The following is a 51,396-nucleotide window of genomic DNA, read 5'->3' as shown; positions in this document are numbered from 1 at the left end:
TTGGTTGAGTTTAACAAAGACTTTACGGGTCAAGACACTGAGTTTACTGAATTGGGCCATGGTTTTTGTATACATTTCATCCGAGCCGACGACGTTTTTCTAGCTGGACGCGGACTCGCCTGATGCCGTAGACTAAGCAGTCGTCTGGAGGAGAGGGAGACGGTGCCGTGCGATGCGTCGTGGCAGTACCACCCTGCTCAGCCCCTCCAGTGCCGCATTTTTATTTTGGCAGCTATCAGCATACCGCTCTGGGACACTTGCTACTCCCGAACTTGTCACCCCTCGACCTCGATTCTGAATTGCTGTTTCGGGGGGGGAAAACTATTCGCAGTGAGAGTGGCGCCTGAATCTGTCCCGGCGTGTAGCTGCCCGTCGGGGCAGCGGGGCCCTTGCCGGCCTGGCAGAGGGGCAGCTGCAAGGCGTCGGGCCAGGAGGGAGCAGCTGCAGCCGGGCACAGAGCTCCCGGCGCTGCCGCACCGCCCTCCAGCAAAACCCCCTTCCCACCTCCGGAGAAAGGCGGTTTTGTCTGCGGGCGTGGGGAGCCTTTGGGACGTGCCACAGCCGAGCGGGATCAACTAACGCTGCAAAAAATAAAATAAAAAAAAAAAAATCCCCCCACGCGTCTTTGCGGTGACATCACCCAAACAGCAATATCTCCGTCCTGCGCGGCAGCGGGCCGCGCTGTCTGCCCTCCTCCAGTGCTTCCTGCGACGCCTCGTTCGCTCCCAGCCCGGCGCGGCCTCGCTCCTCTCGGGGAAGCACCGCTCCTTAAAACACAGCGTTCCCTCCGGCCAAGCGCCGCCGCCCGCGGAGCAACCCCGGGGCAGACGCCGGCGGACCCGTCCCGCGCCCCTGCTTGCCGCCTTGCCAGCGGTCGCACCGGGGGCACCGCGGCCACCGCCAGCTGAAGAGCGAAGCGGTGCCGAGCCCACCTCCCGCCTACCGGCGGGGACTCCTCCTCCCACCTAGCCCGTGCAGCCGGAAAGCAGGATTTTTCCATTAAAAAAAAAAAAAAACACCCACTAATAAGGCCCTGATAAACAACCGCTTTTGGACCCTCGTTCCAGTGGGCAGCGCCCGAACCAGTTGACCCCGGCTGCGGGCCTGCCCAGCGGGCCGTGCCACGGCGATGAGTCGAGACGGGCCGAGATGAAAACCACACGCAAGCGCCAGCTGGAAGGGGGCTGCTCCACAACCCGGGGGTAAAGGAGGGCGCCGGAGGACAGGCGGGCGCCGGCGGGAGACGCGTTGGAGGGCACGGCGCCCTCGACCGCTGCCCCTCGGCGGGTCCGGGCTGGGTGGGTGCGGGGGGGGGGGGGGTTGTGGCATGACGTGAGTTTTCCCCTGGTGGGAAAGACCAGGAGGAGCCCAAGCCACCAGCACGAGACCTTCCGCGGGGCTCCTGGGGGCAGCCGCTTCGCCGGGGGACGTTTCTAGCCCGGCTTCCTCGCCCCGTCCTTGCACCTGCGGGCTGCCAGCCCCGCCGCTCCGCCGCCGCCCCCGCTCCCGCCGGCCCCTCGCGCCGCCCGTTAATTTTAGCCTGGAGCGGGGCCACGGGCGGGGGCGCAGCTATGCGCGGCAGCTGCAGCGGGCCGGAGGGGGGCCCAGGCGTCCGGGGGCGGGCGCCCGAGCGGCCGCGCCGCAGCCATGGCCGAGGAAGGGCGCGAGCTGGAGGAGCGGATCCTCGCCAAGGACCAGCACACCAAGGAGATCGACCTGGTGAACCGCGACCCCAAGCGCATCAACGAGGACGTGGTGAAGGTAGGCGGGCGGCCTGGCACCCCTTCCGCCTGCGCGGTGGTTTGCCTGTGCCCAAAGGCCGCCGGCGAACGCGGGGGGGGGTCCCCACCGCAGCAGGGGGTCCCCGTGGTGGCAGGGGGTCCCCATGGTGGTAGAGGGTTGCCACAGTGGCAATGGGTCCCCATGGCGGCAGGAGGTCCCCACAGCAGCAGGGGGTCCCCATGGTGGTAGAGGGTTGCCACAGTGGCAAGGGGTCCCCATGGCGGCAGGAGGTCCCCATGGCAGCAGGAGGTCCCCACAGCAGCAGGGGGTCCCCATGGTGGCAGGGGCCCCAGTGGTGGCAGGGGCCCCAGTGGTGGCAGGGGGTCCCCACCTCAGTAGGCGGGCCCCAGGGTGGCAGGGAGTCCCCGTGGTAGCAGGGGGTTCCCATGGTGGCAGGGGGTCCCCGTGGTGGCAGGGGGTCCCCACCTCAGCAGGGGGTCCCCATGGTGGTAGAGGGTTGCCACAGTGGCAAGGGGTCCCCATGGTGGCAGGAGGTCCCCACCTCAGCAGGGGGTCCCCGTGGCGGCAGGGGGTCCCCATGGAGGTAGAGGGTTGCCACAGTGGCAAGGGGTCTCCACCGCAGCAGGGGGTCCCCACAGCAGCAGGGGGTCCGCACGGTGGCAGGGGGTCCCCACCTCAGCAGGGGGTCCCTGTGGTGGCAGGGGGTCCCCATGGTGGCAGGGGGTCCCCATGGTGGTAGAGGGTTGCCACAGTGGCAAGGGGTCCCCACGGTGGCAGGGGGTCCCCACCACAGCAGGGGGTCCCCACAGCAGCAGGGGGTCCCCACGGCGGCACGGGGTCCCCACGGCAGCGCTGGCGGGTCCCCGGGGCTGGAGCATCGGCTCAGTCGGCCCCTAGTTCCCAAGGGCCGTCAGGGTCCCCCCGGCCGGCACCTCCCTCCCGCTCCGGGAGATTAGAGGCAATACGGCGCGACTTTATAGCTTCCAAGAGCAAAAGGGATGTTTTGGGCGGTTTGCCGTGAACGCACGTTTGCCTTCCCACCCCCCCCCCCCCCAAAACGGCACGCTTTCTCTCGAGACAACTCGTTTGGCTCGGGCGTCCCCTACAACGAGCTACACCACCCCGAGCTTCCCGCGCTACCGTTCAGCGGCTTGGAAGAGCGTTTGCAGCTCGGAGCCGGTGAAGGCCGGCGTCTGCCTGCAGCAGTAACGCCCCTGCAAGGACACGGCCGAGCCGAGCTGCCTCCCGCGCCGGGCCGCGTGCGCGCAGGCAGCGTGGACTTCCTTGCCTCCGCATATATAAATAATATATAAATCAGGAGGACTGCTGGATTTTCACCAGCGCAAATTACCTACTTGCAGAGCAGGCGGCCCAGGCCCTTGACTGCTAAAAGGGGTGGTAGGAACGGGCTCCGGCTTCCTCAAGGGTAAACGCTGGCAGAGCACGCTCCCGCTCGGTGCACATGTGGCTGCCCAGCACCTGCAGGCCACCGCGCAGCCCAGAGGTTGGGCGCGCTCCAAAACGTCCTGCCGCGGCAAAGCCCGGCTGCGGTGGGGTTCGTGGTGTTTGTGGCCGAGCTGTGAGTCGCTGCGCCCCGGGGCAGGCCAGGCGACCGGCCGGGACCGCGCAGGGACGCAGGCCGCTCCGGCTGCTCGGGGCTGTGCTGCCTGGAGCTTTGCAGGCCTCAGGCAGCCCGTGGCGGCTGCGGCTGCTCTTGCACGCGGCAGCGTGGCCCTACCCTCGCCGGGGCCTCCCCCACTGACCTCCATCTGCTCTTCCCTCCAGGTGGACTTTGAGGACGTCATAGCTGAGCCGGTGGGAACGTACAGCTTCGACAGCGTCTGGAAAACCAGCTACACCACCTTCACCGTCAGCAAGTACTGGTGCTACCGGCTGCTCTCGGCCATCCTGGGCATCCCCCTGGCCGTGCTCTGGGGCTTCCTCTTCGCCCTCATCTCCTTCTGCCACATCTGGGCCGTGGTGCCCTGCATCAAGAGCTACCTGATCGAGATCCAGTGCGTGGGCAGGATTTACTCCCTCTGCATCCACACCTTCTGCGACCCTCTCTTCGAGGCGCTCGCCAGGATCTGCAGCAACATAAAGGTTTCTCTCCGTAAGGAAACCTAGGTCCCCGGGCGGAGAAGGGCCACCCAAAGCAGCCCGTACACACCCGCCTGCCCTCCCAAGTTTTCCTCTCCAGCTGCTCCGTACCCAGGTCACCGCCGCCCCCTCGCTCGTGGGCTGCTCCTGCGCGGAGGTGGACATCTACAGCAGCATCGCCGGCCTGGACCACGCTCGGGAGAAGAGGTCCCTCAGGGCGCCACCTGCTCCATCGCAACGCCAGCACCTAAAAAAGGCCTGAGACACCCGGCTAGGCTGGGCCGATGGGCTCGGGAAGCGCCCCCGCCGCACAGGCGCCCGTGCCCGCCCCGGGGGAAGCCCGGCGGCAGGGAGCAGCGTCCGCTGGCGCTGCCGTCGGCCTTCGGCCTCGCGAGGGGTCCCCTGCGCCCTGCTCCCCCCCTCGCACCCAGCCCGACGCCAGGAAACGCGGCTGCCTGCGAAACACCGCTCGCTGCAAGTAATCGCTGCGGTGGGAGCGTCGGCGTCCGGCCGCCCCCGCGCAGCGAGCGCGCGGATCGCGGCGCAAAGGAGCAGATTTCGTTTCCGAGTGTGTTTGCGGTTCAGTAAAGCTTTCAAACCCCGATGGCATCAGTGCGGGAGCGTTGCGTTCGGCACCTCGGCGAGCGCTCGGGGCCGGGGCTCCTCGGCAGCGGGGGGCCCCCGCCGTCTCGCCCCGCCGGGCGCTGGGGCTCGCTCGCTCCACCCGGGCCCCCAGGGGCAAGGAGGAAGGTCAGACCCGGAGCTCCTTCCTCCCCGTCAGTTCGCTTGGCCCAGCCTCAGTTAAGCCTTATTTTAATTCTGAGGCGCTTTCTGGGCTCCAGCCCGGGCCCAGCCGGGCGCCTCGCTCAGACGCTGCTGCTCCCCGCCGCCTGCGCGGGCTTTTCACCCGGCTTCCAGCAACCCCGAGCCAAAGTCGGTCGCGGGGCCGGCCGCGGGCGAGCGGGAGCCAGGCGGCCCCGGCCCAGGAAAAGCTGGGAACAGCCGCGAAACGCTTCTTAAGCTTTTTGGGGGAAGGAACAAAAGCAATTAAAACCAATAGCGGGATTATATTCTCTTTTAATTTCTGTCGTTCGAGCACGTCACAGCCCGAACCAAACAAACCCCGAAAAGGCGGCTCCGGGGGCGCCCGCCCGTGGCGCGAACGCGGCTCGGCCGGCAGCACCCCAGCTCCCTTTTGCCCCTTTTCGGGGAGACGCGGCAGCGTGTCGGATGCCGTCCGGCGGGCCGCGCGTCCCCCGGGCGCTGCTCGGCCTCGCGGGAAACCCGGCGGAAATCAGCGCAGCTCGCTGAGCCGGAGGGGAGGGGAGGCAGGGCGAGCGGGCGGGCGGGCGGGCGCCCCAGGCCATCTGCGCCCTGGAATCGGCGCCCGCAGCGCCCTGCCTCCTCGTCGCAGCCGGGGGGGGGAAAAAGCCGAACGCGGGAGGACGACAAAAAAAAAAATCGGCGGCGCGCCAAGGCGGCGCTGAGCGGTTGCGCAGGGATTTCGACCAGCCGGGTAAAAGGCGCCGAGGTCGAGGGCGCTGAGCCGGGAGCTCGCTCCAGGCGGCCGGACGTAACAGGCGGCGAGGAAGGAACGCCGTAACCGAAAAAGGCGAAAACATACCTGTTGGTGACGGCCAAGGAAGAGAACTGCTCCGCGCTTAACGGCAGGACGCGTCTTCCTTCCCGCGGGGCGAGGCACCTGGCGGCCGCGCGCCTTCCCCAGCCGCTCCCCCCCCAGCGCCCTTCAAGCCGGAGGCAGGAAACTTTATTAGGGGCACGCGGAAAGGGCTGAGAAAGCGTGCCACAAGCGGGAGGTGGGGGCGACAGAGCGAGGAGATGGCAGCGGGGTAAAAGGGCCAAGTGCTACCTGCAGTCAACCCCAAAGCAAAAGCCTGGCCGCAGGGCGGGGGGCGCTCGGCCTTTTCCCACGCCAAGCTTTCGGGGGGGGGGGGCTCGGCGGCTCTGCTACTGCCCGGCGAGCCGGGCCCTGGGGCCGCGGAGGTCCTGCCCCGGCGCTCAGGGGGCGGCGGGCTGGGCGAAGCAGCGCTGGCTGGCGCTCTTGCCGGCCAGGGCGAAGGAGGAGGAGTTGCTGCGGCGGCTGCCGGCCAGGTCGCAGGCGGGCCGGGCCTTCAGGTAGCGGGCCGAGCAGCAGAGGCAGCGGCGCGCCAGGTCGTGGAAGAGGTGGCCCGTGTAGAGCATGTAGATCCAGGGGTTGCAGCAGCTGTTGAGGCTGGCCAGCAGCATGGCGATGATGAAGGGCGACGCTGCAAGGCAGAAGGCACCGCGGCGTTAGCCCCACGCTCGGCCCCCGCCGCCCGGGGAGCGCCCGCAGCGGCCAAAGCCACCCCGCTCGCCCGGCGCCGCCGGGGAGCAAGCCGGGGACGGCGCTTGCTTTCGGTCCGTCTCCTCGTGTTCTCCTGGAAAGCGGTAGCAATAAGGATGCGTGTTTGGGTTTCGCTCCTCTTCCCCCCTCTCTCTCTCTCTCTCATTGTTTTCTCTTTTATTTAAAAAAGAGAAAAGTTTGCTTTCCCACTGGAAAACTCTCTGCAAAAAATCCACTCGAAGTGTTCAGACTAGAGAAGACGCACGTATCACAGATACTCGTTTCCAAACTCGCCCCTTACCAGCTCGTGCATAATCCCTGCTCGGGTGACGTCTACTCCAACCGCTCCTAATTTCAAGCAGGCGTTACAAGCAAGCCGGGGCGATTTGCTCACGAACCGGCGGCACGAGGCCTGAAACGCCCCACAGCATGTCGACCCACTTAAAAAGGAAAAAAAGAAATGCAAGCGCTGCTGATTCAGCTCTTCGCTCTCCGAGGCGGTTAACACGGGTCCGCGGCCGCCCCGGCGGCTCGGCGCGGGCTGCGCCAGGGGCGTCGGGGGCAGGAGGACGGGACGCGGCACGGCCCCGGCGCTGGGAGCTGCGAGACCCGCTTCCTGCCGGCGCGTAAGGCAGGGCGCGAAGCGGCGGGGCGCCTCGGCAGGATCGATTAGGTCTCCGTGACGTCTAAGCAGACCTCCCCGGGCCGGGGAGGCTCTTAGGACATCCTGCGTAGCTCCCTCACGCAGCCCGAAGGCGGGAGGCCGGGGCTCCCCGCAAAGCCCTGCAAGCTGAAACGCGCTTAAATGGGCTTTCCGCGGTGGCGGCACCAGTCCTTCCCTGCAAAGGAAAGGAAACCCACGAGCTGGACCCGGAAAAGCCAGGGAGGGAGAGAGGCGCCGGCGGAGAGGCCGCGCCAGGCGCCGGATCTGCTTTCCGTTATCGGAGGGCAGACGCGCGCTGGAAAGCATCACGCTTCCCGCGGAGCGATTTATAACCGAAATCAGGTCGGCTAAAGACGAGACAGGAATATCTGGCGCAAGCGAGCGGTGCCGGCGACGGAGCCGCCGCCGGGGCAGAGGGTCCCGGCCAGGCGCCGCTGTCCTGCCGCCAGCTTTCTTTCACAGCCCCAAAGGCGCCGTTTCTGTCGAGCTTGGGCCAGGCCCCTCAAGGAGCCGCTGTCCCCCCCCCCATGCTCTATTTGTCCCTTTCGTCCTACCTCCCGAAGGTGCGCCGCTTTCCTTTCCACCCTCCCCAGTCGGTTCCCGCAGGTGCAGGGACCCCGCGGGCGCCTCCGCCCCGGCGACAGCGCAGCCGCGGCCGGCTGCGCGCACGCCAAACCCGGCAGGGTAATATATTTCACTCGGTTTGCAACCTTAACGACGGGAGCAGCCAGGGCCGAGCATAAAAAACGGCACACCAGGGACCCCCCGCCCTTCAGGAAAAGCCGTTCCCCGCCAATCGGTAGGTTTCCCAAGGAGCAGCGCTACAGGCAGCGCCAAAGCAGCAGCAGCGGGGCAGCGGGGCAGAAAACAGGAACAGCAGGAGACCACCGAAGCGAGGGGAAGGCAGGCAAAGGAGGAGAAAGCAAAGAGGGCAAAACGCAAAAGCAGAGAGGTCAGGCAGCACAGAGGGATTTGCGGGTCGCTCCCGCGGCTCCCCCAGCTCCGAGAGCGCCGCGCCGCCAGGGCGCCGAGCGGGAGGAGAGGTGAACGCCTTCAACGCCGGACACCCCGGGCCGTCCTGGGAAGGGCCGCGCTCCCGCACCCGCGCCGAGGTGGGGAGGCAAAAACCCCTCCAGCCTTTCCTGCTAAGAAAGCCCGGCTGCCGAAGCTGCAGGTGGCCCTGAACTCGCACCTGAAGAAGGTGCTGGAGAGCGAGGTCTCTGCCCGCGTTTCCCGGGGCCCCGCAGCCCTGCAGGACCAGCGCGGGCAGCGATGGCCGCGGCGTGCTGGGGAACCGGCGGCGAAGCTCTGCGCGCGCAGGCAGAGCTCCGCCGCAAGGAGCAGCCAAGCAGCAATCCCGAGCCCGCCGCCTTCGGGTCGGCGCTCCGGGGGCTGAGCCAGCCCTCGCGCAGCACCGGCGAAGCTCCCGTGAAGCTGCTACTGCTGCATTTCAGACTTCTTTTTCCAGGTTGAAGACTTTTTTCATTTCTCCCTCCCAGCCCCCGACGAGACCTGATTCAAAGTGGAGTTTCTAGCTGCCACGCGCAGCCTCCAAGTCTGCTGTTTGGCAGCTGAGTCGACTATAGGTGTCACTTTGACCGTTCAGACTAAGCAATCCATGCAGACCTACAGGCACGAACGAAGAGAGGACATACCTTCCTGTGGAGCATTCGTGTCCCACACGGACCACATCTGCACAAAGAAAAAGGGAGTCCAGCACACTATGAAAGCTAACACTATGATGAAGGTCATTTTGACTGTCCGGATCTTGGCTTTAGAGATGAGCCTGGTGCTGCTGACCCTGGCAAACGCTGTCCCACCGTGGGAAGTGGAGCTCAGGCTCACGTTCGGCCCGTGAGCTGTCTTGAGCTTCACGTTCTGCCAGATTTTGAAACTGATCAATCCATAGCAGATGCTCAGCATCAGCACGGGGATGATGTAGACCATGAGGGTTATCCAGGTGACATAAGCTTTGGGTCCCCAGGGCTGGATAAAATCTGCCCAGCAGTCATAGACCCCATTTCCCACATCTCTCAGGGAAAATATGTGGATCTGAGGGATGCTGACCAGCAGGCACAGCAGCCAGGTGAGGAGGACAGAGACCCGATCAGCTCTCCTGTGCAGAGACCTCAGCGGCTGACAGATGGCCAAACACCGGTCCAGTGACATCAGCAAGAGCATGTAGGTGGAAGCAAACATCCCCACTACCTGCAAGTACTTGATCAACCGGCAGAGGAAATCTGGCCCATAAAACCTGAAGGTGATGTCCCAGATAAGCTGGGGCAGCACCTGGAAGATGGCCACCACCAGGTCAGCGATGCTTAAGTGCTTCATGAAGAAGTACATGCGGGAGTGTTTCTGCCGGGTGGTGTGGATGGCCAGCAGCACGCACAGATTGCCGGTCAGGGCCAGGAACAGGATGAGGCAGAGGACAGTCACCTCCACTTTGGCCATGTCCTCATTCCTCTTCAAGGGGTCAGTGGTGCTGTTCCTCCCAGACGTCTGGTTCTCCAGGCTGAGGCTGCTGTTCCCCAGCGAGCTGTTGATTGTCCATAAGCTGTTCCCTGCAAGGTACAGCTTATCCATGGCCAGCTCCTTCCCATACAGAGCTTTGTAGCAGAGAGGGGTCGGGTGAAAGGTCCTCTAGGAACGTGTCCCCACGTGAAGCAGCTTCAGCCCCTTTACAGCTTCCCTCTCCTGGCTGTCATCTCTTCCACGGCGTGCCGTTGCCCGGCGGGGAGCTCGTCCTTTCCTCCCTCTGGATGAGCCCGAGACCTCCTGGGCAGAAATGCTCTCGGCCAGCAACTCCACCCTGTCCCCTCCCAGGGCACTTGACGTCTCCTCGCGTTCCTGCCCCCAAACAAAAACAAAACACGGAAGGAGCACTAGGGAAAAAGGAGCACTAGGGAAAAGCAGCACGGCTGCCCCGTCTCGGTGGCAGCCCTCCCCAGCTCAGCGCGGGGCCTTCCCAGAGCAGGGCTTTATTTCCCACCAAAATCCCCACTTCAGCAGCTTCTCCCTCGTTCCCTTAATTTCTTTGCAGCCCAGCTAGCTCTGAAGAGGGGACACGGCTCGCCCGCGCGCCGGTGAGCCTTTCCTCTCCCCGCGCTCCCGCTGGCGACGGGGCGTTAAGCATCCAGTGAAACGGCAACGCGCCGGGTCCTGGACACGTCCCAAACGGTGCACAGCAAACCGCAAAGGTCCCTCTCTTACCTGCGCGGATCCCGGCTCGCCTCGTCCGGAGGTGAGAGCCGCCAGCCGCCCGGCTGCCGCACAACTCGGCTCTGACTCGCATCCAGGAGGGAAGGGAGCCGGAGCGCGGGAGGAGGGAAGGCGGCCGCGGCCAGCCCCGGGGAGCGCCGCGCGGCTGCGCTCGGAGCCGCCGCCACGAGAGGGTGCGAAAGGCCGCGCTTCCCCGGCTCCTCCGCAGCCTTCTGCTGAACCGTGAAAACCTTCCTACGGGAGCGGGGAGAGCGAAATCACAACTGCACTCAGCGCTTGCTTCTAATGCAAAGCCCTCTGGCTGTTTAGTTCCCCCGAAGCCCGGTACTCTAAGTGCATCACACTATCTTCGTTTTACAGACAGACGCGTAAGCGCGCGAAGTGACAAACGATGTTAGTGCTGAAACGCAATGCTGCCTCCGCTACACTGTATACGCTGGTACGACTTAAGAAGGTTCATTTCCTCCCCCCAAAAAAGCCCTGACTATTTTAATGACTTTAGTCACCCAGCCTCCAGGTAGCTGGGAAAGCAAAAAACATATGGGGAAATAGGAAGTGAATAGATGAGATGTTATTTTCTTAACACAACAGTCCCGTCTGGCCGCGAGAAGCTGGGAGAAGAGCCCCATCTGTTCGGGCTGTCTGGAGCTGCAGATTAATTACTCTCTCTGTCTGACAATCAGGCAATGTAAAAGACTGTCAAACATTAATGAGCAACGCCTTTCTGAACGAGCGGATTTACTCACTGAGCGGTAAGTGGATGCTCCAGCCCTGGGGGTTTCCGAGTGGTTTAGAGGAGGCTCCATTTCAGCTGCCAGAGCTGCTGCTCATGGGCCACTTTCAAATCCCTCCTTGTGTCTGCCAGCTCACCAGGCTTCAACCAGGAGGCTCGCGCTCGGGTTATCTGGCAATTAAAACAACAACAAAACTTACACATTTCAGGAAGGTTTTTTGGGTTTTTTGAGTATTATTAAGCCTTTTCTACAAAAGAATAAAAATGTGGTTGTTTACGCTGTTTGCCATTAGCGCTGCTAACTCAGCATGCACGTTTCAGAGAGAAAAGGACTCCTTTCCCCGAGACTCAAGGCCAGGACAAGGGGTTTAGGCACCTAAGACTGCAGATGCGGGTTTGCAGAGGAGCTTCTAGACACCTTGACAACTGAACCGAACTCCACAGCAGCCACCCAGAGTCATCCCAGCCTTTAACCCAAAAGCTGGCTTCAACACAAACCAGCTCAGTCTAACTTCTGCAGTCTCTTAACTAAGCAAAATTCAGCACTCTGGTACTCATTCCACTGTGCTGCTTTTCCCTGATAACCACATCTCAGACTCTACTTAGCCTCACATTAGGCCTTGAATAAACATTTCTGCAGTTATTTTTAAAAATAAAGATTTTTGGGAACCTTTAGCTTTATGCAAGATGTAGAAATGTTAAATACTTTGGCAAGTTCTTCCCTCCAGGGTTCATGTTCTTCTTCCTTCAGGCAATAAAACGGCTGTGGGAATCGCTGGGGATAACAGCTCACCACGTGCAATGCTTTTTTTTCATTGTTCTGCCTTTTTCGGGAGAGTTCTGTAGGAGGAAATGACCTTGGGTGAAATCTTGGTTCCAGTGAAGTCAAAGAGAGATTTGCCATGGAGTTCACTGAGCGACAGCTCCATCGTTTCGGTGGTGCCGCTTTGGCATATTGCGGGGTGTGGAGAGATGGCAAATCCACACCTGCAACAGCACCAGGGTCAGGGCAGGAGCTGGCTGGGCTCGTGCTGCCCTGTCACGCCGCGGCTAAGGTGAGTACCCCGAAACAGAGCAACCGCTGTCCCTCCGTGCTGCGAGATATGGGATCGTTCATACCAGAATTACCCAGACACTGACTTCTTCATAGGCTGTAACTGAACAACTTTTAAAGCAGGAAAGAGTCTTATGCTACCTGAATTTCTTAAAAGCGCTTGCAACTATATGCCTCAAACAGCGAAATGTAATTGCAGAACACATTTTATTTCAGCAGTGAATCATAAATGTTAAACTGTGAAAGAGATCTCCAAGGACTCATTCTGTTTGTCCCCTTGCCAATGGCAAACTGTTCCCAGCGCTGCATTTTTCTAATGCTCTGTCTGGTCTAATTTAGAAGCGCATGAGTAGTTTATTGAATTGCTTGCTGTTTAGGTGAAGGATCATACTCCGTGAGGATCAAAATGAGGGTTTAAAACACTAAGTCATGGAAGGTTTTCATTAGCTTTAAGCTCTTTGCATACAGTTGAGGCTCTTGACTTACGTCCCACTTAGTGAAACAAGGTCCTGTCCTGCCTTGCTGCAGTGGTAGCGGCTCTGGACAGGAGACCTGCAGACAGCCATCACGAGCCAGAGGTGACACAAGGAGAACACAGCAAAGCCGCAGCTCCCATCACGAGCAGAGTTAAGGAGCATCTCTGCTTTCTCATGAACGGATGCAGCAATTGTACCCCACCCCTTGGCAAAGCTGGTAAAATAATCCAAACTGGAAAGAGACGAAAAGGAATTTGGATGGTGACAAGATTTGAGCAATATGATCAAGTGAAATTCACACAAGGTAGCACGAAATAAAGTGAAGACAAGTCAATTTGTCCATTATTGTAAGAGATGTCTTCCTCTGGTGCAGTGGAGCAAGACATAATCCTGGACACTACACCAGATTGGCCTGAGCTGGCCATTCCTGCGCTCTTCGCACCCTGATGCTGTACAAACTCACAGCAAGTGCCCGAAGGGCTAACCACCCAAACGCTTACGGACAGGCAAAGGGAGGGAAGAGGCAAAGGAAAGACAGAGGGGAAAGTGACCTGCTTAGGGGCATTTGGGAAAAGAGCAGGCAGAAGCAGGTCTGGAGATCCCCCCACACCCATCCACACTGGGGTGACAATCGCCTCCGCAGCTTTGGAGGACACACCTGGGAACTTTACATAAACACTCTCCTTGGTGGAAGAAGTAAGTTGAGCGTTCTTGAACATTCACCTCTATGCTACAATACAGCAAAGCTTAAGGATGACAGCGAGTATTTCTACTTTCAAAAGACTTACCAAGGTCTGCCCAAAAAGCTAGCCAGCACCAGGGGTTTCCCTTAAACATGCTGCCTTTGCTTCATGCTCATGGCTGATGCTTCTGGCAGTGCCTCTGCTTGGCCATGACGCCAACGCAGATCTACCATGCTGCATGGACCACCTGGTCTGGTGGGCACATGATGGGGACACTTTGCTTGCGTGCAAGAGGTCTGACATCCCCATTCAGTCGTTTTCCTAGCGTTTATGGGTGGACACATTTTCCTAGGGTTTGTGGATGGACTAACTTCAGTTAGAGCATTGTCTAGTGCTTCAAGCAGTTTGGCAGCTATGAAGAAAGCCAAACTGCTCCAGTTCTCCTTGGGCATGAGGACATATGCAATGAAATCAAGACCCACAGCATCTCCATCCACACAAGAAGTTTCTCTCCTTCCTGAGCCACTTGGAGACAGAAATGGTTCGCTGGGTTTCGGCATCTGCCTCGCCAGTTACGCAGCGTGCAACTCTTCCACGTATTTTCTCATCTATAACCCCGGTTTTTGGCTGTCACGCTTTGGCAGTTAACACGTTTGTTTTAGTAAACAGAAAAGATTCAGATACGTCTACCGAAGAGGAAATACAAGAAGAAATCTCTGTAGTTGAAAGCAAATTCAGGAACCACAGAGGAGGTTCCTGCCAACGCCGGGGGCTGCCAGGTCGGGGCGGCTCCCGTCCCGCGTGCCGGCAGCCAGACTGCTCGCAGACCGCCGGCGCTGCGGGTGAAGCCTCCTAACGCGGTCTGCAGGACAAGACGCACCTTCCAACCGCCTTCTGGGCTCCGGCACACCGGCGCGCTGCAGGCCGTCGGCGCACCGACGACGCTCGAGGGCTGCGGTTACCCTGCTCTCGCCTCCCAGCCCCAGGCGGCCGCCGCACAGCCTTTGCGGCGGCTGCTCCTTCGCTAGGCTGGCAAAGGCGGCAAACGCGAGTGTTCTTCTGAGCCTTCCCCTACCTGTGTCCCCGGAGGCGGTTTCTGCTCCGGCCGCGTCCCGCGCCTGGAAGGAGCCCACCGCGCTCGGCTGCCGGGGCCCTTGGAGCGCGCAGCCTCCCGACCCTGGCAGGCGATAGCGCTGCTGTTGTGCGAAACTGAAACGCTTCACTGCTAATTGCGCCTGTCTGTTGCCCGCTGCGTGCCTGCACCTTGCAGGAACAGTTTTGATTTTGCCGCTTGGATTATATTAAAAAAAAAAAAAAAAGAAAGAAAGAGAAAAAAAAAGACAGCAGTTCTCAATTTTTTTCTGCTAATTTTGCGCAGTCGTGGATGCATGAGAGTCATTTCACCCAACTGTCGGCTTTTGCACACAGACTACCGGGTATGAAACCCCACAAGGGGTTGCGCTTGATGCGCTCGACTTAGCTCCTCGAGCAAACGCCGAGCCAGGCGCGACGGGGCCAGGGAGACGGCGCAGCTGCCCCCGCAGGACGCGGTCACGGCCGGGGTCCCGCCGTGGCCAGACACCCGCGGCCGTAATCGCCGCTCCCTTTGCCGGGAGCGGGAGGGAAGTAGAGGAAACCGCAGCAGCAAAACACTCGTCCTGCCCCAGCCGGGGCGCTCGCGGCCCCGGACAGGGTTTACCTCCTCCGTGCGGCTACCGAAGCCGTTCCCGCCAGCCGCTTTCCATCCGGAGCCAGCAGCCTGCCGGCGGTGGGAGACGCTCGCCGGCCGCCCCGGCTCCGCGGTCCACGCTCATGGAAAACCACCTACCGACTACGGCTGCCCCACAACTGGAGCACACGCACAGGCGATTTTAAAGACAAGAATCTTGCAAGAATCAAAGGATTTTCTGAGTCACCCTCAGCTCCTTCCAGCTTTAAAACCTCTGTGATGCCATAGAGCTGGAAATATTTTTGCTTGAAAAATACACGCTCTGGAATAATCAAAAGCACAAAAGCTACATAAAGCTAAATTTAATTTCATTTCAGTTTACTGCTGCCTCTGAAATAGCTTTTTTCCAATTGCTATCTTGAATCTCAATTTTACAGCCCCCATGATACAAGAAGTCTGGCAAAACTTCAAGTCTAGGCCACTAGTTTGCAGAAGAAATCGCTGCTGCTTATGAACTCTCGCATACGAACGTGGCCCGAAGCAGGCATTGTAAGCAAGAAAGTCAGAATATTTTGTCTGGCTGCTTTTGCCTGGGAAATTCTCTTTATCCTGGAATTTCTTCTTCGTCCTCACCCCTTGCGTTGAGTTCCAAGAGACCCAACTTTGGTAAACTCACCAAAAATACAGAAAGACGTACAATTGCAGCGTGCACACCTCCCTTGAGAAGGCATACTACTGCTTCAGTAAAGACTTGCTGAATGCCATGGGCTCAGATAAGGCTTTGGGAATACACCAAGGACAAAGAAATCAATATATGGAGCTCCTTGTTTCTTAAATATATACATGAGCAAACTCCTAAGTATTATTGAGAAGTCCTATGCAGCTATCCATTTGGTATACTGATTTTTACAGAACTACACACTGAGATAAATACTGCAAAATATACCATACTCAGGTCAACAAGCGTTTGGAGATGAAACATGGAGATATAAGTGATGCACAAAATTGTTCGGTCCAGAACATTTATTCAAAATTCATTGCGTTAATGAGTTCACTGTTCACTATTAACATAGTGCTAGGTTTTTTTTTTTTTTTTGAAGACGTATGTAAAAATACTGTTAAGCTACTAGGTAATCCCATACCGCCAGTTACACCTTTTGACTGCTTTAAACATTCTCTTGCATATAGTATTTCTTTTCATTAGTTTAAAAAAAAAGCAATCCTCTTGTTGATCATGGTAAATAAATTCACACAAAAACACAGTTGAAAACCATTGCCATTTCTAATGTTCCTGCTCTGCTGGCACACAAAGTGGCTTGTTAAGAAATGTTCTGATAGCTGCTACTTTGTTTGGAAACTATATCATCAAAGCACTGCTTTGGGGAAAAGAAAAGAAAAAAAGTCAAAAAACTGGCCTGCACACAGACAAATGAAGAAGGGAAGAACAAGTTAGACATAGCAGTCTCAGTAGAAAAATAGAGTTTGCATGAGTTTCATTCCATGTGTCAAGACCATTTCTCCTCTTCCTTCCCTTTTATTTATTCAGGAACACTGAGTTTGAACGACTTACCCAAAGAATTCAGTGTTCAGATCGCTTTGCATCATGTGACTATAAGTTTTATGGGATTCAAACCATCTCCTTCAAAGAAATCCTCTACTTTTTGAAAATTGTCAGTCTTAGGTCACGTGGCCTCCAACCTATGCCAATGCAAAAGTCCAAATATTGCTCATTCAGCTTTTGTAGATAAAGTCTTGAAGAAAGATGCATTCCCTGTTTTCCACTTGATGCCAAGAAACGCAGAACTACGGAACCTCCTCCTCCAGGGTGAGTTTCTCCACAGCATCCATTTGAATCAAGGAGCTTAAAGCTATTCATGTGAGAGGAGGTTAATAGAGAACAAACAACAGGTCCACAAGCATGACGGTGGAAATATATATGCACATTTTTTAACAGACAAACAGATTTCAGCTTCAAGCTTTTAGGAGCTATATCTACGTATATTTTTTTAACTGCGCTGCTGTATAATTTCATGCTATTTATTTCAGTTGCTCTGAATGCTGATTCATCAACAAGAAATAAAAAGCAGAAAAAACACAGGGAGACCATGTACCCTGCCTCCGTTCTTGCCCAAGGTGGCTCTAACACAGGAATGTCCCCCACAGGCGGTCACGGGGAAGCTTTCCGTGGCCGGCGGCTCACGGCAGGGTGGGGGCTGCAGGCTGTGACCCACCGTGGCGACAGCACGGCACCGGGCGCAGCCCTGTGGCCTTGGCCACGGGCTGGTTCGGGGCCCCTTTTTGGTGAAAAGTCACAATCGCCGAAGCTAGAGCAATGATTTTTTTTGCAACTTCAGCTGTCCTTCTTGCCCTCTGTCTCCGGAAATGGAAGGAGGGGGAAAGCAGCAAAGGCTGTAGGTACAGGAGGTGACCCAAGCCCAAGTCCCACCACTGCCCAGGGCAGGTCCTGCTCCTCCCTCCTGTAGGCAGAGCGCCTCCCCCGTAATGGCACTGTTGGAGCTCGCCTTGCCTAAGCTGAGCCTGTTCAACCAAGCAAAGAAAATGCTCCCTGAGCATCCTCAGATGCATCACGCTTTTTGTCGCCGAACAGTAACGCAGAGGAGACGAAAGGCCCCACGACAGCGTGCAAGCAGCGGGGAGCAGCTGGATCCCCGGCCCGCGCACCTCTAACGAGCCCAGGCATCTGCTCCTCCAGGAGACGCAGACCAGGTCTTCGGCTGCTAGAGCAAATGTTCGCTGCTACCGTAACCAGCTAACGCGCCGGCGGCGCTCACCCGCGCAGAGGGAAACGCGCTGTGCTGCATCTGAAGGGAGACCCCGGCCGAGAAACGCAGGGTGCCAAGGCAGACGGGGGCACGGCGGCGGCGTGGCTTACGCGGCGTGGCTGCGCAAATCAAGAACAACCCTTCCTGTACTAATGGTTTATACCTTTTTTTTTTTTTTCCTGGCAATTTGTTATTTGTTACCCGAACTATTTGTTAGCTGTACAAAATAAACAGTTTTAACAATAATTCCCGTACCAAATCACATCCCCTATTACTCAAAGCTACTGAATAGACAATGAAATCTGGAAAACATGGTCCGAATGAATAAATAATGAAATCTGAAAAACGTAGTCCAAAATACAGAAACAATCGAGAACAGAGGAAAAGGACAAAAGATGTTAAGAGCTGACGAATAGCAATGAGAAAAAGGCATTTGCAGTAATAAGTTTTATGAGGACTGCAAACTCAAGGTACAAAGTGTTATATCCTTCAGCATCATCTACTGGCACTTCAGTTATTAACGAAATGTTTCCATATACATAGGTGTGAATCATTCTTGTAACACCAAGTCCCTGATGCGCAAGCACTGGCCCCTTACTGCAGGCTTAAACCTGTGCATACAAATAACTACAGAAGCATGCTTTTACCTGTAAAAATGAGCTACGCTTACGTTTGAGCATAGCGTCCTACCTTGTTTCGGGAAAGACTGAAGCAGCAGCACAAAAATGAAATATATAAGTACACATATTTATTTTATTAATAGACATATGTACAGGTATGATATACATATATACGTAAATAGAACTAAATCAATTATATTGCCACATAATTTCTTCAATAAAATCTAAGCTGACTGATACGAGAGGCACTGCGGTCCTCAGGGTAGTTAAGTATATAAGCATGTAATTATAGATGTGTGTGTATATAAGTATGCATACGCCTAGATATGTCTACAGCGGTGTGTTTGTGTGTGTGTGTGTTTATATGTGGGGCCAAACAAACAGAAAAGCAAGCTTCTCCTCAGTAAATGAAGCCCAGTTACATTGGTATAAGCTTTTCTGCCTCACTAACTATTCCCCGTTTGCAGTAACGTGTTTACTTTCTCCTCCCTCAAGTTAGTAGTCTGTACTTGTCCTTACTGAATTTCAGCTGGGTGATTCTCAGCCGATTCACCAACCTGTTAGAACCATTCTGGATTCTGGTCCTGGAGCGCTTGCAACGACTCCTCCGCTCTGCCAGGTAACGAAAGAAGGAACATAATGCTGTGAAGAAAACGTGATTATTTAAAGCCAGTCATTCTCTGTTCAAAAGGAAGTAAACTTGTCCAACATGCAATAGCGATGATTTAGTTTAAATTCCTGCACAAGGGTGAGAGATTAAAAATCCAAAATACCTGTTCTTCTCTCAAAAAGGACCCCGTTGGGCAATTCAGTTTTATTAATAAAGTTTCTATTGTACGAAAGATGAAAATGCTTGTCAGGACAGAAGTTGAACATCTGTCTTTCCTCTGCTTCCCAGCTGCAGTGAACTCTGCAGGCCTCACCCTGCCGCTCCCCCTTCGCGGGCTGGCAGCAGCGCCAGGAGCTGCTCAGGGGGACCCTCGTGTCACCCGCTCCGGGCGGCCCCAAGACGCCAGCATCTGCGTGTGGCTGGGTGGCCCCAGTGCCCAGCAGACCACCGCGTGCCCCCCTGAAGGCACCTGCCGACCGCAGCCAACATCCCTGCCCTGCCCAGGGGGAGCTGCTTCGACTTTCGAGCATCCTTCCCACTCAGATCCCAGGTCTAAGGCCCAAACTGCCTTTTCTGATGGATTCTGGCTGGTTCCAGCTATTAGTTTTTCCTGTGCCTGCTGGATTAAGGGCCTCTTCAGACCTGTGCCTTGTCTCGCGGAGGCAGCGCTTCGGCACCGCAGCCTGCTTCCCACGCAGCTCTTTTCCCGATGAGATGAGTCGGGCGAGCTCTGCCAGACTTGCTGCCAGCTTCCCTTGCCAGCTCTGGAAACACTCTTACGGGTCCTCCCTCGCCAACACCTTTCAACAACTCTCTTTCAAAACTTTTCATAAAACGCAAGCACCTGAGCTGTAAGCAGACCTGAGCATTGCTTCTTCCGGTCTCCTATAAAACCGCTCTCCTTAGACCAAAGGATGGTTTAGTAATTGCTTCTGCCAAGAAACATGCAACGCTCAGGGAAATGGATTCAAAATATCAGCGACCCTACTGACTGCCTGGCCTGCCTCCAGGCACCGCGTGCCCGGCACCCTTGGCAGCTGCTGTCCCCAGCCCTTGATCCTGGTGACGCAGCCCTGCCCTGGGCCCACGCACTTGGCGTAGGATCACCACCGGTAGTTAACACGCAGGCCTGCTGCCCGAAGGAACAACTAGTCAGATACAAGCTTGGTTCAGCTTGGTTTTATGGAGAATAGGTGTGATCAGCATGCAAGTACCTGAAACATCTCTTCACATTTGCCACGTTGGTTCAAGTTGCATGTGAAATATTAAGTCAATGTTTGCACTTGTTTCTTGGCCTTCTTAACTTCCCCCCACCTTACCTTTTATTTTAATCTAGCTAGACGTCTAACAAGCTATGACATTCAGGCCATGCTGCTGATGCAATTGCCTTTTCCACTAGACAGAGAGCCAATGTCCCCCAGAGCTCCACATCCATCACAGCCAACTCTGCCCTCTTGCTCGTGGGACATCATAGTATGCCCCCTTCAATATCTAATCTTTTCCACCACAGGTGCTTCGAGAGGACTTGCTGAGTATGAGACAGCAATTCAGCACTTGCAGCCAATTTGAATGCCTCCTTTTTTCCTTCTTGAGTCACAGATCACCAGTCTGGTTCTTCAGCTTCAATTCTAATTCCTTTCATGCAAATCCTTGTGGCAATCATTTCCCATCTGCTTGTCCAAGGAATCTCTGCTTTCCCAAGTGTTACGTAACTGCACAACAGACGTATCCAGCTCATGTGCTTTCTCCTCAGCCAGTCCACTAGCGGTGCTCCAGGCACAGGAAAGCTGCTCTGGCCTTGGCAGCGAGGGAGATGTGGCAGATTCAAAGCAGAATTTGGCCAGAACCGTAGCGAACATCTGGTCCCAGACTGCTCTACCTGTCAACGCAAACCACGACGTTCCATAAATCTCAGGTACACTGAATTTCTTGTATACAGCTTTGAGGGAATAAAATAACATCTGTTTTATATATGTAGAAGAGCTTGCTGACTGCTTATCCTTGGCTGCACATTTTATGGCAGTGTATTATGAAACTACTCTCAAGGAAAACATGCACCTATTCTCTACAGCTCAGGCCGAGATAGGAAACCTGTCCCATATGCGCCAGCACAAGGCACACACACATCCCCATTCAGTGCAAGCTCTCCAGGTGTAACCGGATACATCTGCCAGAAGTGCGATGCAGTGCAAGTCGCTCTGCACCTGCCGCACACATCCATAGTTAGTGGCTCCACTGTAGTAAAAGACTTGGCAGCTCCAGAGAAAGCAAGCAAGACTGGAGGGTGAAAGTAAGACTTGGACACAGCCCAGAACTCCTAGAAATCATCACAGAATTAGGGGATATCTCTACTTAGTCTTTGCTCCACCCATGTACTAGTCAACCTGTTTGCCATGGATAAGCCAGCCAGCAGAGAACCATTTATTATAAAACTTTTTCTCACCCGAAACCTTGCATTAAGAAAGATGAAATTCACAGAGAGAGACACAGAATTCTCTTTGTCTTTCTCTCTAACACAGCATGTACTAAATAGACAGGTTTAAAGACATTTTTCAGTATCATTGCCTCAAACTTTCAAAAAGATATGGATTTTTCCACCCAACCATTCCATGCGTCACGCTCTGTACATTCATGCAACTTTACACTCCGGTTTCTCATCTTACACACTGGTTACATCAATAGTCCTCAATCTCTTCCCTCCATCATCACCTCACTACTGATTTGCCAGTAAGCACGGAACAGCATGGGTCCTTTTGGAGAATGGGCTATGCACTACAGACTACAGACAACAGAGCATGTCACACCGAGCTCTGACGTGACCCATAGCTGCCCTGTTGACTGCTCTTGCAGGTTAAAGGAAATGTCGCATGAAGACGTGCAAAGAAGAACAGAGAAAAGCAGAAATGCTTTGTTTAGCATTCCCAGTATACAACATTGTGACTTCCTCATGAAAAAAAATCTTCTGTTTTGACATTCTCTTTACTTAAAATATTAAAAATGCTTGGAACAAAAATGAAATACAATATTTAGATTTGAATAAAGTATATTCATTCAACCCAAAGCCAAAGAAAAGGAAATTAATTTTGCCATTTGTCAAAAATGTATATTAAAAAACTGGCTTTCATTCAACCTAAAATGAAAATGTTTTCATTTATCAGCATTGTTATAAACAGCAAAAAACCCCAACTGTCTACCAGCTCCACTGGGTACTGGAAAAGGTCATTAGCATTAACATGGCACGCTGGCACATTTTCTATCCTCTATTAGAGTTAATGCCATGAGTCTCATATCCATTAGCAATAGGAAGCAGCAAACTGAGTTCCTAACAGGCACACGCATATCAGCGGTTACAAAGCAGAGGGGTATCTTCAAGCACAGCCTAGAGCTGGTCCTGCCTTCTTCAGCAGAAGCTACTGAAAAAGATTAGGCTGCCTGCACAGCAGCACGGACACAGGGGGTCCGGCCGACCACGACAGCTGGAGCTCCAGCTGGCCCTGGACCCCCAGCGTTCCCCGTGGCACCTGCCTTACAAGGCAAGAAAACTGAAGAACAGGGAGAAAGAACAAAGCACGGAGAGACTGGCCCAAACTCGAACCCATTTTTCTACAGGCAGTGTAGGTACAACTGGGGTAAACCACACCACGTGACAATCCCAAAGCCACGTTTGAACACAGCTAGCCCAGACCCTGGAGACAAAACCCTCATCCACGTACACCAGGAGGACAACTTTCTAAGGACTACACAGCTATTCCTGAAACTCTGTTGGATGCCTGAAAAACAGATCACATACACAGTGCTTAGATTATGCAGTTTCCTCAATTTTGTTAACTTGTTCTTTTTTTTTTTTTAAACTATGTTTTTATTCCCGAGTCTCCTCCTTGTAATGGAGCATAACGTAAGATTACTTCGATTTGCTGTCTTCAGGCCTTGACATTACCAAGATAGCTGAAATTTCTCTTTCTGAATCTTTGCCTTTATTATCCATCCTCTTCACAAACCGTCTACCAGCCCAAGCTGGTGTTTGTGGGAAATACTCTTCTCGGAAACAATCTGTCCTGTGCCTGTGAAACCACTGAAGTGCTGAGCTGCTTTTTAACAGTATTTTGGGTGAATTCTTTTCAGCTTAATCATTTGTGTTTTACAGACATAAGAAAATTAATCATTTGGTTGAAATAGATTTGGGAACAGATGAGTGTGGATCTGTAACGAATTTATCCCTGCTTCACAAGGCTTTATGTACTGAAATTTTCCTATAAAAATATCCGTACCTGCAGGCATCTCTGTGTGTTTCATTCAATTAACTGCACTGAATATGGCAAAATGGAAAGTTCCCACTGAACAACCTACCAGCACGGATTACTTTTTACCCAGACTGTTTTAAAATCAAAGTGTAAACAGCAGCTTTATAAAGAGAGGGAGAGACTACAAAAAATCCTAATCTCACTTTTAACATTTCTGCTGATCCAATGTTTCTACTTAAAAAAATGTGTTGACACAGGGTAATATTTATGCAATAGATTGTGAAGCCCCAAATCTGTGGCTGACGTGATTCTTGTCAATGATTTCAACAGAGCTGCAACAGCTTATCCTGAGAAAGGGGTTCAATTGCCATGTTCCTTGAAATAAATCAAGCTATATGGCCATAATTTTCTCAGTCTGTGCTATGGGGGTAATAGAGTACAAGACCACAGCAATTCTTCTAAAAAGATCTTAAGTAGAGGGCTTTGCATGTGTACTGCAATTTTCACTTATGTAGAATAAGTCCAAATGAAATAAAATCTTTTTAAAATACTGATTATTTGTCATGCATCTAAACATATTCAGCTTGGTCTTAAATCAGTGTCAGTGGTGAGGTTGTCCTCAGATGAATCTGGCCCATTACTCATAAAAGGAACTAGCAGACAATAATCTCTTAACAGACATGAACCAACATTAAATAAGCAAAGGTAGGAATGAATGAACAAATCAGAAAACCAAGCTGTGATTTGTCATCCATTATCAAGGTAAAGGGAAACTAATCAGCTCATTCGCTAATTAACGTCACTAGGTGCAAACAGGAGCACACTATGCTGCATGGTCTCCTGCCAAAGGCTTTCTAGAGCACAGATGATGAAGCACGGTCAGTCATCCACGAAGCAAAGGAAAATGGGAGCTTCAATAGCAATATGAAAACCTGAGGAAGAGCCATGTGTCAGAGTCTTCCAAGGTTTTTGATTGAAACTTTTGATTTCTTTTCACTGACACATGCACCAATCTGTAATTACCCTTCTCTGCATGGATTTCACAAGCATACCTAAGAAATCTTAACAAAGAAAGCCCTGTAGCAGCTTACTGGGATAGCAAGGTCTTTAAAATCCAGCCTAAGCCTCAGTTTGATGTTCCTAAACTTTAAATGATGTTTTACAGTGGTCAGGGAGCGATCCGAGAAGATGCAACTGTTCAACAGCTCTTCTTTGTACCTATTGTCAGGCATCTCCACCGAAAGACCCAGCCTCCCCTGCGTGGACATACCACGTTCCTGCTCTTGCTCAGGACGGGAACAGGCATCGCCACCTCGCCGTTTGAGTTACCATGTTTGCCTGGTACAGACCTAGGAGTTAAGAATATATTGCCAGTCAGCAGTAAAAGCTGCTCACAAAATTCAGTTGGGACAACAAAGCCAGCGCAAAGAGAGCGTCCCCAAGAGAGCAACTGCTTTTCTGGGAAATGAGCAAAGTATGTTCTCTTGCGCTGTATTAACCCAAGCAGGCACTGCGTTTGGGCTGGAAGCTGCAATCAGAGCCGCACGACCTTCCATCTTTAACAAGAGAGACGGTTCAGATGTCAGCTCAAAAAGGGTACCTTCTAACCGCATGCAGATACAAGTCGCCTTCTGAGCTCACAATACGACCAGAACATTTTCAGATCCATCCTGACAAGGAAACGAGAGGGGAGCATCACATCAAATTGACTTTCTGGATAACAGATTCCTGCCATAATCCCAGCACGGCTCCGAACACCTTTAGGAAACTAACAACCTCTAGCGCAGTGCATTCCAACTCCATCTTCCACCTGAGGACCCTGACGTGCCCATATCTGCTCATACCTAGCCACACCTATTGGCACGATAATCTATTATAGAGAGGCTGGGTCCCACACATTTATTACCACTGACTGTCTCAAAGCACTCCTCCCTCCATTGCCGAAGAGAGACGTGCACACAACCCATCTGCCCCAAAGCCGATGCAAAATCACTTACTGCTGCTTAGCACCAGGCTGCTTTTGCTGAACAGGAGGTTTCCCAGCTGCGCCACCCCCATGGCAGCACTTACAGAGGGTCCACGAGAGAAACCTGCAGAAAATACAGCCAAGTTGGGCGAGAGCTGGGGGCGAGGGGGTCGCCTGGGATGAGAGAGACTGGATTCACACTCGCTCCTGCCCCTTTGAACAGGGCCGTGAACTCAAATCCAGTTCTCTGGTGACCGTCTACCCTAAAGGAGGTCCCTGAACCTTAACTTTCACACCCACCTGGAAATATTTGTTTCTCTTTATCTCCAGGTCAGTAAACTGCTGTTTATAAAAACTTTAGGCCTCAGGCACAAAGATGGAATTCTCACCCTGAAAAAGATTTTTGTTGTTGTTATTTTCAATGGAAAAAGACTTACTAACAAGGATGTTTAATTGAAACTTCATCAAGTCACCTAATACGTGTAAAATTAAATAGCTAATATGTACAACCGAAGGGGAGTAGCCCAGAACGAGGTGCAGGACATGAACCAGGGACAGAAAGACAATGTGTGTTTAAATCCCAAATGCAGACACCCAAAACTCCTGCTCAGCAAGTGCCTTTTTCTCCATTTACATTGCTTTGGGAACCAAAGTTTAAGTTTTTTTTTTTTGACCAAAACATTTCCTACATATACAACTTCACCTTTTGTATTGCTTTACCTTCTAAGTTTGAGCCCAAATACTCCAAAGCAAGTGAAGCCAAAGTAAGTAATTAGATGCCAGTTTTAAAAGGTTAGAATAAATCTGATTAGAAACCTTCCTGAATTTCAGGGCAGAATGCATAATTAGGATTAATGTTACGCCTTGAAGAAGAAATAGCTGCAGATGCAGCTCTGGGATGGCCCCAGGTCAGACAGCTATGCCTTCAGCCCTGCTCGGACGAGCAGGGAGAGGCTGGGCTGCCGGCAGCCGCGGCTCGCGTTCAGCAGGTGAAGACGAGTTTCGTCTGTCAGAGACATGCTGAATTTGGAGCGCTCTACGGGAACGTTCCCTTCTGCTGCCAACAGCAAAAATTTCCCTTCTGGCTTAATGCGCTTCCTACACATGGTATTTCTCTAAGCATAAAGCATCTTTGATACGACTGATGCGCTGCCTACCTTCCAAAAGGACGCAGCCGTGAAATTCAGAGCAAGAACAGAGCAGGCACCTGCGCGCATTACCAGGGCAAAGCCCACCGCTGGCTGCAGTCCCGCGCTTCACGGCGACGGGAAGGGTTTCCCCCCTTGAGTAAGCACCTATTACTGATTGCAGGACTTAGTGCATGACACTAAGAAAACAAAGTATCAATCAGTATTAACTACCACCCTCTGGATGATGTCAGCTCACTGAAGCGTGTCTGCAGGAACAGGAAGCCTAACAGATCAGGGAGAGTCAGGGAGATTTGCCTTCAGGATTCACAGACATAAGTGTTAGGGCTTCAACTTACAGGGAAATTACTGTGAAATAAGAAGAGGTGTGCGTTTTAGGTGCAATAATTTATCCAAATGATTTAATTATTAGCCTTTTAATGTAATCTTGTCTCTTTCGGGTATTTCAGTTGAGTCCGAGAGGAGAGAAAGGAGACAAATACACCTAGACACACCATTTGCCTTTTTGCAATTCTTCTTTCTCTTCAGTATGTACAGCTAGCTCACTTTCCTGGGAAGTAAACTGCTTTTCCATCATTTGCAGATTTACTTTTTTCCAGAAAAAAATGAATGCTTTGGATTTTTAGCCTTGTGTCTGATTATAAAAAACTAAAGAACCATTTAATCCAGGCCTTGACCACAAGCCAGTCAAGGAAAACACAAAAAACTTGCATTAACAAAAGCATTTCACACAGCGGAAAGGGAGACTCTGAGCTGCCGCGGGATGGAAACGGGGTGGTGGCGCGCGGTCCCCGCTCGGCAGCACTAACCTCACGCAAACACAACGGGCACGCAGGCAGGAACGCCCGGCGTTCGTCCGCGCGGATGTTGGGCTTCTGACCGGGAAGCACTTGCTTCCTGGAGCCGTCACAGCCGCAAACACGCAGAAAGCGCGCGGGCAAGCACGTCTCACCGCGGCCTCCTCCAGGCCGGCTGCGGGCAGCAGAGAGCGGAGCCGGCCCGGCTCCCTCCGCTCCACCTTCCCCTCCAGCCCCGACCCCAGAAAGGCTCAGATGGATCAGTCTGCAAAATTTCAAAGTGACTAACACATGCAGCCACCGCATCACCAGCCTACTGCCAAATAACGCACAGAGCGGAGGGTAGGAGGCTGCCGTGGATAAGAGCAGCATAAATCCAACACTTTACCCGGTTGGGAAGAGCCTGTCGGAGCAGAGACTGGGACACCAGGAGACAAGACTGCAAGAGCACTTTCACCCAGCGAGCCCGAGAAGTTTTTAAACAGAAAAAGGAAAGGAAACATAATTTAGAAGCAGCAGCAGCAGCATTTTCCAAAACCTAACGAGTTCAACAAAATGTTTAGGAAATATATATATGCTGCCTCAGGGAACTGTTGTGAAACGCAGCCAGAGCAAGGGATGTTGCACTTCAGAAACTCAGGAAACAGGCTAAAATGCTTTATAAGCAAGAAAATAAAATAACACCTGAAAGCCATACAACACTTTTATTCTTACATGCCAATTTGCTTTACAGAGGCAAAGGGCTTGCTTCCAAAGGAAGAAACTTCAACACCGAAATGGGAAGCAACTTCAGAATAAGCAGAATTAAAGAGAAGCGTATACTTCCCAACTCACTGGCCAAGTCTTTGCACTGACCCATGTTGCAGCCTAGACAAGGATGCGTGTGTCTTTTGGCTCACCCTTCCCTCTGCCAAGTTTTTCTTAAGAACTTCTCTACAGGGAATTGAGAGTAACCCCCCGGTTGGCAGAACTTCGCCTGAGCCGCATGCACTAGGACTGCAAGCAGAGCGCTGCTCTCCAGCATTGCAAGCCTGGGGTTTCACCAGCCTCCGATGGCCTTGTCACCGTCTTGGCAGCAGCCCCTGCTGTTGCTGCCCCCAGGAAGGTCTCAATGAAGCAAATGCTCTGCCCCTCCAAGAACAAGCCCTCAAGGCTTTCCAAAATGACCTTGCATTCTCTTCCCTCTCAGTACCAAGGCAATAACATGAGGAGCTGAGAGCTTTGAAAACATCCTCAATGACAGAGGGGTGTATGATCTTAAATTCCTTCTCAGTTACCTTGGGGTAAGGGACACACCTGTGGATAGTCTCTGTGGAGCCTACTGGTTCTCTTTCACCCATCCACGTGTCCTCTCCTTCCATGCACACCTGCTGCAGCAGCCAAGAGCCTGTCATGTCATTCACACAATTGTAAATCTAGCCTTTAAATGTGCTTAAGGCACCATCTGCTTCAGGTCACGTTCAAACTCATGAACCAAGGCATACTTCTGGCCACCTCCCAGCGCTCGCTTGCTCTGCCAGTGGCCAAGGCCCATGCATCATTAGCACCTCACACGGGGTGCTGCAGGAGGGACGGCCAGATGCAGAGGCCGAGCAAGGAACGGGGCCCCAGGCCAGTCCCCAGACTTGCCAATGAACGCGGCGACTGCTCTAGCACTTCTCCAGCATCCATCCACTTCTTGAGCTCCATCGCGGGTCTCTCAGGAATGATTTTTCCAGAGATAAAGCAGTGCCAACTGTCTTCTGCTCTCCTATCAGTCACACCTCAGCAGAATGCCTGCACAATAACCTCACTGCACCAAACCTTTAGATTTTGCCCTCTATTTCATGTGTTAGTATGTTAAATCTCTAAAAGCTAGACTCACTCAAATGAGTGAGAGCAGTAGTGGGTCTCGCCTCTTCTTTTACACTTCTAGAATATTTGTGGAGCATTATAAAGAGTAAGGAGGAAGTTTCATTGATCTGAACATGCAATTCCCTTACTGAAAGGGAAACATACCTCCAAGCTCATGCACCCAGGACGCACCTGGGTGCGTGGGAGCCGATCAAGGCTCCTTCCATTACAAGTTCTACTTATTGCAGCCCTCGGCAGTCCCAGATTTGCAGTTTGTTGCTGGATTTTAAAGCCAAGGTGAAAGGGTAACTCCTATGCGGTGAATAAACAAGAAACAGCATTGTCTTGCCTGCATCAGAAAGGTAACTGCCTAGCCTTTTGTCTGAAAAAGGCGTTACTTTTCCCTCAGATCATTTCAGCAACGTGCTCTGTGACACAGCACAACTGAAGGATTAGCAAACTATAGCAAGGGGAGTTGAACGTTTCTTAAGTAGCCTTTGCCAACCAAAACAGTGTATTATCTTCAGGGTTGCTAAGAAATAGCATGCCCCAGGTGCCAACGGCCACGGTCCACTGAGCTCAAGGACAATTTTAATAGCGACTTCAGTGAGCACATGCTCCAGCCTTCGGACATTCCAGCATTTCCTGGTGCAAATGCTGCTTTTATGCGTGTTAAAGCGGCTCTGTAGTGATTAGATGGTCATGTAGATCATCTCTTTTCTTCATCAGTTTAGGGCATTCTTCTAACTCTTGCACTTTCTTTATCTGGCAGGAAAGAATATTGTGCTGAAGGTGGAAAGAGGTAGCTAGTAGTGGAGACCTCCTATAACTTTTAAGGAAAACCTCCATCACTGGGGTTGCAGGATAGGAAGCACAGCCCCTGAGCAACTGAAAAGGGATATCAAATTTTTCCCTCGAGATAAAGCTGTCATTAAATAGCATTAGCAGTTGCTACAAATAAAATCCTAAAACATCAAAGCGATGACACAAATCCCTTCCTTACAGACATTTATCCTTTACCATGTCAATAACGTTTCAAACGTTAGTCTACCAGTGTCAGTGTAGATTAGGCCAAATCTTCGCAGACGAACTTGTAGCTGGATCCTGAACTGCCGTCTCACTGAGAGCAGCTGTAAATGAATTTGGGTACAGCTAGGGAGGAGGCCAAACGCAGCACGGTCTGTCTCCAAAGCCCAAGAGAACCTGCTCTCCAGCAGTGCCCATCACACAGGCAGATACCTTGTTTTGACACAGATTGTAATTCAGCCTCATGACAAACGTGTGTTGAAATTTGATTTATTGAAAGGCCCATATTAACACTGGTGAATAAATATACTTTTGCCACAGAAAATACTGCCTTTTTGTCTTAAAAAATGTGAATCACCAGAACATAAAATATTCCACCAGACATTAGAGTTGAAAAGGCAATGAAAAAAAATAACATTAGTTAAAGAAAACAAATGCTTTCTGGAAAAGTTTCCATTAACTGAAAAACCAATTTTGCCAGTGATAAAAGTTGAGATGGAAAATTTTCAAATCATTCAACCCTATGCTGATTTTTCAGAAAACGAAACCATTTTTCATCTTGTTCAGACTTGAAAGTAGCTACAAAACGCAGCTGCTATTCTATTATTTCTGACATAGAACATCAAAACAAAGACAGGAACAATTTGACAGTCAGTGTAGCTCTGTTTCAAAATAAGACCTTTTAGAAAAACAATTGTAACTTTAACACATCTATTCAATTGCAAGCATATGTTTCAGTCTGGAAAAAAGAGCGAGCTAGGGCAAAACAGAAGCAAATTCCTTGTTATTTCCTCCAAAACACTAACATTCCTGGAGGCCAAAAGCAATATTAGAATAATCCCATCACTCTTTTAAGCATGTAACGTACATCAGCTACAGCATTTGCATGTTCCCCAAGTCAGCTGGTGCTGGAACATTTTAACCCACTTTTCTGGGATGCCTGGCCCACTGATTTCCCACTAGAAGTTAGCAAAGGCATAGAAATGTTTTTTTGCAATAGCTACAGCTGTCTCACAATTTGTGGCGATTCCTCTTGTTTCCAATGACATTCTTGTCTGCAGAAAAACTATCTGATAGAAATTTCCTATCCTCCACAAAACAAAGCAAATTAATAACCCCTGCCCTCTGGGGTTGCAAAAAATGCCCGGATGCTGCATTTCACAAAGTGACATTTAGTGGGAACAAGCGGAAAGCTATGCGCCCCATCCAACGGGACTTCTATTATCAGTGTTCCGTTATTCCCAGGACAACGCTGTCTTTTCACGTGACTCCCAGCTACAGCTTTGAGGGAGGGGTACGTTTTTATTGTGCATGTGATTATTTTGTTTCAATTTTTGCCCTCATGCCATTGCCTGAAGCACCCTTCCGTGACTAAGTTAATTTCCTCATGAACGGATTTGCCTGCCTAAAGCAACCGTTCCCAAACTTCCCTGGTTGCATCCCCCAGCCTTGCCCTGCGTCCCCATGTGCTAGCACCAGTATAGGGTTACAAGAACTCCTGCCCTGCTTGCAGTTCCCCCGTAACTCCAGCGAGCCACAGCAACCCTGGCTCCTCGCTTGGGAACCACCTGTATGTGGGAAAAACATAACAGGAATGTTTGAAGTGGGTCTGATCAAGCGGGAAAGGACTGCAATAGGTACAACATGGGAAACTAGGAGGCAGCGAAGAGATAGTCCTGGGGAACGTTGCGTCCATCTGTGCTAACGAGGCCAGCACAAGGGGTTCCTAATGGGTAACTATCAAACATGACTAACTCCGGTAAAAATCAACACAATAAAAAGATGTCAGAGAGAAGGGAATGAGGTAGCCCATTTTATGATGAATCACTTGAAAAATATAATTGTGGCTTTTATCTCTTCCACCTTTTCTCAGCCTACGTGACTGAGGCACAGACGTGGCCCATGGAAAGCAAAGGCAATGCTCATGAAGCGCTATTCAGGCATGAGTAAGCATATCACAACTTCGCTAAACCTTCGCTGAACATGACCATTGTTAAGTGTTGTCTCTGCTTGTCTTTGTTGTGATTTTTGTCCCAAGCCCAGTTGCTCGCAAGTCCCTAATTGCTCCTCCAATTGCCTATTGACTGGGTCACGGCAGGCGGGAGCTCACCCGAGGCGGGCTCATTACCCAAGGGAGCTACAAAGGGACAGCTCGAGCAGCACACTGCGTTTTGTTCTGGGTTGTTGTTTTTTCCTTTACGTTATTCATTTCATGTGAATCCAGGGCTGGTGAAAGATGTCCAGATAATATCCCAGGAGGAGCTGTTTATCCCACCCAGGAGACAACCAGGACACCCTCAGTAAAAGCCATGCCACACAGCACTCACCATGCTCCTGAGTGGCTCCCGCAGGAACGCAGATGCCAGCTGGTCCCGCTGAGCCCACAGCGAGCTGCACGCCCCAGCGAGCCCTGGCTGGAGCCAGCAGCACCTGAGCTGGTGGAGGGGACAGTGCATGCACCTTGCTCAGGTAGAAGTTGGAACAGGATGCACCAGACCACCACACCCACCTGTTTTTCCTAGGCCTCTTTATTTTCACCAACATGGGCTCAGTGCAGCTGGGGGACAGAAAATGGCCCTTCCACATACTCTGCTGATGGCCACTACAGCTACTGGCATCATTGCAATCACCAGGAAAAGCAGCCTACATCAGCCACGCGAGCACGGCACCAGAGTCAGAGCCATGCCACGAGCTGTCTCGCCTCTGCTCTGCTTTGAGCAAACTCCAGCCCAGCTCACAGTGACAGAGGGGCTGCTAACGAGAATGGCACAGCACCTCTGCTGCCTATGGGCCTTTCCTGGTGTGGGACCAGGCCCAATCCAAGGCTCCTTCAATCTCTACTGAGGGTCCAGCCTCCTCCTTCACCTCCAAGGCTGCTTCACGTTTAGAAACATCAGACTCAGCTTTTCTGCAGGTACAAACAAAATCACTTGCCTTTAGCTCTCCCTCAAAACTCATTATAAAAGGGAGAAAAATCCCTGCCTCAGCAACCACGCCAGTGTTTACACTGATCTCCACTCCCGAGGCTCACCTGTGACGAAGAACAGCCAGTTGACAGCTCTGCTTCTGACATGTGGCTGGCCTTGTGCCATGCGCTGCTTATCTTCAGCAGGCACTGAAGGTCTTATGCAGTTCCTCACTATCTCTTTAAAGCCACAGGAGGAGGTGACGTATCAACCATCAGTCTGGGCTGTGCACAAGATGACCTCTGAAACTGGTGCAGATCCATTAAAAAAGCCACCTAGGACACTCAGCTGAATCACGGTTGCAATCCCTCGGCAAGCTGGAAGGATCCCAGGCTGGAAAGTTCCCACAGCTGCTTCTTAAGCTCAGAGATTTCCAAGTATGTTAGTGAAGATGCATAGAACAGATATATTAAACAAAAACAAAATCTCTATCTTCAGCAAAGATAACAATATTTTAAACATTAAATGGTGATTTCAATAACATATGATATAAAAAATGAATCTTAACCAGTTGTCAGCAAAAAGCTTGATTTATGTCCACCTTTAATATGTCATAACTATTAGGTGTAATCGAATACAGGTGGAATTGCTTCATTATCTTAAAGCTCCAGTTATTGTGGTAGCACAGGTCTTGAGCTTGTTTTCAATGAAAACATAATTATCTGTATCCAAGCTCGATCAAAGATGTCACAAAATTGATAGCCTGCTTCATCCTTGCATGCAAACGTCTTCCAAAGTCCAGCAGCCAGCAGCAACCTGGCTTGTTTGCCATTGCTTGGGGAAAACCCTCTGGAATATCATCGATCCTCTAATGCAAAAGGTTTAAGTGCTTACCAAACGATGCCTGGTGAAGCATCAGCAATGTCTGAGTTTGCATTAAAGGATCGCTAATATCATGCTAGCACCTGAAGCCTGCAAGTCCAGGTTTTACTAGACAGTGAGGAAAAATTCTCTGAGGAGAAAATATCCCTTTCCAGAACAGCTGCTAAGCTGTCACTGACAGACCGCAGCAGGGAACCTGCTCCATGGAAGAGCTTGCTCAGTGCTCACCATGTGAGGATCCAGGTAACTTCCTAGCAGCACTGGGTCTGCCCACATTCACAGAGCGAATGCCTCAGGAATTTTCCAGCTGGTGGGATGCTTTCTTAAAGCTTAGGCTCACTATTACATTTTTTAATTCACATGAGATGCAATAACTATCCAGACACATGATCTTACCCTGAAACAAATGCAACCGATTTGCATCATCTTGTTTTGCAGCCTTGTTTAGTTGCCTAATATTGGCACTGAATGAAGCACAAGCATAACTTGAGTGCGAGTTTCAGTTTCTCACTATCAAACACCCCAAAGCCCAGAAATGATCTACGTCGCTGCCCTGCTGAGAAATTCCCACACTGCATTTTTGGTATAGCTTCTCACAATTGCAATAGGAGGAACCAGGTCAAGAGGATACTTCCCAAGGCTGTTAAAATTTTCATTGTTTAGCTAGTTATAAATGCATGCATCGAGAAAGGCAGGGCTTGTTTGGGACAGGACAGGAACTGTGACCTTGGAAAAAAAAAACAAAAAAAACCCAACAATGAACATTTTCCTCACACGCTTTGCTGGGAATGTGGTTAGCAGACATGTGAAACATCAAGCTGATGCACCAAACCACAGTTATCAATAATGATCATCCCAAAATGAACAAAGCACTTTCAGTTCAGGATCTCATTTTATTTTAACAAGTATTTTAATGAGCCAAAGAAGTAGGCTGAGAACCCCTTCCCATGGTGAAAAGCAACTTCTCAGAGGTCCTGCAGGGAGATATGTCACAGAGTGTGATAGAAACCTGGGCACCAGATTTCCAGGCTGCTCTTTGAGCAGCTACAGAAACCTATCTTCTGAACAGATCTAACCCCAGTGCCTCTTGACTTAATACAGCTCTGGAAGGAGAGGGCAATAGGAAAGGCCTGCACGTCTTTGTCCTGATGCTTCCCCAAAGCGTGGCTTGAGAACTGGGCACCCAATAGCAGCTTCAATTTTCCATGCAGTATCTAATGGTTCCTATGCTTCACTTAGGTCTGAAACAAGACAAGATGTACTCTCTGGGATTTCTGCTTTGAGTCAAAATTACATCAGGAAGACAGACATTTATTTATGTTAATCTCCACTGAATCATTTTAAAACTCAAAGCAGTTCAGGGTCAGTTGGCTCCAAGGAAGGATTGAAAGCTCACATTAGAGCTGATTTCTAATGCTCCCTTCTTAACCCCACAACATTCAGACACCTGGATGTCACTGTCTAAGTCTCAGAGATAGGGATTTCTGCTGCTGAAGAAAATAGACTGACCAGTCCTTTTATTCAAATTCTTCTTTAGAAAAGGCTGCAGGTGTCAGCGTAAAACTAAATGTAGGGTACAGAGACTTTCTAACTTAATAGTGCAAGTTTAACCTTAGATACAATACTTACCTAAGCACTTCCTCTTAGTAGGGTAAATAGTCCGTTGCATTAGAAGCAAAGTAAAGACAAAGGGGGAATGCACAGCTGGTATTTGGCATGGAAAAGGCCTGATGACGTCGTGCCCCAAATTCGCCCCAAGGCAGGGCAGGATACAAACAAACTTGCAAGATTAGAGACAGAAACGCCAGCGACACACACCGCTGAAACTGCCAGCTCTGGCTTGCGCTGTGCTGCGGCGCTGGTAAGATCTCCTTTCACACGCTGGAATTCTGCGTTGCGAGGGCTTGGCCGGTGCGATGGAGGTAGCGCTCCTTTCGTGCTGGCGAGGATCCTTACATAGGTGGCACGCACAGACAGCCTCAGGACCAGCTTCCCTGTCTCTTTTTAGAAGAGAAGTCATTCAGGCTGAAAACACATTGGTTTGGAACCAGGGTATCAGGAGAAAATATAGCAACGAACCAAAAACTGGCTGAACTAATCCTGCCAAGGGGACACTGAAGCATTTGCCAACGTTGAGTTCACCCCGGGGCACTGGTTTAACCACCACATCGAGAGCCAGCTTGGCAGCACCAAGCTGGCAACGCTGCCTGCCTGATGGAGCATATTTACGCAGTTAAGATAGCCAGTTCCTGCCCTGAAAAATCTCTCATTTGTCCCCAAATCAGCAATCAAATTAAGAGGGATGTCAACTTATGACGGGAGAGCAGAGCAGCAGGCCTCCTGGTTTTCGAGAGAGCCGGGGAAGGGCGCAGAGAGGTGGAGCGCAGCGAAAGCAGCAGCGTGGGCAGCTCCCCGGGGAGCGTGGGGGAACGGCGCGTGCGCTGGCTCCCTGCTCCCAACGCGGTGCGCCAGGCCGCGTGGGAAGGCAGAGGGCAGCTGGGACAGCACCACGGCTGCCCTCACCATGCTTTTTCTATCCATCCAGCCTCCTACCCAATTCATTCCCAGCACTGTTCCTACCCCACTGTCCTCCCTGAGTATCCATAGGCAACCAATACATGACTAATAACTGCTCTGAGAAATAACATCCTTCTGGATAGCCTCAACCTTTTGTACAGTACAGGGAAATAAATGCGGAGGCAGAGCAGCTCTGGCATGGCAATCATGTCATCCTTGGGGGGCAATCCAGCAGCGTGCAGAGCAGCTCGCAGTTTGGCCTCAGCTTCCTTCATCTCCCAGAGTAGTCACCACTATTTGGAAAGACTGGGCCTTTCCTCCAGTCAGTTTCAAAAATTTCAATATTTGGGGGCTTAGCACCCTTAATCAGCACCAGCAGCTGTTACAGGACAGGTCAAATTGTCCTCAGCCACGTTTCGAAACTACAGGTTCTGCTGACAACTCAGGGCTGCATGAAGCAAGCGAGTTTCCTGCACTGTGGGAACGAAATAGGGAACCCACAGCTCCCCCCGAACCACAGCACTGATGCAGTCCATTTGGGGATGCTGCTTGGAAGTTATCATGACAGAGAAAACGCTGTGGAACTGCAGTGGTTTTGCTTAACCTGCATCAGCAGGCTTTTAAAAGAGAAACGGAAAAAGACTGATTTTATTCCAGACTGATATTTGAAAAATATTCTCAAATTTTGCTAGGTAAGGCTTAGAAGCTAAAGAGGTACGGGACGGGACATATGTGAACAAAACAGCCATAAGTTTTGCAGTAATTATTAGCCAATTCAATTTTCTTTTTGAGTAATTATCCTGAATGGTCAGATTAGTTGCATTTTCCATCATTTTACCGCTGAAGACAACGATCCAGATCCCTAGTTGGTAAAAATTAGAGTAACTCAATACCCCCTAGTGGATTTATTTGAATTTGTTCCACTTGGGGAAAAACAAAACAAAAACAAAACACTTTTCTTCACAGCGCTTTAGTCTCATTTTCATATACATCTTTACACCTGTCAGACACTGCCAATTTTATAGCAGCTCAGTGTTAACTTATTGGATATTATCATGCTGGGTGCTGTTTGCTCTTAAGAAGCACTCACAATGGGCTCAAAACAGGAGAGTGATGTTTATTTATGATCGCATTCCAAAGACGTTCAGTTACAGATTCATCTCCCCTAACTTCAGGAATTTAAATGAATTACTGAATTTAGGAGTTCAGCAAGACCAAAAATCTAATTTAGGCCTTTCACTAAGAGGTCTGAAGTTAGGCAGGATGAGCCTGGGTCCAAGAGCTTCTTCATCTTCAGAGTCTGAAATAAGACAGTCATTCAGGTCCTCATAAACAATAAAACCTAGCTCCATCATACATTAATAAAATTTAAAATCTTTGAAAAATCATTACGTGCTTCGCTTCTTGAACATCTAGACTTAGACTTCTCTAATTTTCTTCAGGACTGGACTACTCTTCTCTTTTGGGAAGAGCAAATGTTCTCTACCAGCAATTGCAACTTACTGTGACATCCATACAGAGCACTGCTGCAACCTCCTGGTCTCTGATGACTCAGTACAATCACCCATATCCTCTTTTGAGGCTTATTTACCATCTCTCCACCCTGGAATGAGACTGGGCCTGCACGAATGACAGTTGTAACAAACGTACTAAGTGACTGCCCTTTTCAGCTCTTTTACTAGCAGAGCCTCTATCTTTCACTTTGAAAAGAAGTATTTGAAAGTTTTGCAGAATTAAAAAGACTCCTTATTTTCTGAAATTTGATTTTGAATTTTGAAATGTGGTTTGAAATGCTGCCTTCAATGTCTCCAGGTAACTGTTCTGACCAAACTAAAAAGGAAACATGCAACGTTTCCCCGAAGGGAACCACTTAACTGACAGGAACAGCATAGAAGGTTAGATAATATCATTCAGAAACCGGCTAACAAAGCAAAGGATGAAATTTCTCTGTTGGTGATAACTCCAGAATGACCTACCAAGGTTTGTGATGGGCATGAGCTAGAGCCAGCTTTAAAAGCAGAGAAGCAAAGGTGGACAATTCTGTCAGTGGGACTGGGAAAGACTGATATAAAGATGGATAGCCTGACGTGAAGACTGGAGAAAGGTCTACAGAGTAACCAAATACATCTGAACCCTCAGAGATGAGCCTGAACCCTCATTTGCTGCTTGAGACCAGAACGAGAGCCCAGAGAGACCCAAAGCTGCTAGAGATGTCTGGCCATTCACGCTGCAAGGAGAGCGGCTGAAAGCTGGCACTGTCTGAGGAAAAAGGACAGTGGTGGAGGTGAATAGAGACTGATAGACCAACTATCAAGATGGAAAGGAGGCCTTGCTCTGCCTTTCCCCAATGGGACCTCTCTCCAGGCCTGCTTGTCAGAAGAGCGTAGCCAGGTAACTAAGCTGGACAGGAAAACACTACCTCTATGAAAAGTAAATTACCTTTTTCTGTGGTTCTCTATTTCTTACCTTTTTCAAAGGGTAATCTACCTATTTCTGGATGTCAAACAGCAAACTGCTGGCCATACGGCAACCCTGGGCACATAGGACCGGTCTGCATCCGTGCAGAGAACGCAGTGCCAAGAGTGGCCATGCATGGGCAGGTCAGTTGCTCCGACACAGCAGGTCCAAGGAGAGGAGCAGGCACAAGACCAACAGTGTCCACAGCAGCCAGCGTTGGCAGGCCAAGCCTAGTGCAGTGAAAACAATTAGAGCAAGTACAAGAATTTATAGCATGTCATTCTGTGTACATTTAAACCTGAGATACTAATTATATCCCTGTGTGCTACATATCTTTCCAAAAGCTCCTGCTGTTCTCTGCACTTTGTCTCTCTGTTTACACAAACTGCAAATACTTCAGCCTGTAATTTGCTGGTCAGAGCACCTTTTGGCAGAAACACATCCACCTCTAATTGAGAGGATTCAATGGTATTTCAAACGATTTAGAATCAGCTTTTGGGACAGGCCTGGTTTCGTTTGCATAAATCTTTAACACCTAACCATCTTTTCTGCCAGCAGCAGGGAAACAACCTTCAGCAAGGTAGTGCAAACTCTACAAATCCTCCCCTGACAGTAAGCCAAGGAACAGATTAAAGCTGATGAGGGCCTCAAACAGCTTTTTCTCTACCGGCCTCCCAAGCCTTCTCACAGCTGGCAGCTCCATTTGCTGCTTTGCTCTCCCTTTCCTGCCCCAAACACAAACTTAGAAAGGCTGTGGGTCTCCAGATCTCCCCACCCATCAACTCCATCTCTTCCTAATGAGCACCACTGGGTGCTCACTTGGGCAACTGAGCTATCAAATGCAAATAAAGGACAACCCACTGAAGAAACTACATGTGGGAGGAGGAAGGGCATGATTTTCTGCACAGACGCCACAGGGACCAGTGAAATCCTTGGAGAAGGGATTTACTGGCCGCTGCTTTTCAAAACTCTGACAAATCCTGTCAGGTACATTTTTAAGCTGTTCAGGAAAATGGAAATGTGAAAGACACTGTCCAGACCTGAGATAACCTTAACAGAAAAAAAGCAAAATGAACATTTGAAAGCGAGCGCCCCAGCTTAAACATACTGCTGCAAGACGACTATAAAAATCATAGCAACGGGGTTTGAAAAAGGCAGAGACCATTTTTCTTACCGAATGGCTTATGCTGCTATAAAAAGTGCCTTTTCCCCAGTGTGCACATGTCACTTCACCAAGCTCTTTAATTGACTAGATATTTGAGAGGAAAACTGACTTATGTAACTGAAAAATTCCTCTTTGTGTTCTTAACTCTAACTTTGCAGCCATAAAAGTGAAAATCACTCTTTATAGGATGCTTTCACATATTTTATGTGAGACTTGGTTCAAATTCGGACAAGACGCTTCTGGGGAGTTGAGTCACTAGGACCGATCAAGCTTTCAGAGACCTCACAAGTTCTATACAGCCAATTAAACACGCCACACAGTTTTGTGGAAAATTAAGCATTTTGATGACTGCAGTGTTAGCACATGCTTTAATAGCCTGGGTGGAGCGAACTCTCATTTTCCAACAACAGTAAAATCTTCTGCCTCAAAATCTTCTGCATGCATGCTTTCCTGCTTCTTTAAAAACTTGTTAAGGCCAAGCCTTGATGGTGGGAACTCAGCATCCAACACCTGGAATTCCTTCCAAAATCTTGCTTTGAGTTCTTATCTTTTTGTCTGGCAAAGGGGTTAATGTATCATGTGTTGGGGCGTCCATCAGTGACATCAAAAAAAAAATACAGGTCACTACTGATTGCAGCTGCAAGAGAAACAGCCTGGCCACACCTGAAGAATAGGCAGCACAAGGATCCTGGTTTAGTAGCAAGAAGGAAATTGGTGGATTTGAATGACAGCATGTAACTATCAGTCCTAGCATATTGCAGAACATCAGTGTCAGAACAGATTTTTTTTTAAATGATAAACCTCCTTTGGCTACAGTTATCAGAGAATGCCTTTCCTCCACAGCTCTTACAGGGAACTGCAATGCAAAGAGATAGAATTATGTCTCTGTTGCAACAGGGAAGCTGAGGCACGGAGGGGCAGTCATTTGCCCAAGGTCACACAGCAAGGCAACGACAGAGCCGGGAATAAAATTCAGTTCTTTTGAGATTCAGATCCATGCTCCAAGTTCTTTAGTTCAGCGGTTCTGAAATTGGGATGGGGAAAAATTAGCAGGGTCTCTAAGCTATTGCAAATGCTCTGCTGCTGTTCCACAAGACAATATTTTAAAGAAAATTTGGCTGACTTTATATTATTTTTGATTAAACAGTCTGCTGGTAATTATGCATCATGGCCTGCTAGAACACATAATGACTGCCACTAACTCACAGTCCCACCTCTCTGAATAGCATTGGATTAAATTCACTCATGCTTTAGAAGCATCTGGCTGTTGAGCCCCAGGAGGAAGAATTTGACGGATAGGAGTTATCTGGTACATAGAGAACACTTGCGACCATCCACATCCCAAGATCTTATGCATGGCTCCGGAAATGCACTCCAAATCAAATGTTCCTGCTTTATTTAGTAAGAACACCTCAACCACAGAGCAGGATTTCTCTGCGGGCTCTGCTTAGACGACACCACACTGATGCTCAGTATTTCCCCTACTGTCAAAAAAAAACCCTCACATTTGTCCCATAACTGCACCAGCTATTTCCATAGGAAAGAGCAATTAGAGGAATTGTACAGGCAGCAGTTCACTGGATATGCTCCTTCTTCAAACTCCTCTCTGATGGACTACAGGGAGCTTCAAGAAAGAAAGATGGAAACAGGGAAAAAGATAGAAATAGGAGGAATCACAGAACATGCAATGTGTCTCAAAGCTATGCACAACCAAAACATAAAATATCTGCAGAAGTTTGAGGAGCTAAATTTGGCCTGCCTAATTTTCTATCCTCATGTGCTTCGAGCATGAATGGAGGGAGCTAGCAATTAACCATTTGTACAAAACATAATTATATACACAAAGGAGAGCTAAGTACATTAAAGATGCTGAGCAGTTTTCTGGCACACAGAGCAACGCAATGGAAATCCTGCATCCTAAGCCAGAACTGGGAGCAAAAATATCCCTGTGTATCACTTGCTGCAAGATCTACAGTGATAGGTTTACCCCAAAAGACCCTGTTTAATTAGCACATCAACCTTGAAGGAATTCCCTACTTAAGGCAGGAAGATGCTCAAGGTCACAGGTGCCCATTTGGAGTCCAGGCATTCAAAATGTGGTTTTTCTGCAGGGAAAAACCTAACGGCACTTTGCCAAATCAGATAGGGAGCACTGTAACCCCATATTCTAATAACCCCACAAACAACATTTTGAAACAAGCTCTCCCACTTCAGATCCTAAAAACCTTTACTTACAGGGTAACAAAAATACTCACAGTATATACGGATAGCTGACAAAGAACTACCATAAAAGGAATAAAAAGGGTAACTACCCTGTGGCAAAGTTTATTAGTATCAACAGGACTAATAGTGGCAGTGTCAATATGCACAGGACAGTGGAAAAGCAGGTAAGAATCAAAAGAAACTTATTTGAGGAATTACTCTTTGTATCTCTTTTATCTCTTTTTATTCCTGTTGCTGATCTCATCCATGTTTCCCTCTTGTCCTTTCCTCCTCCAGTGTTTTCCCTTTTCTAAAAGCCAAAGAGAAACTCATCAGGGGCAGGCGGGTTTCCAGGCACACAGCAAGGAATCTCCAGCTTCTTCAATGTTTGCCCTTAGGAAGGCAGAGCACATCTTGTCATCTGCATTTTGACAGTGTAATTTGTAAAATAAGATCGCTCAGGTGCTATGTTTCAACAGCTGTCATTGATTCTGCTTGAAATGAACTAACACAATATGCATCTGTTTTCTCCTGCACTATGACAGATTATTCCATAATGCTGCGGCTCCAAACCTGGACCACTTAGTTACTCTGCAGGCCTTCAGCCTTCTTTCTCTGGTAACAGGGATCCAGTTCAACCCACAGAGCACCTGCATATGGAACATCAGTATCTGCCTAATTACTGCACTTGGGAGGGGAGTTAATACCAGATCCCTGAAAAGCCTTCATCTGCCATCAGCAGAAAGAATAGCATCTCATTGCACTTAAAGAGGGCTATGGAAGGCAGGGTAGGGCAAGGTAGAGAAATGGACAAGCAGTTTCTCACACTGGGATGTACTGATGTCCAGTGCGCAACCCCTCCTACTCTAAAAAAATCCTGGTAAAAATTCACTTGGTTACGGGCATCTGTCCCATAACGGTCTAAGGTTGGCCCTCAGCCGGCAAGATTCATGCTCCCATCTCCGTGTCTTGCAGGAGCAGCCCCAGGCTCATTGCTGCAAGCTAGGTTTTCTGGGGGAGTGCTTTGCTTCTGAATAGTGGACTTTGCTTTGCTCGTATCCAGTTCTTGCGCTCTTCCCTCTGTGCTGTACAGAATGAAACCCAGTGAATGCATAGGAGCCAGCCAAAAAACTGCTGTCTGCCTATATCCTCCTGTCCTCCACCCTGGAGGGGGAAGCACTTATTTGCAGAGCAGCTGCAGCAGGTCAGGCCATGTCGGCAGCCACGCTGCAAGCCCTCACTGCCTGTGTGCAGCTAGGGCAGGAGCTTCGGAGCTCCTGGGACAGCACTGGCCATTTCAAAATATGCTGCCACCTACTTCAGTCAGTAGAAGAAATGAACTGTCATCCTAAAAATGTTCCTTGCCTAAGGAAAAAAAGAAAAAACAATAAGCCTTCTTGAAAGGACCCTGAATGGTTAACTAGAATTAGCTGTTATGGATGGGAGTTACACAACAAAAATTTATCTGCTCTCTAGGGTGCAATTCACTATGGAGAGTAGCAGTCAGCTGATGAGAAATCGAGATGAGAATTAAAACAGATGTCAGGTGGGACCATCTCCTATACAGAGCGCACGTCACAGAGACGGTCAAAGCCCAAGAACAACAGCTGGCAATGAGAGTTTGAATTATGGGCTATACCTTTGTCAAGAGGAGCGAAGTCCCCCAAATCGAGATGCTGCACAGAGCTGCCTATATTTCTGCGGAACAAACCTGCGCTTCGAGAGGCTCCACATGAGGCTGAGCGCTTGGTGCAAGGCACATTGCTGGTGCCACGAAAGGGCAGGAGCACCATTTATTCCATGTCATGTCTATGGCTCAAACACAGGACTTAGCAATTCTGCACGGTAGAACAATAGGAGGAGAGGGAAGCCAAAAAACTCCATGCGCAAGGAGCTTCTCCCATACTGCAAGGAAACCAAAGTAATGCTGAAATGCACAGAGACTGTGCCTGGGGCTGACTGCTAGCTTTTTTGACCGTCATTTTTTGCTCCTCCCTGTTTCCTTCTAATCCATCAACTGCCATCCACAGTCTCTTCTCCTGGGACACCTACTGCACCTTTCCTGACAGCAGAATCTGCTGATCTTAGCATGAACCACTGAGACCAAAACTGCAACAATCCCAGACACACTCCTACTAGCAGTGATCCAGGTCCCTGAACTCTCTGCCTAACAATAAGTGCAAGGCAAAACACCCCAAAAGGTGCCTGCGTGCTACAGGGGCAGTGGCACATTAGTAGCCTTGTCTGAAAACCTTGAGAGGACAGTCCGGGGAAGACATCTCAGCAAACCTTGAAGAAAAAAAAAGCAGCAGCTTAAGATGTATTCTCACTAGTGATGGCCAGCACTGAAGGCAAAATAGTATCTTGAGCAGAAAGAAAACAAAAGGTCTTAGAGAATGACAAAAATGTGGTCTATGATCCAGCTGTGATCAAGATTGTTATTGCCACAGTGAGGATGAGAATAAGAATTCAAACAATTTCAAAACTATAACTTTATAAATGAAAAGACAATGCATGGAGAACATATCTCTGAGGATGTGCAGGCTTGACATACGCATCTACAGAGAGATTTTTTTTAAATGTCTGCTTCCCTAGTCTGCAAAAACTGAGCTGACATAAACATTATAATTCTGGATCATGGGTACTTTGATGCAGTAGTTTCTAAAACCAGAGATTGTGGAATTTTTGCATTAAGTTATAAGCCCGAAATTTTGCTCAAAGTGGAGCCAATATACATGAGTCACCTATCCAACATAACCATACTACAGAGAAATAGTTTATTCTTCTGGGAAATGCTCCTAGAATTCAGAACCGTTTTACTTTTGGTAGCTTTGTGCTTAGATTAAACATGCCGCAATGAGACTTCCGCTTTTATTTCGACTAGCACAGTTCAGAAGCTGTGCTTCAGATAAATCATTTGCTTTTGTAAGTCAAGATCCAATGCGAATTACAAACAAATTGTTGACTGCAGAGCTATTCCAGCAAAGGATTTAAAAAAGAAAAAAAATCATAAAGTGGTAGTTGAGTTGATTTTGATTTATCTAGAGAGGAAAGAATGTCCTCCTTGCTGTAAATAAAAGCATGCTAAAAATTGTTAGCAGCTGAGGAGATCTCAGCAGAAGAGATCAAATTGTTTCATCAGTCATTGTAATTCACAACTGCCACAACCTTTCTAGCACAGACTGCCCGTGTCGGGACATTCCCAGAGCTCGAGGTCTGTGTCCCATAGCATCACGCTCACCCTGCCTTTAGGACATCCCTGTAAGTGCCAGCTGTCAGCCTGACACCAGGTCACTGCACTGATGCCATCCATGGGACAACTTGCATTGTCCTCACTGGGTTTTGGATCATGGATCAACCCCCTCTATTCCTAGGAGAAGAGATGAACATTGTGATTTCAGAAAAATGCAGAGGCTGGAGATAACCAAGAGAAAACTGAATAACTGTAAAGAAATAGGAATTTCCAGTTCCTTTGATATTTTTCTGGGATATTTTTCCTTTCAACCTCACTCAGGCAAGTAACACGTTTCAGTGACAGTTTCCTGAATTCAGCATCCTGGCATCCTGCTAAACCTCTGAATTACTTCAGGTGCAGCAAAGGACAGAAGATTTCAAAGACAGTTTCTACTAGGCAGCACATGCGAAAATGAAGGAAAAGACAGAAAGAGAGTAGTTACCTAGGATGAAGAGGTTCAGGAAAACTGTACCCCTAAACCGTTTAGCATCAGGCCATTTGGGAACATTTCAAGTCACCTCCAGGTCTTTAGGCAACACAGCATGTCTACTAACCCTGCAATTCTGGGGCTGGCAAAGCTACACTGATATAAGCAGGGGAGACATTTTTGGTGTTTGCAAAAACTGCCTGATACTGGCACAACTTTAAATACAGCACAGGTCACACCTAGCTATAGAAAGTTAGAGAGAAACAAAGCTGTGACCTGAAGCTCTAGAAGGGACCCATGTGATACGAACAACTACTACCCAGTTCACTGTTCACATCTCACACAGAGGCAGATCTGAGTTGCCAAGGGGACATACAGAGGAGTGGGTGAAGATGGTGTCAAAGCATATCAATAGCCGCATAAGTTACCCATGCCAATGTGTCACTACTCTGTCCTTGAAGGAAATCAAAAAAGAAAAATATACCAGTAGAGGGAAGACACTCGTGACCTATTTTCCAGGAAGAGAACATCACTTAACATATAGAGAACCCAGATGCCCTAACACACCTCATTGAATAACTGAAGCTTTCTGTTTTTGTTACACAAGGCTGGAGGTCAGAGAGACCATAAACCACTAATTGCCAGGCTGAAGGGGTTTGCTTCTTAATTCTGCACGATGAAGGCCACGTTCACATCTTCGTCCTAATGCTAGACTTATCAAGAGATTTAAAGGTTATAAACCATTACCATTAAGCATTTCCCTGGGGCAGATGAAAAAAGAACTGGAAATCACTGCACACTTAATGAGGCACTGATGTGTCTACATGGGAAGATTCACCCCATGTCCTAGCAATTCTCCTCTCATTCAGGCACAAAGTTATGCAGCAATGGAAAAAAATTCACCAAGGATTTTCCAACTTACAACTCATAGCTGTTTATTTTAGCATTAGAAGAAAAAGGTCCTAGCTGTCCTCTAGGCAAAAGAGGAATGTATGAAGGCGCAAGGTAAGAAGCCAAAAAAAAAAAAAAATGCAGGGAACTGTTTTTACGAGAAGAAAGCCTGTTTGGAAATGTCATGTAGTCAGTTGCAGCTAGGGAGCTGAGTTCTTTTCCAATTTATAATCTCCTACTTTATGGTCACCCATTTTTATTGGGAAAGTGTGTGCAAGAGCCACACATTGTCAAACTACTTAAAAAGTGATTTGCAAAGCAATGGCAACCAATGTCAAGTGACTCTACATCATAAACTCCAATCCAGAAAAGCCAAACCCATCTAAATCTTGAGTCAGGGCCTTGGACAGGGAATGTCTCTATTGCGCTGAGCTCCAAGAGATTAAAAGCAAATGTGCTCCCAGTATGAAATATCATCACACTTCCCACTCTTCTCTCCTTGGCTACTGTTGTTCCTAGCGTAAAGTAAGGGTCAGGCTTTCCAGACTCACCTCAGCCCCAGCTACAATAGTCAGACTGGCTGATTGGGAACATTGCAGTGGTACCTTGGCTAGTTCAGCTTCAGCAAGGGCTCAGTGGCCTGGAGTCATCATATGCCTTGAAATCATACTAGCACCAAAGAAAAGGTGATTGTAACAGATGTCTCTGACCAGCAGCCAACTCCCCACTGCTGTTTCTTCATACAATTTTAATTTCCCTTTATCCTGCCAACACAGATACTGACTTTTTTTTTTTTTTAATTTGGTGCAATCCAACTCTTCAGAGCAATAAGTCTAGAGTGCCAGCATCAATTAAAACTGAAGCCTTGAGGAACTGCAGGTGAAGCACCTTCTTGCAGTAGCAAAATTGCTGCAAGTTTCATTACTGTCGTACCAAAGAGCAATGCTACCTTGGGAATCACACAACTGTTATGGAAGATCTGATGGAGCTGTTTATAATTAACCCTATCCTCTCATGTTTATAGTAGCTCTCTTTAAAGATCTGAAAAAACTGGGTAGATAAAGATAGCCAGAATTCTTGACGTTTACAAAAAAAAAAAAACACAACTCAAGCTTTGGGACTGTGATCCCTCCTCACTATTTTTAAACCTATCAATGCTGAAATATACACATGCTTGGGTTTGGGCAACGCATCAAAGCTAGGGTTTTAAGATCTCATGCTCCAAATTGAGGTGATGTTTTAACTCTTTGGGGGTAGGGTGAGCTTTTACAAGATTATTCTCTGCAAACATATGCAGTATTGGGCATCCTGAGGCTAAGGCAATGGGTAAAACAAACTACACGTTGGGCCAGTTCTGTCAATTTTCATGGCTTACTGGATGGTGAAAGCCAATACTTCAAAGAGAATCAAGTCAAGTTTCACAAACCCAGCACAGCAATCTACAAGCTATTACAGGATCTCCATGTAGCCCAATTCAGAGTTAAGAGCTAGGAAACTGAGAACTCTCTTCAGGAAAAACAAGGCAACACTTTCTCTGCAACTGCAATGCATGGATGCCTCCCAAAAGCAGTTTGGAAAGTGTGAATCTGAACTTCCACAGAGAGGTAAGTAGTGTAAATCACGAAATTTGCAGTAAGCCATGTGTTCAGAACAAGCTCCCCAGAGTCAACTGAAGTTTGCAGGTGAAAAAGAAGAAATAATAGGATGCACAGTCACAGGAGGGGGATTTGGCTCATAATAGATAGGAGGTGCAATAATCATCTTACGAAAATGTCTGAATGTCTGTCCAACTTGAACCACCTTAGAAGGGCGGACTTTTCAAAACAAGTGAGCACTTTCTCTCTGAACAATCAAGTCCAAGTATCCAGCAGGGAGTCCACAAAAGCTTCCAGAGTTTGTGAAAACAGCTGTTGAATGGCCATGGATGTGGTTCCATGGGGCAGAGGTAGCAACCTGGCTGCTTCCAGGGTAAACCTCAAGAAGGCACCCTCTAGGCCCAGCCCATTTATTCCAACACATTTCCCTGTGCTGGATTTGAATCTGACTAAAGCTCCCAGTGACGTTTATGATGTCTCCTCCAGATGTGCTTTTATTCACCAACAACAAATGTTCTCTGCATTTACGCTTTGCTTTCTTTTATCTACTTTGCCAAGCACGGCTTGAGGTCAAAGCCTGTCAGAGGACCTTAGAAGAATTTGACAACTGCTGGGTCAGGCAGCCAAGGTGGGGGTGTCCTCTGTCCTTGCTGCCCCCTAGATCTCCACTAAACTACAGGCCCTATCTGCTAGCCTTGGCACATGCCATCCCTCTCTGGTTACTGTTTAAGTAGAAAAAACAGACAGAAGGTAGAAGATGAAAAGGCTTCATAACGTGGACATTTACTAAGGGTCAGCAATAGCAGAGCTAGTCCAGGACCCTATCTCCTAGGGCATTTACTGGGCACATTTGTACCGATGGATGCCAGCCGACCTGATTTTCTGCTGTCTGATCTAACCCCAGGGCCAAATACAAAGCAAAGAACAGCCCAGGAGCAAGGTTTATCCGTTCAGCTGCAGGCCCTAACCAAGGTGCAGCATTCAGACCCAAGCCAACCTACCCTCCTGGTGCTGGAAGGTGTCCAAGGCATTGGGCAGCTCCAGTCTCAGCACCAAGATGCAAGCTCAGGCACCTCTGCAGCAAGCTTCATCTTCAGTGTTGTTGCACCTAGTGAGTTACAGTCCAAAAACAGTGGAGAGGACCAGATCTCAACTTTTCCCCTATCAGCAGGTCTGCCATCCCACTTTACCAGGCCTGATCAAGCAGATCTCAGGTCATTACAAAATGCTTAAATGTGTGTCTTCACTTCTCATTTTGAAAATATAGTCACCTTCACTAAGGGTACCTGATCTCCTCCTCTGCTTGACGAGTCATGCAAAGGCACCCTGATAGAAGGCAATGGAGAGAAGCATTCCTTCGCTGTTGCTGCTTGTTGCAGGCAGACTCCACAGCTGCCTGGCCAGCACTGCTGATCACTGGGGAAGGGCAAAGAGCAAGCAAAAATAAAAAATAATTAAATAAATCAATCAATCAACCAACCAACCTCAAGTCAACTTCTGCAGAAGCCTCCGGAGAACCATGGGAACACTGAGTACTCTCAGGAGATGCTCAGAACCTTGCAACACCAGGTCCTCAAGGTGCAATATTTAGGGCCTGAGATCGAAAATGCTTCGTCAATTTTATGAGCTGATTCCCACGGTAATCCTCTCTTTTGTCTCTTTGGAGCCAAAATACCAACCCCTGCCCAGAATAGCAAACCACAGGCCTAGTGAGTCTCTGCTCTATGTGCTCAAATTAAATGTTGTTTGTTATTCTAACTGAAACGTAATGCAAGATGAAGAGTATGGCTGAAAACCAAATTTTCTGGAGCTTCCATTAAGCCTGATCATAACACAGTATACTTAAAGAGAAAGGTGAGTTTATGCATTTCCCACTCCTCTGGAGGTGAGCAGAAGAAAAAAGGAAGTGCCTTGCCATGCAAAGGGAAACTACCTGATTCCTGCAAGAGGAAGGAGGAACAAACTTGCTGAGATTTGTTTAAAAACTAATTACGTACCTTTTAGGTACTGTCAAGTATGTTTTCTAGAGATTTATTTCTATGCTGGATTTGCATGATTAACTGTATCCAATTAGAAGTCATCCTCTTAAATGCTTCCACAAAAGAAGGAAAAAATAAGTGTACTCACATTTGGGCTGTAACCCAAAGGAACTATCTGTACAGAAACGTGCCTTTACAGCAAAATATTCCAAGTGCTCCCTAACCTGGAACTAGACTGGACCATCAGAGCTAGATCAACACCACATCAGATAGACACGCACAAAAAATACTGAAACCGTTTAAAGAATTTAGGTAGCCAGACACCAGAAACTATCATAGCCCTACTTGTATCAACAGGCAGACTCAGCTCTGTATCAGCAGAACAGTTCATCGTTCTTGAAAAATATGTCTCCTGAAAGGGAATCTTCATCGTTCTTAGTCTTCGCACGGTGCTCCTCCTAGCCATCTAGCTTATCTCTTCATGCTTTTCAATTTTTTTTCATTGTGTGCTTCCATTTATTTGGTTTTTCATTCCATTTCATTCTGTTTCATTTGTTCCGTTTTATACTTGCTCTCATCTGTTCTGCCTCTTAAAACACTTGTTCTCAAAAGAAAACAGTTGTTTACATCACATACCCTATTGTTGCCTTTAATTTTCTCAGTTCCTTGTATTTTTGGAGAAGACATAAAGAGGAGGTCCTGACCTACTGTGGTTATCTCTGCAGTTCCCACGGCCCTTCAAGCAAAAGTAAACCCGGATGTCCTTGCCAAATTCCAGCCTGAGTAATTGCATTCTGCCAAACTAGATTTTGTTTGTCATTTCTACCATAGAGCATTCAACTCGCCTCACTGTCAAACTGCTGTGAAGTGTCATTGTCCACTGTTAAACATCGGCTAGGTTCCACTCAAAAAGTAGCTAAAAGAAATGCTGCAGAGCCCAATGCAGTTATGACTGCCTGCAACGCACAGCTGCCTTTTTGGTAGGGGTACATTAGTGGTGCACAGCCAGCCTGATACCAGCCCGGGAACAGAACGTGACCTGCGATCAACAGTGGACATAACTGAATATTTCCGATCTGTGTATTATCACCTTACGATAATGATGATTATTGCTAACATCCATAATTCTCATGTTCCTCATGACAACCACCATTATCGCTTCCAGTCTGAGAGTTTATTTGGAAGAGACTCGAGATTTCTCTGGAGGCACCAAGCACTGTCCTTCTCAACATCCTACCGTAATGGATATCTACTCAGCACTTTTGTTCCTGCCTAGTGCTTTATCTTAAAAGTATGATATCAACTTTACCCTTACAAACTAACTAGCAAGTTTTTTTTGGCAAAGCTAAGGAAAAGAAGTTATATAGTGAAAGGGAAAACACCAACTCAAATGTGAGATGCGGAGGTAAACAAACAATTCAGTTTTGAAGATGACATGATTTTGGA

At 49.4% G+C, this 51,396-nt stretch overlaps 2 protein-coding genes across 2 annotated transcripts; one reads left to right on the top strand and one right to left on the bottom strand.

Annotated features, from left to right (window-relative positions):
- Positions 1 to 1,612: 1,612 nt before the first annotated feature.
- On the top strand, positions 1,613 to 4,907 carry CAV3 (caveolin 3). The gene is made up of 2 exons (XM_068907233.1): positions 1,613 to 1,761; positions 3,529 to 4,907. The coding sequence occupies exons 1-2, from the start codon at positions 1,648 to 1,650 to the stop codon at positions 3,868 to 3,870; spliced, it is 456 nt and encodes a 151-aa protein (XP_068763334.1). The 5' UTR covers positions 1,613 to 1,647; the 3' UTR covers positions 3,871 to 4,907.
- Positions 4,905 to 39,352, bottom strand: OXTR (oxytocin receptor). The gene is made up of 5 exons (XM_068907232.1): positions 32,726 to 39,352; positions 10,802 to 10,959; positions 10,047 to 10,289; positions 8,489 to 9,683; positions 4,905 to 6,110 (listed from the first exon to the last, which is right to left on the bottom strand). The coding sequence occupies exons 4-5, from the start codon at positions 9,417 to 9,419 to the stop codon at positions 5,863 to 5,865; spliced, it is 1,179 nt and encodes a 392-aa protein (XP_068763333.1). The 5' UTR covers positions 9,420 to 9,683; positions 10,047 to 10,289; positions 10,802 to 10,959; positions 32,726 to 39,352; the 3' UTR covers positions 4,905 to 5,862.
- Between the last annotated feature and the right edge of the window lie 12,044 nt (positions 39,353 to 51,396).

Source organism: Struthio camelus, chromosome 14, assembly GCF_040807025.1.
Source record: "Struthio camelus isolate bStrCam1 chromosome 14, bStrCam1.hap1, whole genome shotgun sequence".
NCBI classification, from domain to species: Eukaryota; Metazoa; Chordata; class Aves; order Struthioniformes; family Struthionidae; genus Struthio; species Struthio camelus.
The sequence above is the reverse complement of the archived record's forward strand: the minus strand, read 5'-3'. Positions and strand labels throughout refer to the sequence as shown.

Coding starts and splice junctions, on each gene's coding strand:
- CAV3 (XM_068907233.1), top strand. CDS start 1,648: ATGGCCGAGGAAGGGCGCGAGCTGGAGGAGCGGATCCTCGCCAAGGAC. Junction 1,762..3,528: donor TCAACGAGGACGTGGTGAAG/GTAGGCGGGCGG, acceptor TCTTCCCTCCAG/GTGGACTTTGAGGACGTCAT.
- OXTR (XM_068907232.1), bottom strand. CDS start 9,419: ATGGATAAGCTGTACCTTGCAGGGAACAGCTTATGGACAATCAACAGC. Junction 6,111..8,488: donor CACGAATGCTCCACAGGAAG/GTATGTCCTCTC, acceptor TCTGCCTTGCAG/CGTCGCCCTTCATCATCGCC.